The sequence below is a fragment of the Megalobrama amblycephala genome, linkage group LG6 (assembly GCF_018812025.1).
Source record: "Megalobrama amblycephala isolate DHTTF-2021 linkage group LG6, ASM1881202v1, whole genome shotgun sequence".
Taxonomy (NCBI): domain Eukaryota; kingdom Metazoa; phylum Chordata; class Actinopteri; order Cypriniformes; family Xenocyprididae; genus Megalobrama; species Megalobrama amblycephala.
The window spans coordinates 2,343,894-2,415,092 of NC_063049.1; the positions used below are offsets into that span (position 1 = coordinate 2,343,894).

The following is a 71,199-nucleotide window of genomic DNA, read 5'->3' on the forward strand; positions in this document are numbered from 1 at the left end:
ACCAAATATTTACCAACATTGGACCTAATTGTTATGAACTATTAACATGCTTACTGTTCCATTTTGAGCTTACACCCTGGTTGGCCAGTGCTGACTGTGCCATACATATGCCAAATATGGTCCAAAGTTGGAGTATCGCCAGTGATTACACTCTGTCATCTTTGCCAAATCTGGTCCAGATATGTTTTAAGATATCTGGGCCACATTTGCTGCATTATATGTGGGCCAGTTTAGGCTTACATCCTGGTTAGCCAGTGCTGACTGTGCCGTACATTAGCCAAATGTGGTCCAAAGTTGAAATAATGTATCTGGGCCATATTTGTTATGCCATCTGTGGGCCACTTTAGGTTCACATTCAGAATTGCCAGTGACTACTGTCCCACAATTTAGCCAAAACTGGCCCAGATAAGATTAAAGATAACTGGGCCACATTTGCTGCATTATATGTGGACCAGTTTAGGCTTACATCCTGGTTAGCCAGTGCTGACTGTGCCGTACATTAGCCAAATGTGGTCCAAAGTTGAAATAATGTATCTGGGCCATATTTATTATGCCATTTGTGGGCCACTTAAGGTTCACATTCAGATTTGCCAGTTATTACTGTCCCACAATTTAGCCAAAACTGGCCCAGATATGTTTTAAGATAACTGGGCCACATTTGCTGCATTATATGTGGGCCAGTTTAGGCTTACATCCTGGTTAACCAGTGCTGACTGTGCCGTACATTAGCCAAATGTGGTCCAAAGTTGAAATAATGTATCTGGCCCATAGTTGTTATGCCATTTGTGGGCCACTTTAGGTTCACATTCAGAATCGCCAGTGATTACACTCCGTCATCTTTGCCAAAACTGGCCCAGATATGTTTTAAGCTAACTGGGCCACATTTGCTGCATTATATGGGGGCCAGTTTAGGCTTACATCCTGGTTAGCCAGTGCTGACTGTGCCGTACATTAGCCAAATGTGGTCCAAAGTTGAAATAATGTATCTGGCCCATAGTTGTTATGCCATTTGTGGGCCACTTTAGATTCACATTCAGAATCGCCAGTGATTACACTCCGTAATCTTTGCCAAAACTGGCCCAGATATGTTTTAAGAATAACTGGGCCACATTTTCTGCATTATATGTGGGCCAGTTTAGGCTTACACCCTGGTAGCCAGTGCTGACTGTGCCGTACATTAACCAAATGTGGTCCAAAGTTGAAGTAATGTATCTGGGCCATATTTGTTATGCCATTTGTGGGCCACTTTAGGTTCACATTCAGAATCGCCAGTGATTACACTCCGTCATCTTTGCCAAAACTGGCCCAGATAAGTTTAAAGATAACTGGGCCACATTTGCTGCATTATACAGTATGTGGGCCAGTTTAGGCTTACACCCTGCTAGCCAGTGCTGACTGTGCCGTACATTAGCCAAATGTGGTCCAAAGTTGGTGTAATGTATCTGGGCCATATTTGTTATGCCATTTGTGGGCCACTTAAGGTTCACATTCAGATTTGCCAGTTATTACTGTCACACAATTTAGCCAAAACTGGCCCAGATATGTTTTAAGATAACTGGGCCACATTTGCTGCATTATATGTGGGCCAGTTTAGGCTTACACTCTGGTTAGCCAGTGCTGACTGTGCCGTACATTAACCAAATGTGGTCCAAAGTTGAAGTAATGTATCTGGGCCATATTTGTTATGCCATTTGTGGGCCACTTTAGGTTCACATTCAGAATCGCCAGTGATTACACTCCGTCATCTTTGCCAAAACTGGCCCAGATATGTTTTAAGCTAACTGGGCCACATTTGCTGCATTATATGGGGGCCAGTTTAGGCTTACATCCTGGTTAGCCAGTGCTGACTGTGCCGTACATTAGCCAAATGTGGTCCAAAGTTGAAATAATGTATCTGGCCCATAGTTGTTATGCCATTTGTGGGCCACTTAAGGTTCACATTCAGATTTGCCAGTTATTACTGTCCCACAATTTAGCCAAAACTGGCCCAGATATGTTTTAAGATAACTGGGCCACATTTGCTGCATTATATGTGGGCCAGTTTAGGCTTACATCCTGGTTAGCCAGTGCTGACTGTGCCGTACATTAGCCAAATGTGGTCCAAAGTTGGTGTAATGTATCTGGGCTATATTTGTTATGCCATTTGTGGGCCACTTAAGGTTCACATTCAGATTTGCCAGTTATTACTGTCCCACAATTTAGCCAAAACTGGCCCAGATTGTCATGATCACCAGTGAGAGTGCCCTATCAGCCACTAGAGGGCACTCCATCTTGGACTCTTGTTTTCACCCCTTGGACTACAATACCCATACTCACTCTTGGACTCATTATCCCACTCATTGCACTCAGCTGTTTTGTGTTTGTTATCAGTGTCTGTCTATTTAGTCTCAGTTGTTTCTGTCCTTGGTTGTGGTTTGTTGTATTTTGTTACGTGCACTTTGTTTCTCTGGCTTTTTGTATTGGACTGTTTTTGTGGAGTTTAACCTTTGCCTGTGTTCTGGATTACATGCTTGGAGTCTCCTGTAATAAACATCGCTGCACTTGGATCTTACCATCTTGTTCTTGTGTGCACCGTGACAGAACAAACCACCGCTATGCAAGGATCCAGCAGCAGGAGACTCCGGTCATCCGTGGGGGCTGAGGAGGCTCAGGCCCTTTTGGCAACTCTCCGCCAGAGGAGAATGGGAGTGCGGGCATTCGTCCAGAAGTTCTGGTCACGGGCGGAGGGGTATGGTCTCTCTGATACGGTCCTCAAAGACACAATTAATAACTGTCTGGATAAACCTCTGCTGCAGTGGGAGATGGAGCTGGTAAGGGGGTTAAACTTTTGGAATTTCTCCAATTACCTGCATCTGCGTGGGAATGGGCCGCTTCGACTACCTCCAGCACCCGCTCCAGCCCGTGTGCCCGCTCCAGCCCGTGTGTCCTTTCCAAGGCCTGCTCCAGCCCATGAGTGCGTCCCAGCCCGTGAATCCGCTTCAGAGGCCTCAGAGGAGGTTGGCACTGAGTCTCCGCTTCCCACATCTAAAAGGAAGAGGAGGAGGAAGGCTTCCATCCCCCAAGACCCGGAGGCCTCTCCAGAGCTCGCTCCAGTCAGTGAATCCACTCCAGAGCCCGCTTCAGTTAGTGAGTCCACTCCAGAGCCTGCTCCAGTCAGTGAGTCCGCTCCAGTCAGTGAGTCCGCTCCAGTCAGTGAGTCCGCTCCAGCCAGTGAGTCCGCTCCAGCCAGTGAGTCCCCTACAGAGCCCGCTCCAGCCAGTGAGCCCACTACAGAGCCCGCTCCAGCCAGTGAGTCCGCTCCAGTCAGTGAGTCCGCTCCAGCCAGTGAGTCCCCTACAGAGCCCGCTCCAGCCAGTGAGCCCACTACAGAGCCCGCTCCAGCCAGTGAGTCCACTACAGAGCCCGCTCCAGCCTGTGAGCCCACTCCAGAGCCCGCTCCAGCCAGTGAGTCCGCTCCAGCCAGTGAGTCCGCTCCAGCCAGTGAGTCCGCTCCAGCCAGTGAGTCCACTCCAGAGCCCGCTCTAGCCAGTGAGTCCACTCCAGTCCCGCATGCTCTCCCTGTCAGTCCCGTGATGGCCAGGAGGTCTGTCTTCACTTTTTATATTTTGGCTGTCTTGCGTGCCTGGAGGATGCACTCAGAACAGCCCGAGCCCGCTCCAGCCAGTGAGTCCGCTCCAGAGCCCGCTCCAGCCAGTGAGTCCACTCCAGAGCCCGCTCCAGCCAGTGAGTCCGTTCCAGAGCCCGCTCCAGCCAGTGAGTCCACTCCAGAGCCCGCTCCAGTCAGTGAATCCACTCCAGAGCCCGCTTCAGTTAGTGAGTCCACTCCAGAGCCTGCTTCAGCCAGTGAGTCCGCTCCAGCCAGTGAGTCCGCTCCAGCCAGTGAGTCCGCTCCAGCCAGTGAGTCCGCTCCAGCCAGTGAGTCCGCTCCAGTACGGCATGCTCTCCCTATCAGTCCGGTGATGGCTAAGAGGGCTGTCCTCACGTTCTATGTTTTGGCGGTCTTGCGTGCCTGGAGGATGCTCTCAGAGCAGCCCCAGCCTGAGCACGCTGCCGTCCCAGAGCAGCCCCAGCCTGAGCACGCTGCCGTCCCAGAGCAGCCCCAGCCTGAGCACGCTGCCGTCCCAGAGCAGCCCCAGCCTGAGCACGCTGCCGTCCCAGAGCAGCCCCAGCCTGAGCATGCTGCCGTCCCAGAGCAGCCCCAGCCTGAGCACGCTGCCGTCCCAGAGCAGCCCCAGTCTGAGCACGTTGCCGTCCCTGAGCAGTTCCAGTCTGAACTCGTTGCCGTCCCAGAGCAGTTCCAGTCTGAGCCCGCTGCCGTCCTTGAGTCCTCCGCTCTCCCTGATACGGCCACGGAGGCCGTCATCGAGCTGTCCGCTCTCCCTGATACGGCCACGGAGGCCGTCACCGAGCTGCCCGCTCTCCCTGATATGGCCACGAAGCACCCTTGGCCAGCCCTGCCGCCGCCGTCCAAGCCTACTGCCCTGCCGCCGTCCAAGCCTTCTGCCCTGCCGCCACCGCCCAGATCTTCTGTCCTGCCGCCGTCATCCAAGCCCTCTGCCCTGCCGCCGCTGCCCAGGCTTTCTGCCCTGCCGCCACTGCCCAGGCCGTCTGAACCGTTGGAACCAGCCTGGTCAGTTCCTCCAGCGCCACCCTGGCAATCAGCCAGGATTCCAGACCCTCTGGAACCAGCCTGGTCAGTTCCTCCAGTGCCACCCTGGCACTCAGCCAGGACTCCAGAACCACTGGAACCAGCCTGGTCAGTTCCTCCAGCACCACCCTGGCTATCAGTTGGGCACCCTGGAGCTGGCCCACCATCCCTCCCCCTGATCCTCCTCCTGTCCACCTCCCTCCTGAGTTTTTGTGTTTTTGTTTTGTCTGGTGGAGCGTCTGGTAGCCGCTCCTTTGAGGGGGGGTAATGTCATGATCACCAGTGAGAGTGCCCTATCAGCCACTAGAGGGCACTCCATCTTGGACTCTTGTTTTCACCCCTTGGACTACAATACCCATACTCACTCTTGGACTCATTATCCCACTCATTGCACTCAGCTGTTTTGTGTTTGTTATCAGTGTCTGTCTATTTAGTCTCAGTTGTTTCTGTCCTTGGTTGTGGTTTGTTGTATTTTGTTACGTGCACTTTGTTTCTCTGGCTTTTTGTATTGGACTGTTTTTGTGGAGTTTAACCTTTGCCTGTGTTCTGGATTACATGCTTGGAGTCTCCTGTAATAAACATCGCTGCACTTGGATCTTACCATCTTGTTCTTGTGTGCACCGTGACACAGATATGTTTTAAGATAACTGGGCCACATTTGCTGCATTATATGTGGGCCAGTTTAGGCTTACACCCTGCTAGCCAGTGCTGACTGTGCCGTACATTAGCCAAATGTGGTCCAAAGTTGGTGTAATGTATCTGGGCCATATTTGTTATGCCATTTGTGGGCCACTTTAGGTTCACATTCAGAATCGCCAGTGATTACACTCCATAATCTTTGCCAAAACTGGCCCAGATAAGTTTAAAGATAACTGGGCCACATTTGCTGCATTATATGGGGGCCAGTTTAGGCTTACATCCTGGTTAGCCAGTGCTGACTGTGCCGTACATTAGCCAAATGTGGTCCAAAGTTGAAATAATGTATCTGGCCCATAGTTGTTATGCCATTTGTGGGCCACTTAAGGTTCACATTCAGATTTGCCAGTTAATACTGTCCCACAATTTAGCCAAAACTGGCCCAGATATGTTTTAAGATAACTGGGCCACATTTGCTGCATTATATGTGGGCCAGTTTAGGCTTACATCCTGGTTAGCCAGTGCTGACTGTGCCGTACATTAACCAAATGTGGTCCAAAGTTGAAATAATGTATCTGGCCCATAGTTGTTATGCCATTTGTGGGCCACTTTAGGTTCACATTCAGAATCGCCAGTGATTACACTCCGTAATCTTTGCCAAAACTGGCCCAGATATGTTTTAAGAATAACTGGGCCACATTTTCTGCATTATATGTGGGCCAGTTTAGGCTTACACCCTGCTAGCCAGTGCTGACTGTGCCGTACATTAGCCAAATGTGGTCCAAAGTTGGTGTAATGTATCTGGGCCATATTTGTTATGCAATTTGTGGGCCACTTTAGGTTCACATTCAGAATCGCCAGTGATTACACTCCATAATCTTTGCCAAAACTGGCCCAGATAAGTTTAAAGATAACTGGGCCACATTTGCTGCATTATATGTGGGCCAGTTTAGGCTTACACCCTGCTAGCCAGTGCTGACTGTGCCGTACATTAGCCAAATGTGGTCCAAAGTTGAAGTAATGTATCTGGGCCATATTTGTTATGCCATTTGTGGGCCACTTTAGGTTCACATTCAGAATCGCCAGTGATTACACTCCGTCATCTTTGCCAAAACTGGCCCAGATATGTTTAAAGATAACTGGGCCACATTTGCTGCATTATATGTGGGCCAGTTTAGGCTTACACCCTGCTAGCCAGTGCTGACTGTGCCGTACATTAGCCAAATGTGGTCCAAAGTTGAAGTAATGTATCTGGGCCATATTTGTTATGCCATGTCTGGGCCACTTAAGGTTCACATTCAGAATCGCCAGTGTTTACTTTCCACATCTTTGCCAAAACTGGCCCAGTTGTGTTTTAAGATAACTGGGCCACATTTGCTGCAGCATATGTGGGCCATATTTGGTTTAAAGCCAGATTAGCCATTATTGATTGTGCCACATTTTTGCCAAAGATGGCCCACATTTGGTTTGCGATATTTGGCCCATTTTCATTATTTATCACACGGGCCACTTCAGGCTCACATTCAGATTACACATTGCCGTAAGTGCCGCATCTTTGCCTAAAAAGGCCCACATGTGATTTGAAATATTTGGGCCATATTTGCCATGTTACATGTGGGCCACTTAAGGCTCACATACATTTTGTCCGGGCCATAAGAAGGCCTGTAGTGCCGCATCATTGCCTAAAGTGGCCCACATCCGTTTGCTATCTGATATTTCAGCGAAACTGCCGCCTGCTGTCCCATGTTTGTTTCCAACAACCACAACACAAAGATCTGCATAACTGGTGTCACTGGCCATGCATTATGCTGGACATTGCATGTCACAAGTTACAACAACAAGGAGATTATAACATCTGATGTCACATTATCTTGGCTTTCTTTGTCTCAACAAATGTGTTTTACAAACACACAGTTACAGCGGGCAAATAATCAGAAGAATCAGAATCAGAATCTTTATTGCCAGGTATGTTTACACACACTAGGAATTTGTTTTGTTTTAGTGACAGAAGCTCCACAGTGCAACAGAGTGACAGCGACAAGACAGATAATAAAAGGAATAAAAGAATAATATACAAGATAGACAAGTGCAAATAAATGATATATAATATAGACAATTTGTATGTACAATTATGATGTGTGCAAATTAGAAATTTAAATAAGTATGTGTTTTAATAAAAGCTAACATAAGAAGTACGAGAACCAAGATCCCAACTAAAGCAAATACTGATCATCATAATGGTGACTTCAAATGAAACATCAACATCTAAACCTGTTAATTCTCAATAATAACTTCTGTAGACGTCTGACAGAAATAAAGTCAGTCTGGTTAAAATAAATAGTGGTGCTTGCCTGAATGGCGAAGCACACTATTACTAAGCCATAAGTAATCTGTAGTGAGCTCCAACTCACTAATTCCTTGACCCATAAAGGCATGGACTCCCCTGAAGGTGTGCTGTGGTATCTAGTCCTGTAAGTTGTGAGGTGGAGCCTCAATGGATCACACTTGTTTGTTCAGCACATCCCACAGATGCTCGATTGGATTGAATTCTGGGAACCTTCTTCCATTGCTCCGTGGTCCAGTTCTGTGTTCTGTGTTCATTGTCCGGTCTCGTTAGCATCTTACCTGTATGCTTACCTCAAGGACTCCGTTGGACTACTTACCCGTCTCCAGTGTTTCTCCTGTTCTCTTCCTGTGTGCTCTGTCTTCTTGTGTGTTCTCCAATGTCATCATTGTGTCTGGATATCTGCATTCTGCCATCATCCGTCACCTACAAAACAAAGGACACTATTACCATTCTCATTCTCACGATTCACATGAAGATTTGCCATTCACTCACCTGCTTCACTGTTGTTTATCTGGTTGTGAAATAAACATCTTATATTTATACTTCCTGTGTCTCTGACCTCCTGTGTTTGTAACACTAACATTTTAAAAAGTTAAAGATTTTAAATACTTCCAGTCTACACAGCAGTCTCTGTGCTCACAGCGTCATAGACATTAATATATTAACGATTTATAAAAGATGAATCACTGTCTGGCCATCTGGCATTTTGGTATGGAGATAAAGGTTATGATTATACATTTTTTGTAGTATTACACCACATTGTTGTTTTTCCTTTGGTACGAGATAGAGCGTTTGGACCCGGAAGCGCTGCCGCGTGACGTCAGACTTAACAACCGAATTGGCCATTATATTTTCGTTATACAGCTGTGACGACTCGTTACTCACAGTAGGATCCATTTGCAGGCTTTATTATAAAACGTAGTCAAACAGGCAATGGCCATAACCGGCAGATACAGTGACAGAGGGCAGACAAAGTCGTGGTCGTAAAACAAGCAGGAGATCAGGACAGGTGGAGAACAATCACAGGTCAAAACACAAAGCAAATAGTCCAGTAGGCAGGTAGCAGAGAATCGTAAACGGGTAAACAAACTGGGTCACAACAGATAGGCAAATACAGGAAATAACGCTCAGAATTGCATCGTAGTAAACAAGACCTCGCAACGAGGAGTGACGCAGGAACAGTTTATATAGACCTAACCAATGAGCTGCAGCTGGGTGGCGTGATCAGTACCAGGTACGGGGCTGATGGGAAATGTAGTGAATGTGCGAGTGTCAATATTCGGGTGAGGGCACCCTCTGCTGACCAGAGGAGGGGATCATGGAGTTCGTCCCTGTGACAACAGCACTCATGACACAATGAAGAGATATTGTGTTAATGTAGACACAAAGTGCATCTTAAATATTGTGTTTTGGGCTGCAGAAACATGCTATTACTAACTGACAGTAACAAAGCTAAAAAAGAACATGGAAACAAATAATAAGTAAAAAATAAAATGCAAATGATGAGGTGGATTTTTTCTGTGAAACCGCTATGGAAATACAATATACGTACAGAATCTCTAGCATATTCAAATTAACACACTTCCAAAGAAAAACAGCAACTATCAAAAAAAATCAGAGAAATGACGTGGACACACAAATGAGAAAGAAAAAAATGTAAAAGGTTTTTGTTTCTTTGTGGGGGTTTTTAAGAGTGAAATAAACAAATGATGTGATGTACTGAATGAAAGCAGATATAATAATCACTTTGTTTAAAGACAGACAGAAACATCAGACTCAGGACAGAAACACACGACCTCTAAAGTAAGAACAACTTCATTCTTTAACCACAATTAGACTTTGAGATGTTAATATGGTCTTAATGATTGTGAATCCAGTTAAGCTGCTAAATTTGTATATTTATTTCATACTTTTGTGTTTAACTTTTATTACATCTACACTCTATTCTCAGATTTCTTCCTCAGAAATGGACCAAACTCTATATTTGATTCTTCTTCTCATTGGTGAGTGTGTTTGTTGTTTTATTTATGGTTTATAGTTTCATCAGGTTTGACTCTGTTATGAAAAGCATTAAATCAAAGCCTCTCTTTCACAGCTCTCTGCTCCGTATCTGAATGTGTTCAGCGTCAGTATCACTTTATAAACGTGCCAAAGAACTGGACTGAAGCTCAGAGTTACTGCAGAGAGAAATACACAGATCTGGCCACCGTTGACAACATGAAGGACATGAACGAGCTGAGGAAGAATGCGAACGGTGGACATGTCTGGATCGGTCTGTTCAGAGTTGGAGTTCCATGGCAGTGGTCAGATCAGAGTAACTCCACATTCAGAAACTGGGATTCTGGTCAACCTGATAATTATGGAGGTTATGAAAAATGTGCAGAAATTTATCCAAACACAGGACGCTGGAATGACAACTCTTGCAACAGCCAATTTTCTTTTATGTGTCATGAAGGTGAGCAGATCCTCACAATCCATCCATCACCTTCAGATATCTTAAAGTTCACGCTACATGTCTGATGTGGCAAATTCCTTCACAGTGTTTGGCTGTGTTTACATTTGGCATTAACATGTGACCTGTATCTGGATGTTGTCCACATACACGTTGAAAAGACAAGTGTAGACGCGTTTGTGATCGGAATGTTATCCGATCAACGTGTGCTGGTTCCGAGGTAGTCGAGGACGCATTGTAGTCGGATCTCAGTGTAATGTAAACGCGATCCAGCCAACGTATCTACATTCAGAGGGCGACGTCATTTAAATCCGCACCCAGTCTCTCCGTTTGGCTCTCAGAAAATCATGGACAGACGCAGTTTTGACAAGAAATTAAAATTCTTTGAACTTGAAAACTTTGAACATGAAACCTTAATTGTGCAACATTATAAAAGCATTTGTGATCGCCTCATTTAGATTGTATTAGTTTATTACCAATATTTCACGCTTAACTTAACTTTAAACCTGGATGATGTGACTTGTTTAACCAGTTATTTTTCAACTCTGGAAGTATTTTTTTCCATTTTAAAAAAGATAATTTGATCTAAGACTGGAGATTGCATGGAAAGTAAAGTAGTGAGTGAAAGCAATAGGATATTGTTTAATTTGTCTCGTCTTTACTCTTATCTGGTGTCGTATGGCCTACCCTTGTTTAGTTCTAATTAATGCTCTTTAATGTGATGTGCATTCTTTTATTTCTTTAATACAAGGTGTTCAGATTCTGCCGTTACATATTACAAAAACAATACAAATGCTTGCGCACTCCTTTCAATCATGAAATCCATCAATTTTTTTTTTTCACCATACAAGATTAATGTTGGGAAACTTAAATTGGTAGATTAAGTTCTCTGTTTGTGATCGATTGCATACTTTTGTGAAATAAATCAGAAACATTCTGTGTTGTTTGCACTGCATTGATAGGGGCTAAAGTTAAAGGGGTTTTTTATATATATATATATGAGGCCATTTGAAGCATCTGCCTTTCAAATGCACCTAATTTAAATATTGTGCAGAAAACAGAATTCCGATTAGTTATCAAGATAGAGGCCACTTAATGTGAACAAATATAAACGTGCTGTGTCCTGATAAGCTAATGACCTGATCTGCTTGATCGGATCACTGTGATCGCATATTAATCCCAAGTGTAAATGCAGCCTTTGTCCTGCATGTTGTTTTTGATCAGTCTCTCTCTAGTTTTTCTTGTGGTTTGTTTTGTGTCCAGATAAACTGATCCTGATCAAAGAGAATCTGACGTGGCCTGAAGCTCTGAGATACTGCAGACAGAATCATGTGGATCTGGTCTCGGTTCATTCAGAAGAGATTCAGCGTCGTGTGATGAATGTGGTTAAACAGGCGTCTACTGAGGCGGTGTGGTTGGGTTTACACAATTACTGCCTTATGAACATGTGGCTCTGGTTGAGCGGAGAGATCGTGTGCTATCAGAACTGGGCTCCAGGGAACGGAGTAGAACCGGAAGACTGTCGCCTCGAGAAGAGAAAAGGAGCAGTTCAGTCTGGAGGAGATCAGCGCTGGATCAGCCTTCCTGAAACTCGCAAACTCAACTTCATCTGCAGAAATGATGAGTGAATGTTTGTGTGTTTACTTACATTCACTGTTTTCATTCTTCTTTTTTTCTCTTATTTACTTGTATTTGTTTTAGTAAGTTCTGAGTGAATCTGCTAACTGCTAAATTTTAATCATCATGGCATAATGTGATCTTTTTAAAATGTTTTAATATTAATGTTTAATATTCTTTAGATGTTAAGTGTGTTTTGTAAATCTCTTTGTATATCTGGTGTGGTTACGTCTCTTTATGTTTTCACTAATCTTATCTATATCAGTAACTGGTTGAATGTGAATCTGTGAGCAGCAGCTCTTCAGAATAATATTGTTTGTGTCTCAGAATGAAATCTGGTTTATTCTTAGAAAAGCTGAAGTGAAGTTTGGGTATAAAATATCTTGTGTTTGATCAAAACCATCAGATAAACATGTGAAACAGAACATGAGCTCAAATAAACTCATCTACAGTCAGTATTCTGACCTCTGATTATTTCCTGATTTCACAAATGTCACAATGACAGATATGCAAAATCTGTGCATAACTCTGTGATGTTACCAATTTTATTTAGAAGCAATGATTGGTTTGATTGAATTCAGGAAATCATTGATGATCTTCTCAATAGTCTGACGCAGGTTTTTCTGCTTGATGGTGTTAGTGATGTTCAATCCACCAGCAACTTCAACAACACCAGTAACAGCCAAAGAAGCACCTATTCATTAGTTTCCACTAGTACATACCGTCACATATACCCTGAACTCTCGGTTGTCTGACCTAAACCTTGTTTCCTGAAGGTATGCAGGTTCCAAAACCACCTTCTGGAGTAAGACATTCTCAACCAAACACCGAATAACTAAAAAAAAAAAAAAGGTAACAGAAGCAGTTTATTAATAATAGGACTGTCACGATCACCAGCTGGAGTGCCCTTGATAGTCACCGGAGGGAACACTTCCCCAGACCATTGCCACTCATTCATGGACTTCATCCCCCATAATCCTTTGCCTGGACTCATCATCACTGATCATATCCACCTGTGCACAATTACATTGTTAACCCAGCCTATATATTAGCCCTGTCCAAATACCCACATTTGCGGTCTTTGCACTTGACCACTTGCCTACTTATATGATGTATTTCCTTTATTTACCCCAAGTGTTCAAGTGGGTGTGAAGACTGCAAATGTGTGTAGAGCTTTTGATTACCCGATGGGACACACTTATAATCTTGCAAAAATATGCAAGTGTTTACAGAGCTTTTTTTTTTTCTTTTTTAAAATATTTTCAGTGCTTTGCATTTTAAAATACACTTCTAAATGTCTGTTCAGTGGTCCCTATGTAACTAACAGAAGACAATATTAAAATTGTGGGGCTTCTTTTAAGTGATAAAAAGCAGTTGCAAATGATGTACAAAATACACATAGCCCACTCATCACTGCACTTGGGCATTTTTAAGACATGGGACAGTCTTGCGCACTTACTTCCTGTCGCGTGCTCTCCAGTGGCCAAGACCGCAAGTGTGGGTATTCAGACAGGGCTAATCTTGTGTCTTTCAATCAGTCGTTGTCTTTGTAAGGATGTAGCGTGTGTTTTGCCCTGTGTTTCTGGTTGTTCATGTTTGGATTATCTCTTGTTTTATTAAATATCTGCTTGCATCTGGATCCAGCCTCTCCTCTTCCCTATGGCGTTATTTTACTGTCAAATGTCGAGAGCACATTATTGTGACGCGAGAGCATATCAATGTAATGCGCGAGCGCAAATCTGTCTGCTCTCGCGCAAATCTGGACGCGCGCGCTCAAATATACAGTGCTCTCTTATGAACTGCCTCTCCTCTCGCTCAGATATTGCGTGTGCACGCTCAAACTGTTTCCCGCGTGCTCAAACGTGTCCTGCGCGCTCAAACTGCACATGTGCGCTCACGAATCTCTCCGTGCTCTTGCAGAAATTAATTTGCTTTTGGATTAAACGCTGTCAAAGGTTATAAACCAATCAGAAGAGACGACTGATCCATGAAAATGCTACGTAGAATCTTATTGGCTGAGAGTGAACTGCGCCTGGAATTCTTAACAAAGATTAATAATTACAGTAATGTATTGCACATTGTTAGTTCATGTTAGATAATACATTAACTAATGTTAACAAATAAAAACCTTATTGTAAAATGTTACCTATTTTTAAAAAAAAATTTCAACACAAAACGTATGACCACAATAACTTTAAGAAACATTTTTTGTTTGTTTGTTTAGATAAATAGGGGTTTGACCTGTAATGTGATGCAGTTAGACTAGGTTACATTTGATAAATATTATTAAATTGTAAAGAAATAAAATATATATTTTTGTCGAAAGAATTCCAGGCGCAGTTCACTCTCAGCCAATAAGATTCCATGTAGCATTTTCATGGATCAGTCTTCTCTTCTGATTGGTTTATAACTTTTGACAGCGTTTAATCCAAAAGCAAATTCATTTTGCCCGGAGAGATTCGTGAGCGCACATGTGCAGTTTGAGCGCGCAGGACACGTTTGAGCACACGGGAAACAGTTTGAGCGTGCACACGCAATATCTGAGCGAGAGGAGAGGCAGTTCATAAGAGAGCACTGTATATTTGAGCGTGCGCGTCCAGGTTTGCGCGAGAGCAAAGGAAATCTGCGCGCGAGCGGACAGATTTGCGCTTGCGCATTACATTGATATGCTCTCGCGTCACAATAATGTGCTCTCGACATTTGACAGTAAAATAACGCCATAGTCCCAAGCTTGACAGAGGGCACACAGTGTAGATGCAGCGCAGTACCCAGCCAGCAGACACAACACCACCGTTTGAAACTTTTGTTTTTCCAGTTTGTTGTAATACTTTAAATAAAAATGACAAAGTGTGATTATTTTATTGGTTTGTAGTTTTTCAGTTCAGATTCATTCATTTTCACAAAATCTTTATCAAATTGTTTTGTTTGTTTTTATCTTTTGCAGTTTTTCAGGTCCTAAAAGAAAGGTGTGTTTTGTATTCCTGCCAAGGTGCTTTACTCACAATAGGTAAGATCTGCAACATCTACTAATGTAAAAACTGTTTCTTACGTATCCTGTTTACCTTTAATTATCAGTAGCAATTGATAATTTTAATTTAAGTTAACAGATAAAATAATTTAAAATAATATAAAACATTTTAAGTCATATGTTATTTGTAAAACTCTTCTAAAATGTATTATTTTTTCAAGTCAAGTTAGTAGAGTATCATACACCTTGTGTCAGAATGATGATTTATTACCCTAATTTATGGCTAAATTTATGACCCAAATGTTCTGTGTGTTGTCACTCAAGCTGACTGGACAGTGGATGTCAAATATGTTTTATGAGGGCTGTGAGCCTTGATTGGCAGGTCAGTGGTTGTCAATGGCTGTTTTTATGGCTGAATTTATGGGTGTTGTCCCTCTGATTGGCAGGTCAAGAGTGTCAATGAGATATAGAGTGAGTTAGATTTATAGTTAGATATATGGGTAAATTTATGGAGGTTGTATCTCAGCCCAGATTTGGCATTTTTATGACATTTTGGTGAATCCTGGGTATCTGGCTTCTTCTAATCTGTTGAGAACCATGGTGGCCATGTTTTTCCTTTGATTGTGGGGTGAATGTCACCCTAGCAAATTTCACACCTCACTGTTAAAATCAGTGCTGTTTGGTCAATGGGGTATATGTTAATTGAGTCAGAATATCTGAGTCAATACATTAAGGATGTATTACCCCTACACCACACTGGTTAATAAGTATACATACTAAGTATACTTGCCGCAAGACTAATTATTAGTATATTTCAAGTGTGTTAATGATTAGTTCATTTAAAGTGTGCTATTTTGAAACAACTAATTTTGTACTAAGTATATTTAAGTTGAAATTAAGTAGTATTAAAATACAACTTTAAGTATATTTAGTATACTTATGTGTACTAAATTGGAACAACTTCAAGTATACTTAGTACACTTTAAGTATATGTCTGTGTAGGGACTAATTACATGCTTGATTAGTGATATTAAAGTGTACATAATTTGTGTTATAAGTATACCTCATTTGTGTTAAAAGTATAATTTTTTGTTATAATATACTTTGCATTATAAGTATACTTTATTTGTGTTATAAGTATACTTTTATTTGTGTTATAAGTATACTTTATTTCTGTTATGAGTACACTTTGTGTTATAAGTACACTTTATTTGTGATTTAAGTACATTACAAAACACAAGCAATATACACTGAATATATTATAGTATACTGTATGCTCAGTACCTTTGGCTTATTCCAAATATTAAACATTACACACTTTGCAGTCAATAACTATACACTTTGTTATTACTTCTACTTTGTATAATATAGTCAACATTTGAAGCGGATCAAAACCATTAATCAAAGTTGTCCTAACTTTTTTGATCCACTTCAAATGTTGACTACTGTACTTTGAATTACATAATCTCACACAATACAGTTGTGCTACTATTTAAATACAGTTTAACACATTTTCCCAAAGTTGAATGCATTTGTTTTCAAGGCCACTAAATTAAATAAAATATAAGAACATAATGAAGAGACATATTTCATTGACAAATCCAATGGTTTTTATTTAAACTTAATATAGATTCAGCAAAACTTACCATGTTTTTCATTAAAGAAAAAAAAATATTGGACCATGGTGACCCTCTATACACAAATACAAATTACACATTATATTCCATTTTCTGATGAGCTTCTCATTGTGTCTGATGGCACAATGATGACCGCAGAGACTCGTGAAGAACAGCATCTGTTGACAGAATATACCAAAGATATAAGACAGCATGTTCAACTCTTTATTCACGTTTACAATAGTCTGTCTAAATCCTACATTGAACCAATACTATTTCTGAACAGTAAATGAGGATTAGCAGCAGGAAACTGTATCAGAATGGCATGTCGATGTTGTTTTCGGTACATAGTCAAGCATAAAACACTTTATGAATTAATATCGTACAGAATACGGGCCGATTTGACCAATCATATGAATGTTTTGGTGCTGCATACAAACATGTGCCATAAACCACCACACACAAACTCAAAAAGGAGATCTCAAGCCGAAATATCGCTCTCCGTTTGTTAAAGAAAATAAAATAAAGTTTGTTAACTGGTAGACTACAACTCACCTCCCAATAGCGGCACTTTTCTCCGGTTCTTTCAGGATCGCGTAGGCCATTAGATTAGCCGGTTGTCGTCGCCATCACGGTCAGTCTGCGATGTCACTTGATTGAACTGGTCAGAATCCCCAAGATTGAGCGATGTATTGCGCTTTCAGTGTTTTATTAAATAAATTATACATTGCGACATTATACTTCACCTGAGTGACTGAGCGAGGAGATTCAGACGACGACCGTGACGTCAGCAGCTCTGATTGGCTGACGGCAGTGAGCAACAAAATCTGATTGGTCACAGACCAAGTTGAAGAGACATTTGAATTCCGATAAGTTTAACCACTCAACATATTTTTTCGCATTACTTGTGCTGCTGGTGTGTTGTTTAATATAGATTTGTGTGTACGATTGTAAAATGATTCTGCCAGTGTAAACTTAATAAACATTTACACATATTTGGAAATTGTATAGACTACACTGCATATACTAAATGGCCTTGTAATGCATTAGTCATACTGAAATAAATAAGCACAAGTAATATAATGAATTCCAAGGATGAAGAAGTAAACTTAAAAAAATATACTCAAATTTAACATTAGATACACTACAACTTCAGGATATTAAATAATGTATTTTTTAAGTATACTTTCAGTGCATTGTTACAATGATCATTTTCAGCACACTGTTAAAATATACCTCAAATATATTTTTATAAAGTGCAAATAAATACACTTTTAAAAAATAAACTGAACTTACACTTCAAGTATATTTTTCTAAAATATATTTTTAGAAAATATACTAAAGTACAATTATTTTAAAGTGTGTTAAAAGTTGCATTGTGAAAATATGATACTAATATACTTTTTATATATTTAATGATAGTACATTTTTTGTTAGTATATTTGCAGTGTACTATAGAAAAAGGGAATATATTTAAAATACAATAAAGTATACTTTTTTTTCACTAGGGTATTTATTTAAAATTACATGTCTGGGCATGTTCTTTTTAGAACAACTGTGTGTGTGTGTGTGTGTGTGTGTGTGTGTGTGTGTGTGTGTGTGTGTGTGTGTGTGGGTGTTGGCACCATAGGATGATCAGTAATACCAAAACTATAGATTAATGTTAGTTCCTAAGACAAAGAATCAGAAATATTCATCAAGCCAAAGAGTCCTCATTAACCACACACCCCAGAATAGGTGTTGTTTGGGAGATGTTCTTTCTGGAGCATCTGTATCTGTGTTTCCAAACTCACCGATATGATCTATGTTAAAAAGACAAAAGAATGAAAAACATTTATTTAACTCACAGTGAAGGTGATTCTGAGTCAACCCGGTGGGGGGATCCTCTGTGTTTGTGTTAATGGTTTTACGACATTGCTTAGATGTCTTCATCAAAACCTTTCTGGTGATTCGCTGGGCTCTCACACAAAAACATCTTATGCTGATTTAGTCTACATAACATTATTCAATTCAATTCACATTTATTTGTATTCACAATATGCATTATTTCAAAGCAGCTTTACAGGGAGTGCATGTCAACGTTTCAATAATCTGGTATCAGAGTGTGCAAGTTGTGCAATTTCAGAAATGTATATACAAATCACCCAGTTAGCTAACAATTTATTAATTTAAACAATGTATTAAATTACGGCAGAAACAATGTGCTCACTGAAGTTATGAAAATATGTTAACGAATGATTAGGATATATAGAAAAATTTAGCACTGGTGCATGTTGATCCAGAGTTTGGGGTCCTTGCAGGGGGTCGGGGTCATATCTCCACAGGGGTTGAGGCATTTGAAGTCTTCTTCAGATCTGAATGTGTCTTTACTTTTGATACATTTGAAATGTTTTAGTTTTAATAGTTAGTGTGTGTGTGTGAGCGTCTGTGTGTATGTGTGTTGCAAAAGAACAAATACATACAAATACAGTAAAATAAGACACACAATTTTAAACGTTTAAATATTTATACATTTGTTTGCCACAAAAGCAAGACATGTTGTCTATTTTCTTTAAACTTTTTACTTTTATTTTATTCTTTAATTTCTTTTAAAACAGTCTGATGACCAGCATATTTATAACTAATGTAGATGAGTGGTTTCCTCACACGAGCAAAAACTAATCTAGGTGTGATCTTTGTGAGGGCAGAACACAAAAGTTTGTGTTGAGTGATCAAGATTCATACTAAAAGAAAAGTGTGAGTATGCTTAAACATATAATTATACAATATTCTCAATTATACAACATTTTCAATAGGAATATTATGTTTTCATGTTGCTTTAAAGTTTAGTTTGTTTGTTTTTACTATCACTTTTTTAACTTCAACATACAGCACAAAATTAAAGAGATGAGTGTAGAATGTTTCAACTATTATCATCGTCTTTGACCCCAAATAAACAGGTGTTTTTCTCTATGTGTGTGTGTGTGTGTGTATGAGTGTGTGTGTGTGTGTGTGTGTGTGTGTGTGCGTGCATGCATATGTGCGTGTGTGTTGCAAAAGAACAAATACACATTTACTTCAAATTTCTGAGTTAAATAAGACATAAGTGATTTTAATCATTTAAACATTTATACATCTGTTTGCCATTAAATTTACTTTATTTTATTCTTTAATTTCTTTTAAAACAGTCTGATGACCAGCATTTTTTATTACTAATGTAGCCAAGTGGTTTCCTCACACGAGTAAAAACTCTTTGAATTTGTTTGTGACAAATACATAATTCCCACTTAGAAAACCTTTTTAAATGTATGGATGAACCTTTTTTCTTTTGACAAAACTACATTTAAAATTATTTACCTGAGGTGAGGTGTTTAACAACCACAAGGGAATCATGTTGATCATTAAGTTTTAAGCATATAGTACAAACATGCAAGGCTCAAGAAAACTAATCTAGGTGTGATCTTTTTGAGGTCGGAACACAAAACTTTGTGTTGGGTGATCCAGACAAAGCTTTATACTAAAAGAAAATACTATGGAAGTCATTTTCAAACTGAAAGTATGCTTCAACATGTAATTATATAACTCAATTATACAACATTTTCAATAGGGATATTATGGTTTCATGTTGCTTTTAAAGTTTAGTTTGTTTGTTTGTTTTTTACTAACACTTTTTTTAACTTCAACATCCAGCACAAAATAAAGAAAGTAGCTTAGTATGTTTCAGCTATTTCCATTTTCTTTGACCCTCAAATAAACAGGCAATGGAATGTTCAATGAAAGTGACAATATGCAGTTAGATATTTTTCTGTGTGTGTAAATAGTTTAGATTTTAAATAGCTAAAATCTATGTGTGTATTTTGACACATGGACATATTTTATCAGGGCTACGTCACACCGCTCTGATGCAAAGTTCCACACTTTTGCAAAAGCTATAGATAATTTTCAAACATAATCTTTCTACAGAGTTATGTGTATCCAAAACAGGAAAAAAAAAAAAAAAAAAAATCACTAAGAAAAGAGGGTACAGCACACATAGAAAAGTATAGTTATAATAAAAATACAGAAACACATTCGTGAGCAGTTGTGAAAATTTGTAAATGTAGTTTTGCAAATTTTTATTACTCTCCAAGTTTTAGTCATCTTGTTCAGATAGCAGATGACACTGTTCACATTATGTTTGTTAGACTGTGTTTAGTTTTTTGCTGTCAACATTCAGAATAGGAATAAAAATGAAGAATTTAAGTGATAATCTTTCTGCTTGAGAGTGTTTGATTAAATTGATATTTCTTTTAGTGCAACTTTCCAGCTTTCTATGATATGGGATCTCATGAAGCATCAACACGAACAGTAAGTCTTGCTGTTTTACACTTAAGTACACTATCACTTACACTAAGCAACATCCTGAAGGCTGCACATTCATTAAAGTTTGAGGTTGTTCAACAGCATTTCACACTCTGGTAAAACTCAAAGATAAAATTAAAAAATATATGCACAAATCACCATGTAAATTCAAGTGTCAAATCACTAAGAAAAGGGTACAACATACAAGAGAAGCACCATTTATAATAAATACAGAAAACAGAAAAAGCCATTTGTGAGCGATTTCTAAGTTTGTTACAAGTTTGTAAATCTGGTTTTGTAAATGACGTTTTTATTATTCCACTAAATTTAGTCATCTTGTTCAGATAGCAGATGACACTATTCACATTTTGTTGGTCGGGATGTGTTTTTGTTTTAGGTGAAGACAAAAAAAGTGCTTTTCCTCACATGGGAAAGTATGTGTGATGAAACTTTTTAAATATATGACTGAACTTTCTTATTTGACAAACCAGCATTTCAAACAATTTTCCTAAGTTGTTTAACGTCTGCAGAATAATTTCTTTCAACATCCCGCTTGAGGTGAAAGATTATAGTATGTTTTCAACTATTATCACTATCTTCTCTGTCTCCAATAAATCTTTGTACATTTTTGTACTCTTCTGTCAAATTTGTTAGAGGGACTATGCTGCAAACACATTAAGAACCATAAAGTTACATGTCCTTGTAAAGGCTATATATAAAATCAAACAATCTTTATACAGGTATTATATTTGCATAAAAGTACATTCAAGAGACTAATTTACTATGAACTTGTGTAAGGCATATAGGAAAAAAACAATTAGCTATAAAGAATACAGAAATCCTCTCTCCTGGTCTATTGTGAAAGTTTATGTTGTTTTGTAAATGACATTTTTCCACTAGTCGATGATGTTGTTTACATTTTGTTTCTTTGTTTTTGTATGTTTGTACAGTTTGTAAAGACTACTCTCAGAATGTGGTCAAACATGTTCACAGGAGTTAATGAAAACACTATCGAATACATCATAAAGAGAATTAAACGGCTTCTTCTAGTTCTTCGACATGACACTGCTTAAGACTAAACAAATGATATTTCTTTTAGGTCATCTTTCTGGTCTGTCTACGATGTGGGATCACAAGACACAACGCCCCAACATGAAAAGTGAGTCTTGCTGTTTTTCTGTTATACAGCTATTACACTTCAAACTTTTTTAACTATTACACTTAAAGCTGTGCATTTCATGGCACAGTCATAGATACACAGTTCTTTTGTGTTTGTCTTTAAGTAAATTAATTATAGTTGATAAGTAGTAGTTTTAAGTGAAAGGTGGGATAATTCAAGCCCTTTTTTTTATTCTGTCAACTCCAATAATTTGACACCAGTGTTTTTTGGTGTCTGTCCTTCAAATCTGATCCAGAAAACAGATGTTGTGTTCTATGTCTATACCATTTGTTATTCTTTTTATGAAAACGTGATAAGCAGTTTTTGTGTTCAGCACCAAAATACTAAAATGTTCTAACATATCATAAATGTTAATAGTTATAACTAGCAAATGCAAGTGAACTGTTTTTCACTGAGATAATTTACAGTTATATGTGAAACAAACTCAGTCTCAGTCAGTTGGATTCTTGTTTCTATTGAACATTGTTATTGTACCGCATGTTTAACAATGCTGGTGTTCTCGGCCTCATCAAACTTCACACAAGTCACAAGGTTTTTCCCAGCAGTCAATTGACTCTGAAACCAGCTCAAATATTAGGATGTAACAGTTTGGAGACATTTGTGTTTATTATGCTTCTTCGATTTGTTTGCACTTTTCCTGAAACACACTGCTTTCGAAATTGTTTACCAATTTTTAATATCAACATTTTCAGCGTATTGCTGTGTGCTTGTATTGTTTGTGTGTGTGTGTGTGTGTGTCTGCTTTCCTTACACATGGCAAAACAACTTTGAAAAACAATTTTTTTCCTTGAATCTGGTGTAATGTTAGTGATCCTCTAGGTGTTCTTAGCTTGTTTGTCCATGTACGTTCCCCATGATTTTGCTTGACTTAATAAAATAATGGTTTAAATCTTCGTCTTCGTCATCCGAGTTTTTAAATAGCGCTGAAATAGATTTTTTGGGGCGGTATGTGGATACTGAATATAGCACAAGGAACTGTGAAATATGTTATCTTGTAAAACACCTAAGTATTGTTTTTAAAAACGCTGTAAAACAATGGTATGAAGATATCTTTCTATCAGCGACCCCTGACTGCTGAAGGTGTCACATCCTTGGAGCATCACATCCTTGGATGTTTCACACCTACAGGCCCTATCTCCTGAATTTGGCATTTAAATAAGGTTTAAGATAAAGTAACTAAAACACAAAGACATTCTACAGCTCTAGCATTACAACGGCAACTCCAAAAACTCTTGAAACATCTGTGATGTCTGTAACACCGACAAGAAGTTCTGTTGAAACGGATCAGTTTCATATAGATGTCCCAATCTCTGTGACAATAAAAATGAATAGGCCTACATAAACATTAAAAACGTCTTATCTATTGAATAAGGATCGGCCACTTTATTCACAGAAAAAAAAGTGAATATTATGCTTATAATGATATTTAATCTCACAAAAATGGACTTAAAATCCAAAAATATTATTATATTAATCAGAAAACACATCAGTGTACACCTAATCTTCAAGCAAGTAGCCTAAAAAATATCACGATGAGGATCACATCTGCATCAGCCGAACATATTTTCTGCATGCTGAGATAGCAGTCAGCGAACATTTTCCTCGTAAGTAATTTCGTTAACAATGAATAATTCATGTCCATAAATAATTCACATAGCCTACTAAGCAATAGCCAGTACAAATTAGGCTATAGCCTATAATTTGTTAGCCACAAGACGATTCTTGATGAATCACAATGCATTTTCCTCCAAACCTAATAATAATTAGCCTATTACACAAAATATAGTTCCTTTTGTTATAAAAAAGGAACAAAGATGCGAATAACAAACAGTAGCTAAGGTGACTAAGAAAGAAGCTATCATAATGAAATTAACAGTGCTATATATCACAACAGATTTATTTCCTTCTATGCATACGCGAATGCTCGCAAAGAAAGACGGATATTTTGAAATAATACTGTGTGCAGTGTATGCCTATCTGACAAAAGCAATTCGCAACTATAGACAGACCTGAATTCGAGGGCTTTGCGAATGCGAAGTGTCAGTAAGCGACGCATTGAGAAATTTTTTGTGGCTTTTTTTTTTTAACTTTATAAATCTTTATAAATCTTAATAAACATCAAACACATCCCACACTTTATTTTCTCATTTATGCATGTTCTTTTAGTAAAAACCGAAAAAGAAACATTGAATGCAAGTGCTTTGCAAAAGACAGGCGACGCAACGTTTTATTAATATACAATAAGAGAAATTTATTTACATTAAACACTACATTATTATGTACAATATAGGCCTATTATAAAACATTTTCTTTATTTTCCCATTCATGCATTTACAATGCATTTAAAAACTGAAAAAGAAACTTCAAACGCATGTGCTTTGCAAAAGACGATGCAATGTTTTATTAATATATTTTAATAAAATACTACATTATTACCAACTAGGCCTATTACACCGCGTTACAAATTATTATGCAAGTGACATATCAGTAAGATTTCAGTACAATAAACATTCAGATTTTAGTTTTTCTAAGAAAATGTTTGTTTATTTATCCATGTCTTTTTAGATAACTGGAATCAATCTCAGACAAAATAATTTGCCAGGTCTATGGAAACCCTACATAGAGGTTGTTCCACATTATTAAGCAAGTCACAGTTCTCATGCAATATGGGGAGGAAGAAAGATCTTTCTGAAGATGAAAAGCATGAAATGGTGCAATATTGTGCAAAAGGCATGAAAACAACTAATATTGTGTGAAACTGAATGGAGATTATCAAATTATCATAAGATTTGTGAGTGATTTAGAGCACAGCAGAACTCGGTCAGATAAATAAAAATTAGTGCATTAAAAGTGCAGCTATAAAAAAGCCAGTGTTGAGCAGCAAACAGGTATTTGAAGCTGCTGGTGTCTCTGGAGTCTCAAGAGGCTCTCCATGCAGGCTGGCAGTTGTGCGTAAAGATGCATTTCAGCCACTCCAAACCAAACCTCACAAAGAGAAACATTTACAGTGGGTGTAGAAATACATGAAGACTCATTTTTTAAAAATTTTATTCACTGACTAATGCCGTACTACAATGGATGGTCTAGATGAATGGATTTCTGGATGGTTGATGAATGGCCAAGTCAAGTCAAGTCAAATTTATTAATATAGCGCTTTTACAATTGGTAATTGTTTCGAAGCAGCTTTACATATTAGAAGCACAGAAAAAAGGGAAGTGGTTAAAAATAAGCTGTACAAACAAGCGTGGTAATATGTAACATATACAAGATGGTGCTACATTAAGCCAATGTCGGCTGACTCCCAGGGGTGGAAAAAAAACCCTAGGAGAAAAACCCAGCGTGCTAACACTGGGAAAAAAGTCCTAGGAGGGAAAAAACCCCTTGGAAGATATATATAATATATGTAAATGGATATGGAGATCAAAATCTGAATTATACATTTTTATTATAGAGATTAAAAATAGATTATATATAAATATATGTAAGCGGATACGGGGATTAAAAATCTGAATTATAGATGCAGCCAGAACTGGATCTGTAGGCCCATTGTCTCCTGGGCTACGTTGTAGTCAGGTCCAGACACAGGTTCTCCATCTGATCTGGATACGGCCTGGATCCAGCACCCGGAAAACCTCAGGATAAGCAGAGAGACAGATATTAGCGTAGATGCCATTCTTATTCTGATGTACAGGTATATCTAGTGTTATAGGAAATGTTCTCGGTTCCGGCCGACCTAATTATTGCAGCGTAACAATCCTTTAACGGATTTGAAAAATGTTAATGTATTGATAATGTGTTATGTGTATGCAAGAGCAAAGAGATGTGTTTTTAGTCTAGATTTAAACTGACAGAGTGTGTCTGCTTCACGAACAATGCTAGGAAGATTGTTCCAGAGTTTAGGTGCTAAATAGGGAAAGGATCTGCCGCCTTCAGTTGATTTTGATATTCTGGGTATTATCAACTGGCCTGAATTCTGAGATCGCAATAAACGTGAAGGACTATAATGCATTAAGAGCTCATTTAGGTACTGGGGAGCTAAACCATTTAGAGCTTTATAAGTAAGTAGCAAGATTTTAAAATCTATACGATGTTTAATAGGGAGCCAATGTAATGTTGACAGAACTGGGCTAATATGGTCATACTTTCTGGTTCTAGTAAGAACTCTAGCTGCCGCATTTTGGACCAACTGTAGTCTGTTTAAAAGCCGAGCAGAACAACCACCCAGTAGAGCGTTACAATAATCTAGTCTTGAGGTCATGAATGCATGAACCAACTGTTCCGCATTTGTCATTGAGAGCATATGTCGTAATTTAGATATATTTTTTAGATGGAAGAAGGCGGTTTTACAGATACTAGAAACATGACTTTCAAATGAAAGATTGGTATCGAAGAGCACATCCAAGTTCCTAACTGAGGACGAAGGTTTAATGGAGCACCTGTCAAGTGTTAGAGAGTATTCAAGGTTTTTTCGTGAGGAAGTTTTTGGTCCAAAGATTAGGATATCAGTTTTTTCTGAATTTAATAATAAGAAATTTCTTGTCATCCAGTTTTTAATGTCAGCTATGCATTCTGTTAGTTTTGTGAATTTGTAGGTTTCGTCAGGGCGCGAGGAAATATAGAGCTGAGTATCGTCAGCGTAGCAGTGAAAACTAACACCATGCTTCCTAATTATCTCTCCTAAGGGCAGCATGTACAGAGTGAAAAGCAACGGTCCTAGTACTGAGCCTTGTGGTACTCCATATTGAACCTGTGATCGATACGACATCTCTTCATTAACTACTACAGACTGATAACGGTCAGATAAGTACGATTTGAACCATGCCAAAGCAATTCCACTAATGCCAATATAGTTTTCAAGTCTTTTTAAAAGAATGTTGTGATCGATAGTGTCAAAAGCAGCACTGAGATCTAATAACACTAATAGAGAAATACAGCCACGATCGGATGATAGGAGTAGATCGTTTGTAACTCTAACGAGAGCAGTCTCAGTACTATGGTATGGCCACCATGTTCCAACAAGACTGCGACGTCAGCAAAGAGCTGGCGGGTGATGATTTGGGCTGGAATACTGGGAAGTGAGATGGAAGGTTCCTTAGAGGGTCTCTGAGGGTATTAAAATGACTTTTGCAAGATATGTGGAGTTCATAACTGGCCATTTTCAGCTATGGTATAAAAAGGAGGATGGTGCCTTCTGAAATGCAACACACTATGCACTATCCCATGCTGCAAAAAACACCACAGCAATAAAACTGTTTGAAAATGTATTTCTACACTCACTGTAAATGTTTCTCATTGTGAGGTTTGGTTAGTGGTGAATGAAATGCATCTTTACGCACAACTGCCAGCATGCATGATGAGGTTCTTGAGACTCCAGAGACACCAGACCCCTTGTATACAATCTGAGCCAATATGAACTAATACAGTAAAGTGGATATTTACAGCGCATCACCAGTTATATTTGGTAATATACTGCCACCTGTTGGCACATTTGTGTAATTTAGAGCAGAGATTTGTAATTTAGAGCAGAGATAACAACTTTTGTTATCTCGAGATCACGAGAAAATAAGTTGTGATTACGAGAAAACAAGATAGAAAAAAAATAATAATCCATGGCCGTTTAGGGCTTCCGTAAGAATGCGTTAAAGGTACTAAAGAGGATGTTTTGTTTTATACATTTTTGCAATATTACTTGAAACTGTCTTTACTAACTGATAAAAGACTATTTATTAGGTGCACTGAAAGTAATAATATTAATATACATCATCTGTGCACGAGGTAGGGCCTTAAAAACACCCTCTGGCTTGTCAATCACTGCCATGACGTTCTTTGTGAGAGACGAGCGCGGCTGCGCTCTCCAGTAACTTTCCACACTCCACAGGCGCCGCATGCGATGTTTTTGTCCGGAGACAGGAATAACAACTGCAGATTATGAGTTACCTGCGGTGAGTCCGACATAATGAATCCACTAACACCACACAGCGAATGCCGGTGATAAACACTCGTGTTCCAATACTCCTGCACGAGTTTTGGGAGGTGTTCCCTCGAAAGGAGTTGGGGTTGTTCTTACGCATGCGCTCATTTCAAAAACTCAGTCGACGAAAAGATCCTCTTTATCACCTTTAAGTAGACACCTAACATTTCTGCACTCAAACAGATTGCAAGACAGAAAATTGAGGGGGGGGGGGAACAAAAAGTTAGCTACAAATATTAGCCTAGAAAATGCTGCCCTACCAAAATTTGTGATTGCCAACCTGCACTAAAGACTAAAGTGTCTTAATGTAAAGACTTTTGCCTTTATTTATTTATTTGATTTGTTTGCTGTGGTTCTGTTAAACTGTTCAATTAAAGTTTTATTAAAATGTTAAATAATAGTAACTGTGTATTTTGTTTAACAAGAAAATTCATAAAAAATAAGGCTTTTATGAAAACACAGAATAAAAAATTGCTTACCAACACACAAACCATTCACTATTACTAAATTGGGCTAAAATAAAAGGCTCTGAGTGATCCTAAATGAGCTGTAAGAGCCCTCTTTCAGTAGTTTCTCCTGCTTCTTCTTGTTCTTCTCCTGTGGGAAGAAGGTAATATTCCCAGCATTTAAACTCTCATGGCTTCACTGTAAATGTGATGATCATTCACTCCTTCAGTCAATCACTCTCAATTATCCAGCTTTAACTATTTTGTTATTAATAAACAATTTCAGTTTCAAACTCATCTGGGGCATATTCTTCGTACCTCGCTTAATACATCTGAGATGATTTGACAGATGCCAGATCTTCTAATCGTGATAACTGAACTCTGGCTAATTTGGTTCTTCAAACGAATTTGCAGATTGGATTAAAATATCTGGATTAAGTTGTCTAAGATTACTGCGTGTTCTCGTGTTCCATGAAAAGGGCAGATGTATCGATACACAAAACCACGATCAGCAATGCAGCGATTGGCTGGAGTCAAGACGGCAACGTAATGACATCATAGAATGAGAAAAGACACCTGACGAAAAACTTGACGAATGATACCGAGGGGGGGAGTCCAAGATGGCGTCCTGCTAACTTAACTTCCGTTGAGCTCTGCTGACAATCTTTTATAACGGCATAAAAATCATTCCTTAAAATTACCTTTGTGCAAAATCACCCACTTATATCTTTTTTGCCTTCATTGAGATTCTAAATATGAAGTCGACTGCTGACAAAAGGAAAGAGATGTGTTTCGCTTGTGATGTGATGTGATGTGATGTGAGGCTTGTGTTTCGCAGCAATCTGACAAGATGGATTTTCACAACTATGGATCTGTGGAAGAACCTCTGGCTGGGGCTAAAACCCCGCTTCCAGATAGCCCAGCAAAACCTCCACCCAAAAAGGGCAAGGCAGATGATGATAATTCCTCTGTTGTCTCAACGCTCTCCAATCTAATTAACACTCGTTCTGACACCATAGAGAAAATGGTGAGTGAAAATGCTTTAAAAATCGAAGGATTAAAAAAAACAGTGGATTTCGTATGTGCTGAATTGCACGACATTAAAGGCAATTGCTTACCAACACACAAACCATTCACTATTACTAAATTGGGCTAAAATAAAAGGCTCTGAGTGATCCTAAATGAGCTGTAAGAGCCCTCTTTCAGTAGTTTCTCCTGCTTCTTCTTGTTCTTCTCCTGTGGGAAGAAGGTAATATTCCCAGCATTTAAACTCTCATGGCTTCACTGTAAATGTGATGATCATTCACTCCTTCAGTCAATCACTCTCAATTATCCAGCTTTAACTATTTTGTTATTAATAAACAATTTCAGTTTCAATCTCATCTGGGGCATATTCTTCGTACCTCGCTTAATACATCTGAGATGATTTGACAGATGCCAGATCTTCTAATCGTGATAACTGAACTCTGGCTAATTTGGTTCTTCAAACGAATTTGCAGATTGGATTAAAATATCTGGATTAAGTTGTCTAAGATTACTGCGTGTTCTCGTGTTCCATGAAAAGGGCAGATGTATCGATACACAAAACCACGATCAGCAATGCAGCGATTGGCTGGAGTCAAGACGGCAACGTAATGACATCATAGAATGAGAAAAGACACCTGACGAAAAACTTGACGAATGATACCGAGGGGGGAGTCCAAGATGGCGTCCTGCTAACTTAACTTCCGTTGAGCTCTGCTGACAATCTTTTATAACGGCATAAAAATCATTCCTTAAAATTACCTTTGTGCAAAATCACCCACTTATATCTTTTTTGCCTTCATTGAGATTCTAAATATGAAGTCGACTGCTGACAAAAGGAAAGAGATGTGTTTCGCTTGTGATGTGATGTGATGTGATGTGAGGCTTGTGTTTCGCAGCAATCTGACAAGATGGATTTTCACAACTATGGATCTGTGGAAGAACCTCTGGCTGGGGCTAAAACCCCGCTTCCAGATAGCCCAGCAAAACCTCCACCCAAAAAGGGCAAGGCAGATGATGATAATTCCTCTGTTGTCTCAACGCTCTCCAATCTAATTAACACTCGTTCTGACACCATAGAGAAAATGGTGAGTGAAAATGCTTTAAAAATCGAAGGATTAAAAAAAACAGTGGATTTCGTATGTGCTGAATTAAACGACATTAAAGGCAAAGTCAGTCATGTTGAAACAAGACTGAACGCTGAAGAGAAGAAGATGGTATTCTGTGAACAACGTCTCACTGACCTGGAAAGATATTCCCGTCGTTGGAATTTACATTTACACGGTGTAACTGAGAAGGAAAGAGAGGATGTAAGAGCGGAGAGCGTCCGTATCTGTGAATCCACATTCCCTGAGGGAGGAAGCAGCCTTGCCGACAAAATCGACATCGGAGGCTGCAGAATAGTTAACGACCGCGGCCCATCATTATTCAATTTTCTTCGCGAGTGACAAGGGACGGAGTGTGGAGGGCAGTGAGGACGTCGGAGTTTCTTCGTGCCAATCAACTGCGCTTCACTGAGGACCTCATCGCGTCTGATCGGGAAAGAAGACAGCTGCTTTGGCCTGCTGTAGACAAGGCTCGAAAGGAGGGAAAGAAGGCTCACTTCGTGGGAGGTCGTGCCTTTGTTGATGGATCTGAAATTCATCCACCTTAAGCATGGTAAAACTGGTTGGTTTTAGTGGGTGTAATCTTTCATTTTAAAATTTCACTAATTTGATAGCAATCTTGATAGATTTCCTCCTAGGCAATCTACTTCTACTAATTCAAAACTGAAAATGTTCATGGAGAAGTTTGATTTAATTGATATTTGGAGGGAGAAGTTCCCAAATGCTAAATCTTATACATGGGGCAACAAGAATCGCTCAAGACTTTCTCGTTTAGATTATTGGCTTGTACCGCATTCTTTTAAACATCATTATAATGTTTCAGTTAGTATCCTTCCTTCTCCCTTAACGGATCACCACACTATTCTCCTTTCTACTCCTCTTTTCTTAGGTCACTCAAATATAGGTTCTAGAATCTCTTATTGGAAAATGAACTCCTCTCTACTTAAACATGACAAACTAAAAAAGAGAATTTCCTTTCTGATTCGATACTACTGGGTGAAAGCCTCTTCTGACAAAAAAATTTGGCCTAAATTGGGAGCTGCTAAAATATGAAGTAGGAATGTGCATTAGGCATTTTAGTAGCAATTTGGCAAGACAGAGGAAGCATGAAGAGAAGATGGTCATATCAAAGATCTACAAATGCTTTGCTGAATAATTGGTACCATTCCTGCTAGAGATGTTTTTGGAGAGTATTCAGTCAGAAACTTTGCCTTCTAGTTTGACCCAAGGGCTTTTAACTCTGATACCTAAACCTAAAAAAGATATTACTCTGATAGATAATTGGCGACCTATTTGTCTCCTTAATAATGATTATAAAATTTTAGCTTGGGCTTTGGCCAAAAGACTCAAGTGTGTTCTAAATTCATTTATCGATGAGACTCAATCAGGGTTTATACCAAAAAGGCATATATCAAACAATATCCGACTTTTTCTGGATTTATTAGATTATAGCGAATTAGTTAATGATGATAGCTTTATTCTTTTTGTAGATTTTTACAAAGCTTTTGACTCTCTTGAACATGAGTTTATTTTTTTATCTCTTAAGAAGCTTGGGTTTGGTGATCCATTCTGCAAATTTATTAGAACTCTTTATAATAATGCCAACTGTTCCATCAACCTTAAGTCGGGTACTTCCCCTAGATTTCAGTTATCAAGAGGAGTTCGTCAGGGTTGCCCTGTATCCCCTTATTTATTTCTTGTGGCTGCACAACTTCTTTCCTCCTCTCTTTTGAGTAGTCAGCTGCAAGGCATTACTATTGACAATAAACATATACTTATTAGTCAGCTAGCTGACGACACTACCCTATTTTTAAAAGATGAATCACAGATTCCAATTGCCATACATAACATACATATTTTCTCTAAAGCTTCCGGTTTAAATTTAAATCTTAATAAATGTGAGCTTTTAGCTATTAAAGCCTTTTCTTCTTCCTCCCTTTATGGTATTCCAGTTAAGTCACAGGTGACCTATCTAGGTGTATCCATATGTAAGGATAATAAAGTCAGATGCAGACTGAACTTTGACCCAATTATTGTGAAAGCTAAAAGGAAATTCAATTAATGGTTACAGAGAGATTTATCTCTTAGAGGACGAAATCTTATTGCTAAAGCTGAGGGTATCTCAAGAGTGACTTACTCTGCTCTCTCCTTATATGTGGATAAATCTACATGTGCAGATATTGACAGAATGCTATTTGATTTTCTGTGGAAGCATAAGAGGCATTATGTTAAAAAGTCTGTGGTTATTAATAATTATGAATGTGGTGGTCTAAACTTTCTATATTTTACTTCCTTAAATAATACTTTCAAGATAAATTGGTTAAAACAGTATTTAACAAACCCTGTTTCATTTTGGAATATTCTTCCTAATTTTGTTTTCTCTAAGGTGGGAGGTCTCCCTTTCTTATTGTTGTGTAATTACAACATCACTAAATTGCCTCTTAAATTATCTAATTTTCATAAACAAGCACTTTTGGCCTGGCACCTAATTTATAAACACAATTTTAGTCCTCACCGGTACTTTATTTGGAATAATTGTGATATTCTTTATAAAAATAAGTCTTTGTTTTTTCCAGATTGGGTGAATAATAATTTTATTTTGGTCTCTCAATTAATCAATGCTGATGGGCACTTGTATTCATATTCAGAATTTCTGAACAAATATAACATACCTGTTACTCCACGAGATTTTTCTATAGTAATGGATGCTATTCCTCTTGGAGCAATAACTCTTGAGACTCAGCTAGATCTCACATTTCTTTGTCAGTTGCTCATCCTTTTGATACAATGAATGGAAATGTCTGTTTCTTATCCAACCCTTCTGCTCGGAATAGGAGAATTAGACAGATATTTCAGAACGAGATTGCTTCTCTCCCTTATATTGTGTCCTACTGGAATGGCCAATTTGTTAATATCCCATGGAAGAAAGTGTGGACTTTGTCATCTAAATATTTAATAACCAATAAGGTTAAGGATGTGTCCTACAAATTACTTCATCTTTTTTATCCTGTAAAGCTTTACTTAAAAAAAATGTTTCCTGATATTGATTCTTTATGTTCCTTTTGTGGTGCTGTAGACGAATCTATTTCTCATCTCTTCTGGGAATGCTCATATACAAATTTGTTCTGGAAGGATTTCTGTATTTTTGTACGCACATTTTTATCACAAAGTTTTTCTTTATTATACAAAGATGTTTTATTTGGTTTGCACAACTTTGATAAAGATGTGAAGGACCAATATTTTTTGATAAATTTGTTTATTTTTCTAGCGAAATTTTTCTTACATAAATGTAAATTTCAGGGTGCTAAGCCTTACTTTTTTATTTTTTATAAGGAACTTAAATCCTACATGGACACTCTTTTTACATCCAGCAACTCCAAAGCCCTTAAAACTGTCTCATTGTGTCATCTGTATGGCATTTTCCTGATTTTGTAACACGCAATTGTACTCTCAATTGTATTTACCCCTGGCATTGTTTACAATTGTTCTTAGCAATGCAATAAAAAAAAAAAATAAAAAAAAAAAAAAAAACTTGACGAATTTCTAGACATTTATAAGGAAACAGCCAAGCGAATAAATGACAGAAGAACGACATAAATGTTATAATAGATAAATGAAATGTGCACTTTTTTTTACATGATTACCCAATTATTTAGGCTATATTCACAATTTCTAGTATTTGTACAGGCAATTTTTTATTTCAATGTTGTAATTAGCAACTAATTTAACTTTGAAGCATATTTGACAGCATTAATTAAAGTTTCTTAAGGGTCAAGATCAAGTTATCTGCATCTCCTGCGCTTCATCAAGCCACTCCCATAATATCTGTCGCGGTTCAAATGCACAAATGCATGTATGGCATAGACATCTGTACATCATGTGTGAGACTCCAATAAAAATTACTACGTAATTATTCCCTCACGAATGATTCTCTCAAAGAGTAAAGCTGTCGGTGTCTATATTATGACACTACACGGCATTATAGTATTATTTGCAAATTTGTTTTTAAATCATTATTATTGTCCCTGGTTTACATTAGGGTACTCTTGTGGGAAAGTAGCAGTGGCTGGGACAGACTTTAAGCATCACCTCAGCTTAAAAAGATGCAATCTAATCCTGTTTAAATGAAATAAGCCTGCTCCTGAGCAGGTTTGAGCTTACGGACCTGTTGCTATGACAGCAAGTCCTGAGGGGTATTGCACAAAAGTCGAATTAAGAAAGCCAGGATAACAGAACAGTCGTGGCTTGACCTAGTTTAATCAGTGCATCCTGGCTTAATCCGTTGCACGTTTGCTGAGCCAGGATGAGAACGCGCGGATATGTCAAGCCAGGTGTATATCCGCTTGTTAAGTCGTGACGTAAGGAACGCCGTTTCCGGGTCCAAGCCTCAACTCGTTTCACTTGAGAATGCCATCGACGGCCGTTTATGAGCGCTATTTATTCATATTAAACATCAATCATTTAAAAAAGTTAAACATTTTAAATACTTACAGTCTACACAACAGTCTTCGTGCTCACAGCATCACAGACATTAATATTTTAACGATTTATAAAAGATGAATCATTGTCTGGCCATCTGGAATTTTGGTATGGAGATAAAGGTTATGATTATAATTTTTTTGTAGTATTACACCACATCATGTGTGTATAATAGCACCATTTGTTGTTTTCTTATGGTATGAAATAGAGCGTTAGCGTGACGTCAGACTTAACAACCGGATAGTTTGGATAAATGCACGTTCACGGCATTCTTAAAAAGATCACAAAATCGATCACAGAATCACCGATGCAAAAATTGACAAAACCCGTGCGGCATACTTTTCGCCTAATGAGCAACAGCTTCTTATGGAAACGTATGAAGAAGTGAAACCTATTATATGTAAAAAAAAAAAAAAAAAGGCAATACAGCTGCTGTAATAAAGCAAAGAGAGAATGCCTGGCAAACAATAGCAGACCGATTGAATGCGTAAGTAGTCCAAATAACCAGTGCTCCACTGAAACCCTCATAATTACAATCCAAGGAGTTTCTTGTCATTTTCAAAAATAATTGTATACTTTGCTTTAAATGTGACCAGTGGACATGCATTTAACACGAAGAATAATTGCAAACACTTACCCACTATGTGCATCTGTTTGATCTATTTAGTTTCTTTTATGTCTATAATCTGTTTAATCTTTGTACTCTTATCTATTTGTATGTAGGTTATGTTTCTAATTGATTTGATGTAATCTATAATCAGATAATTTGCTCTATTTTTACCCATCTAATCTATTTTATCATTTGTATCTATCTATCTATTCCTCTTAAAGAGCAAACATGTCTGGCCAAAAAAGGACTTGGCAGCAAGTCAAGATTAAATACAAGAATATTTTGCAGGCTGGTAAGTGAATTGTTTGCGGAGAACATAGGTGACATGTTTGATGACATTTTACTGTCTGTGCTGATTTTAGCAATAAAAAAAAAAGTCATATATCTGGTACGGGGGGTGGCCCTCCAACCCAAGACTTCACCACAGCAGAGGAGCTGGCCCTGGACTTAAATAAAGGGAAGCCAGTGATTGAAGGGATCCAGGGAGGGACAGCCACTGACTCTGGCCCAGCAAGGGATACTGGCCTCCTCATACAAGGTACATTATTGCCATACTACTGCACATGGAAAATATTGAAATCCATATATTTTTTGTTATGTGGACTGTGTGACTTTGCCTTACCTTGCAGTGGCTGGTAACACCCTTACACTTTTGGAGCCACCAGACTATAATTCAACGGTGAGTACTGTTTATTAAATCATAGGCTTTGCATGTCCTGTCAAAAATATCAATACAAGTATTGAATATAGCAGAGGGAAGCCACATCTACAGCAGCGGAGTGCACTTCTGCCGATGATGAGACCGTGTCGCTGGACTCCAGAAGGCTCGAGGTATCATGTCAATTTTGTGGAAATATACACATTTTTTTTTTTTAAGTTCACAATAGATAAGAAGTCAGGGAAGTGGTACTAATAGAAAATATCATTTGTTACAGGATCCTGACATTGGGCAGCCTGATAAGCAGCCTGGTAACATAGTGAGTATTGCCTACAGTAAATTTACATTATGCAAAAATTCTGCAATGCTAACTAAAAGGTGTTCACAGAATTCACAAACTGTCAGATATCTCTACACAACGCATCTTAAGAGACAGATCGAGCTGACAGAAGTCAAGATTGATGTGAACAAAAGAAAGCTGCAGGACATGGACCTTGAGATGCAAATTAAACGAAAGACACTGAGGAAACTGGAACTGGAAATCCCGAAACTAGAAAGAGAAGTGACTTCAGTTCATACTGTAACCATGACTGTAACACAATGTATTAATCATCATAATTTTTTCTCTCCAAAGCTCCAAGCTGACAAGTTATAACAGCAAAATAATAAAAGAAAAATATTCCAAAACCATTGTGGTCTTGTAACTTTTTTATGAATGTCAAGTACACTTTATAGTTATTGATCCAGTGAAGTGGAACTAGAATTTGGGAAGATAACCACAGTGTGTGCTACCGATGCCAAATAAAATGCATGTACACATGAAAAAGTTATATAGCCTACATTATCCTTTATTAAGGGATGGGCTAAATCAAAACTAAATTAACTGAAATAATTTGCAATGTATTGTTCTCTAACAAGTCTACCATTTCTGTTATCTGGGAATATGGCAGCATTGTCCCAATCAACATCCAAAGCAACTCTTGGAGCCCTTTCTTTTCTTAGGCTGGCAATATTGTGCAGCACTGTGCAGGCAACAGTCACGTCACATGCTCTGTCTGGGGAGACCCTCAGGTGGTGCAGGCACTGAAATTGTGATTTCAGGAGGCCGAAGGTCATTTCAATTCGAGCCCTGGTTTTGGCATGGGCATGGTTGTAAGCTTGCTGTGCTGGGGTTTGGGGGTCTGTAAGGGGAGTCATCAGAAATGTCTCACAGGCATAGCCTTTGTCCCCCAGCAGCACACCAGAGAACTCACCTGCGAATACAAAACATAATTCTTACAAGTACTGTATTCTTGATGTTCAAGGTTCTTAAAAAAAAAATAGGGTGGCTTACCTAGAGAGAGTCTCTGGTAAATTCTACTGGCCTGAAAGATTCTGGAGTCATGGACTGAGCCAGGCCACTTTGCCTCTAAATTTGTGATAAGGCAGTCAGCATCACAGATCATCTGTAAAAATATATAGCCTATTAAGGTCATTTAATGCACAGAATAATTATGTAGCTGACAGTAACCATAACTCCTTCTTACCTGAACATTGATACTGTGGAAGGATTTCCTGTTAACATAATCTCCCTCATGTGCCCCTGAGGGGCGTTGGATACTAATATGGGTGCAATCCACTGTACCAATTACATTAGGAAAAGCTGTAACACAAAATAAAGAGTGTCATACTGTGACTGTGCTAATGTAACATTTTGCAGTAATCTGTTATTATTCGTGTTACCTGCAATCTTGTAGAACTCCTCCTTGATGTGGATGAATCTTCTGTGACCAGGGAAGGTGATAAATCGTCTCCGGTTACGTATGTAACCATAGTTCCCTGAGAACAGGGAACGAGACTCTGCGTTGAACAGAACGCATTGGGGAACCGTCACGTGACCCAGGTGTCGAAAGCACTATCCAACAACTCCAATTGCTATTGGCCGGCGACAGCCTATGACGTCATACGGCGCGACCCGGATGTATAAAGGGAGCGCCTGGAGAGACAGTCACTATCTTATCGTCTTGAGGGACTGTTCTGAAGGCAGGCAACCTGAAGCATGGCAAAGGAACGCAGAGTCTCGTTCCCTGTTCTCAGGGAACTATGGTTACATACGTAACCTGAGACGTTCCCTTTCGAAGGGAACTCCACTCTGCGTTGAACAGAACGCATTGGGGAACGATATACCCACGCCGCCATGCTGGAGGGGAGTGCCTGCCAAAAAATATGGCTGAGGCAAAGACCTCAAGGCAGTTCTCAAACTGCCCAGCAACTCCCCCTCGGGTCACACCAGGCTGTCAGTGACAGCATTCCCTTTGGCCAACAGCCCAAGCTGACCTTCCCACAGGCTTCTACCTTTCTCTTTTAACAAATAGAGCCTAGAGAAACGCTAAGGCGTCTAGAACCCAATTTTCTTGTGAGAAAAGTGGTTCCTTTAAGGGAATGTGGCCAAGGAACCAAAGGGAACCTCAGCCAGTCACTCATGAGGGGAGCAAGGTCACCCTCATTGCCACCAGGGAGGCCGACCTGGTCTTCTCAGGGAACAGACTCAGTTCAGGCCAACCCTGTCTGAATACAGAGCCTCTAAAACGCATTCTTCAGGAAGATAGTAGGTAAGAGTGACTGCAGAAACGCAGACACCAGCTCAGACCCACGCGTAGAGACGGGCATCCTGGAGAGCAGAACTCAGCTGAGTGCTATGAACCCTCATATCGAGGGGAGGTAATCCGCTCAACCTAGGATCTACCCAGTGCTTAATTAACGCACTGAGGAGGCTGTGCGCTGAAAGCCCTGAAAAGGGGAGCACAAACCAGCCTGGGGCTGACCCTAAAGACGGAGCCTGATCAAGGCCAAACCATCATAATCAGCTTAGGGAGCTAAGCACCATTACAAACCCAAGGGGAAGCGCAGAGCTCACCTAACAGGTAGACTATACCCAACACGATCCGACAAGCAGTGTACTCAGTAAAAGCACCTTTTACTCTTTAAGCAAGAGGAGTACAACGTACGCCAACACGTATTAAGGAAGGCCTGGAAGGCCTATAACCTCAACAAACACGTGGCATCAGCTCGTGGCAGTGTTTTAGGTCCCAAGCCTGGTAAACAACCCGCAAAAGAGGGGGTTGAATCTACCACTTGGGCCCCTGGCCAACAAGGTGTAAAGAAATAGTTCTCAGAGAGAAATACACCTAAACAAACGCCAGTGTATCCAAAAGGCGGCCCGTAGGCTTAGCCTCCCTCAGGACACAAGGCGAAAGTCTCGTGGCCGTTTCCAGGAGCACAAGGTCCAACCTAATCTCTAGGTGGCTCTTAGCTCAACTAGAATCATCGACTCAAAGAGGCAACAATAGGTTAAACCAAACCTCAGTAAGGTTTCACTACTGACATCTCATCCTGAGCCGCACAGAAAACACAAACTGTGCCCATATCGTTAGCCTCATAGCATAATTGCCTAAGTATCATTTGAAAATGAATGACTTAGGCAATTATGCTATGAGGCTAACGATATGTAAACTAAAACGGAGGCCAGAAGAGGCCTACCGATTCAATGACACAAGGCTTCAGCTCGTGAGTTTCCAGGGGACCAAGCTACAGGGAACCAGCTCTAACCCACTAGCTATGGGAAGCTAACTACAACCTGTGCTAGGCTACACTTTCCAAACAGGCAAAGTACCCTAAGTTCTGAGACTAAAGGGAACCGAAACAATCAACATGGTCTAAGGGAGGCTAATTAAGCCTACCACCTCAAACAAACATGCTGCAGGGCCTGAAGCAGTGTATAAACAGTATGTGAGCACTGATATCCATGAAACAGCCAATACAACACTATTGCTAACTAGAAAGAGGCTTAACAATCTAGCCTACAATCACCGTATATATGCACTTCTTAAATGCTGCTGAGCGCGCCCTCGCTTCCCTGAACCTTCCGACTACCGCCTCAACGGAGCCGCCGAAACGTTTAGATGGCGAGACCGGGGCATCGAGGAGAGAGCCCTTTTCTCTCTCCCCGATGTCCGCCATTTTCAACCACAGATGCCTCTCCGTGGCCACCATAGCCGCCATCGATCTACCAATCGAGGCGGCCGTCTGCTTGGTGGCCCGGAGAGCGAGATCTGTGGTGTGGCGCAGCTCAGCCACCGCTTCAGGGGACAAACCCTGCCCCTGATCCAGGTGCTTCAGCAGGTCAGCCTGGTATGCTTGTAACACCGCCATAGTGTGTAAAGCAGCACCAGCCTGACCTGCAGCAGCATATGCTCTGCCGTTCAGACGAGATGTCATTCTAAGGGGTCTGGACGGCAGAACCGGAGCTTTAAGTGTCGGTGCACTGCCCGTGGCAAGATAGTTCGCGAACGTCTCGTCAATGGGAGGCATCGACACATACCCGTACTGGCCCAATCCCGCCACATCAGCGAAATTCCCCCGCTGATGCAGATGAATCCTGGCCGAATACGGGTTCTTCCATGCCTTCTTAACCTCAGAATGCAGGTCCGGAAGGAATGGAAGGCTCCATTGACGCGAAACATGAACACATGTTATATTGCACACTATAAACACAATCAAAGCTTAAAAAAAACACGAAAAACGGGACCTTTAATGTAGATTAATTTAGCCTCCCTTCATGCAACCGAGTCAGGGCTAAATTCAGCCAGGATAACTGGAAAATCCCAGCTTAATCGCTTATCTTGCTTTTGTGCAATACCCCCCAGGATGAGCGTCGAAGAACCGAACAATCCAAGATCATGCCAAATCGCCATCAGTCAAATCCAGCTAAGTGAGTTAGCGACGTACGAAGAATATGCCACTGGCAGCTTTCTACTGTACGTCGTTTTACATTATATTTATCATAGACTGATTCAGTTAATAATAGAACAGACAATAAACACTCTTGAACTCAAAATGTCTTTGTTAGATGGTATTTCTGAAATAATGTGTTCTTACAGTTGCTCATATTGTGTTACACCTTGTGTCTAGGTTTCATCTATTCATTAAATAAAATATCACTCAAAATTATTAAATAAAATTATTCATAACCTTCACAAATCATCACGTGAACATCCAGTCAGCACAAGCTTAAGTTTTACGTGCAAAATCTACAACGGTTAATTTCAAACTCATTAATTAAATTAATTAAACTATCATTAATTCAGATTGATTCACCAAACATTTGAAATTTATATTATACCTGATAAATAATACAATGAATGTACAGTTTGAAACAGCAGATTTATGGACGGTGGGAGATTTTTTGTTCTCTTCTGTAGTTTTGTTTGTGGACAAACTAATTAGTGCAAAAAAAAAAAAAAAAAACTATATTTCAGTCTTATTTATACCAAGATAAGCACTGTTCTCTTAGTTGATATTATATAAACACAGGTTCCCCATAAAATAGTCATCTTTTACTGCACATAAACAGATAAACTCTGTAACAGTGAAACACTGCCCTCTAGTGCGACTTTGCTGTAATCGCATCAATAAACACAGATGTAATTACTTCAATGGCCTATATTATAGTATAAAAGCTGATCTGACGCTTTACCAAAGTACCTACGTGATTAATAATACAGTATGTTGCTGTCATTAATTAAGTTAAAAGGAATAAAGTTGAAATGAAGTGAAATAAGGTGTGCTGTAGCACTGCTGCCATCTCGTGGTTGAAAGTGGCACCTACATCAGATTCACTTTGAACAGATCTCACACATAGAGCCTAAATTGTTTTATGTAAATTCATATTTTTCGAGCATTTTAGATTGTATATAGGCTATTTCCAAAGATCTTATTAGATTAATAATGTCCATTATATCTTAACCCTCTATGGGATGAATTATGAAATCGCAGTTAGAAAAAAAAAATAACACATTCAACACAATAACAAAAAACATTAAAAAGCTTTATTAACATTCAATTTCAGCTTCTGCTACTTGTGTTACTATTTGGAACTCATGTGAAAATGTCGAAACTTGACACAAATTCAGATGCAACTTCACTGCCTGGAAAATAGCGAAACCATGTCTTAGTGTTAGCATTAACAATAAGACATTAAAACATTAAAACAGTCTTTAACATTGTTTCTTTCTTGGAATTCCAGATCAATGATTGTAGCATGAGTGAAAAGCAACAAGACTCTTCTTTTTCAGTTATATTCATAAAAGTAAAATAAATAATTCTAAAGCCTGTTTGAAGGTCTTTATGACTGATTTTCATTTGTATATTGAGTCTCTCCAATGTATTGAGAACAAAAAATATAGAGATACACTTTTATTTACCAAAGAGTTGAAGTTACTTGAGATTTGAACTGGTATATGCTTGAACTGATTATATATATATATATATATAACTTTGTTTTTTTCTTCGTGTATTATCTTTTTGAATGTTTTGTTATAAGTGTAAATGCTGTATGTTATGTCTTTAATGTTTTAACACGCGTTTGATTTAAAAATGAAAATAACGACATGGCCCTGATCTCCGTGAAAACAGTAAGAAACTATGGTAACTTTAGCCACATTTAACAGTACATTAGCAACATGCTAACGAAACACATTCAGAAAGACAATTAGCAAACATCATAAATAAATATGATTAAAAGAAATAAATATATATGAAATTGGATCAGTCGATCCATCTTTGTGTAAGATCAACAGATCCTCAGATACTTTGATCTCCTGAGATATGGACAGCACAAACACATACAGCCATTTGTCTCCACACCCCACAGAGTGAAGTTGCGGGAAAGCTTCTTTCCATCCTGTCCTTCCTTCACATTTGCTCCTTCTCCCCCACTTCCTTCCCTTTACACATTCTTCCCATCACTCAGTTCACTTAAAAAGATTATATACAAATTCTAATGTTCTGTCAATGCAAATGAATTAACAGTCATGTTTGGTATCGTTTGAAATGTCTTGGTACAATGGTCTCGTCTACATGGAAGTAAACCAAAGGTATTAAAGATTTTAAGAGTTTTAGAGATACTTTGGTTGCAACCATGGGTGTGCCTCTTTCCCAGGGTCTTTCATCTAAATTACCTCCTGTTCCACAGCAAGGTGCGAACCCCTGAGGTCTGTGACCCTAGTCAATGCAAATTCTGATTGTAAGTTCATGCCCCACATTGGGGGATGTTTTGTCTTGGTCTGAGTATTTAAGGAACTAATATTGCTTTAATTCAAGTGTATACAGATCTATGGGGGACTAAACCAAATACTTTTAGAGAAAGCAAGCATGAGAGCGGCACTCTATTAGTATAGTCAATTACCTCTGTCTAGTGACCAAGACTGGCGAGTTTGTGATCGTGGGCCCGCATATTAATGAATGGCCAGTGCGAGGACCCTGTGCGACACTGAGAACCGAATGAATGAGTACAATAAGAGTAAATAGTTAAATAGAATATTCAAATGTAAAGCCAAATTATTATACAAATGACCAATAATCAATTGACATTCTAAACTAAATTCGAGGTCATAATAACATGGAGTCAGATAAAAGATTATTTGGAATTGGTGGATCCGAAATGGTCAATATTCATATTCATTCATTTTTATTAATATTTATGTTATTGTACCCTTATGGTTATTCTTATTTTATCTTTAAGAGTATGTATGCTTGTTATGTTCAGTTGTTCTTCAAGTGTTCCCGTGTGACAGGTCACGTCGACACGTTTGTGGTTAGACATTGGACGCCTGCCAAGTACTGCAGAAGTGATGTTTTTCAGAATTAACCATTTGAATTTGAATCTTTATTATTTTTCCTGATGACATTTAAAAGGGTAAGATTTGCAAAATTCCCAAAGGGGGTCAAAACAACTCTTATATCTATTTGTGTGGGATGTAAATTTCCCTATATGCTCATGGCATAAAGTCATTGATAATTCAGCTTTTTCCCTCCTTTTCGTCGACTGAGAAACCAAAGACTGTTAGTGAGTCTTTGAAATGAGCGCATGCGTAAGAACAACCCCCTTCCTTCGAAGGAACGCCTCCCAAAACTCGTAAACACTCGTATTGGAACATGAGTGTTTACCACCGGCATTCGCTGTGTCGTGTTAGTGGATTCATTATGTCGGACTCACCGCAGGTAACTCATAATCTGCAGTTGTTACTCCTGTCTCCGGGCAAAAACATTGCATGCGGCGCCTGTGGAGTGTGGAAAGTTACTGGAGCGTGCAGCCGCGCGTCTCTCACAAGGAACGTCATGGCAGTGATTGACAAGCCAGAGGGCCAATCATCGCGTAAACGATTGGCTGATGTTTTTAAGGCCCTACCTCGTGCACAGATGATGTATATTAATATTATTCCTTTCAGTGCACCTAATAAATAGTCTTTTATCAGTTAGTAAAGACAGTTTCAAGTAATATTGCAAAAATGTATAAAACAAAACATCCTCTTTAGCACCTTTAACTAATGACTGCTTCTTTATGGTTGTTATTTTACCTTTTGGTTTTATTAAATATTTTCATTATTGATTAAAGTTTGCGTGTGAGGCTAAATTTAATTGTAATGAATAAATAATTTCTCATCAACATTATCTTCTGCCTGGATCTCATTTTCCCAAGTTTTTGCATCAGTTTTGGTGCCGTGACCCGGATCTGTTCGGCCCGGTTTGGGTTCGTTGGAAGATGCAGTGCAAGGTTTAAATAGAGGTGAGCAAAATTCCTCTGCTTTATTGAAGTGAGTAATATCCTCTGTTTATTTCTGGTCTTCTGTTTTCAAAATTGCCGAGAGCCTGGAAGCTGTCCGCCTGTGGATGTGGACCTTCATTTGGCTGCAGACAAAGAAAGAACCACGAGTCCGGCCTCTGCCGAGTTTTTGAATATTGAATAACTGGTGTTCATATTGAATTACCAATTTCTGAGTATTCAGTGTAAGTCTCTAGCAGAGAGTATAAAGAGGGAGCGCTCTGTGGCGAGGGTGACTGCCGTTTGATATCAATTTTCTACTGTTTGTTTCACCGTGTAGGTTAATCCTCGGGTGGGACTGTGTTTTGGGTAGATTTATTGAAAGTCTGTTTGGTCAACTCGCGTCTTAGGGTGGATGCTTTAAGTAGGGCTTTGCAATTAGTAGGGTTCAGTAAGGCTTTGCAATTTCGGTAACAGTAGACTGGCCTTGCTGAATTATTAAGTTGAGATCCATTGGCAGATATATAGTAATATCTAAAATTAAAACCAAGAGAAATTTGAAATTTGTCTGAATTCAGAAAGTAGAAATTTAAATTTTGCAAATTTGTAGAATTTATTATATGAAGCAGGAAAAAAAAAAAATGTTACCATTGTCTTCAACCACAAGTATTTTGAGTGTTTTATCTGATAGATGAAGTTATATTTGGTCATGACTTATTCTTTTGTGTATTGAAGTCCTTGCAAGACACTAAAAAACCTAAAATGCTAAATAACGTTTAAAATGTCCTACATAACTCGATCTTGTCAGAGTGGGTGTCAAAGCAGAGCAGCACATTAGCAATTATTTTTGTATGTGGATGTCCGTCTTATAAAGGAGATTGGATTGGATTGTAGGCTTAAAAAAAAAAAAAAAATCAATTAATGGCTATTTGCCACCATTTCCTCAGTCACTTTGATGAGGTGAAGTTAGTTTCGAGTTCCTGCTCTGTTCTGTCCCAGCTGTGTTAGATCGAGTGTGCTGCTGTCTTTAACGTATTGTGGTCCAAATTTTAGTGATATGATATGTACAATTGTACTTAGATAATTCTGCTTAATGGTTTGTGTTTTATTATTATTTTATGCATTGTCTCAGGTAAAATACGATATGCATGAAATGTAAAGCTAGTCAAAAAGAGAAATTAATAAATAGTACAATATTAACTGAATGAAGCAAAAATATAGGTTTAATATATTCTGTTATCAGTGATCTGAAGATGTCTGAAATATGTATTCATAATCCCTGGTGGACAGCTTGAAATTTTATCTATTGTAGAGATTTTTAATAAGTGTTAATGGAAATAACTTTTGCATTGCGTTGAATGAGAACGAGATTGAGTGACTAAGTTAAAATTAAATTGATTTAGGTAAAGAAAGAAAAGTTTCATTTTGTTTTGTTTTGTTTGATTTTGATGTATTTGTGAGTATTATTTATATCTTCAGATAATTAGAAATATAGTTTAGTTGCTCTTTTCTGCATTTTGCAAAGAAGAAATTGCTTGCTCTATTTTCTGCAAAGAAGAACTTGCTTTATTAAAATAAAATCTAGAACTGCTGTTATCAGTTGGATGAGACTCTTAAAATAAGTAAAAGCTGAGCAGATTGCTCATTTTCGGTTGTGATGACAATTTATGTGGGGTCAATTTGATTTATGCCATTCTCTGAGTGTTCAATTTCCAGAAGAAGATGTCCCAACACAAATGAGTGAATGGACTGTGCATGCCAGTGGGGAAAAGAGACTCAAAGACCCAGGCTGCAGAGAAACGCAGGCACTCGTTGATGGGCCTTCAGCCCAGTCCCCGAAAGAGGAAGCTGAACTTCTGAGGGCTGACAACGAAAAGACTGAGTTCATGCAGAAACAACACATCCTGCCATGATGCAGAGAGAGAAAGACGGCTGCATTCAGAGTCAACCTCATGTTCCAACTGGACTTCCATGGACTTCCTCTCTTCCTCGTGTGTGGGTGCAGGTACTGCCTTTACTGTGATCACTGCAGAGAATGCTTCAGAATTAGATTCGTCATCACAACTTACAGACTGATAATAGTCTCATAGCAGTTCTTGATTTTGTTAACCTACTGCACTTTTCTGTTGATAAGCACCAGTCCAACTCTTTATGAAATTTAAGTGATTGCTTGACTGATGTTCAGTTAAAACTGGGTTTGGACTTAGTTAGAGAATGTTGTGCAATGATGAGACTCACGAGAGTTTAAACTTTGCTCTCAGGACAGACGTGTGTGTTACAGAATTCTCTTAAATAGAATATGGATGGTAGAGATATGATATTAGTCACTCCATCTTGGCTAATAGATATTTATTCTTTATTATGAAGAAAAAAAAAATTCCAAAACTGTAAAATCAATATATATCACGAATGCTGTCATCAGAGATTATGGTTATGGTTAACCATGGATCCAAAATGATGAGATCTCCAGTTTTTATTATTATTATTAGAACAGCTCATGAGCAACTGTAAAAAGGAAACTTTTTTTATTACATAGATGAATGATAAAATATATTTAAGAAATTTGTTCTCTTAACTGTGGCATGCCTAGGCTTGAAATAATATTTCTTTAAAACTGGTGTTTGTTTTTGCGGTGTTTAAAATCAATTCTATTGCGACTGACGTCGTCTGAAAACCTAGACACTGTTGAGCGGGGAATGCCACAGTGCCTATGTTTCATCATTTCCAACATCGTCGAAAGAGTTTGATTCGATTGGACTCGTGGTATTCCACCCTTAACAATATATATATTCCCCATTCAGTTCACTGTTTGCATATGCAGTGCATGAGAACAAAAAAAAATTATACTCTGGCCAGAGACATAAAAGTGTGAAAGTATGTGTGTGTGTGTGTGTGTGTGTGTGTGTGTGTGTGAGTGAGTGATGGTGCACCATGGCAAAGAAAAATGCCATAAACAGCTGTATTCAATTTTTCTAAAATGGGCACATTATATGAATTATGCCTAATGAAATGATGGTCATGGATGAATTTGGCTAATAATCCTGACCTGGGTTACTGTGGCAGAATGAAACAATGCCACACCTGCACAGGTGAATAACTTTGGGAAAGCAGAACAAGCAATCTTGTCCTGTTTACCCCACACTAACTTTACTTTTCTTTCCAGCATGTCATGATGGATTCCACTGAATGAACTGATTCTGTTCTGAATGTATAATGTGATGTTTTGTGATTGTTAACATGTTGAAGGTGGGATGAGAGTTATCCAGGTAGAGGAATTTATATTATTGTGTGAAAATAAGAAATTATTTACTCATTTAATCAACAAAGAAAATAATATTACAATAAATTAATTATGTATGATATTGCCAGATAAAGGAATATCATGGTCTGAACAGCCCTGGATAACCCTCACACCAAATTAATTTCCACAGGTTTTGTTACCCCAAGGAGGACTGGATGGGGTGATGTGGAAATATATGTTGTCTCTAACAAAACCATTTCAGGATCTTCATTCACAGGTCAAAGCCATGCTGTTGATTGCTGAAATTCATCCTACTAATCCGAGTGCTAATGTATTGTCAATCATGTGAAAAACGACAATGTTGTTTTGTTTTGTTCTTTTGTTTTCTTTTTGTGTCCGTTATATCTTCTCCATGTCTAGGTTCAGTACGAGTAGATGTAATCAGGAGATTATATGTGGTTGTGGTATATTCATCAAACAAGTTCGTTTTCCTGTGTGACGCCTGATTGTGACCACTGGAAAGGAAGTGTCCCTTAGGAGGGTCAATGAAGAGAATGAGTAAACTCAACTGGTGGCTTAAAAGCCCAATGTTTGCTCCACCTGATCAAGAGTGTCCTAGAACCAAGGAAGGATCGACGAGCACCTCAGTGCTTAGCAACACAAGGGGAAGTCCCCAGAAAGACTGAAACTGATTACATCATCCTACAGCTGAAGCACAGAATGGAGAGATTGAGACTCTAAAGGATTGTGTTGTTTAGGGTTATCAAATGATATAAAGTTGTTTAATTTGTCTATTTGTGTGATACGTCTGATGGTTATGTTTTTTTTTTCCTTAGTTTTTTATCTAGGTCTAGTGTTGATATTGAATTCACAATTCATTATGGCAAATTAATTTGATTCTTTACTAAAACTGGCTAACAATTTAAGACTAATGGAAGAAATTTTATCCACCTGACAGAGTCCTCAACCCAGCAAAAGTCCAGGGGACGTTCGGGGTCGGGTTCATTTAGTGGCCCTCGTCGGACCAACCTGGTGAAGGCTTCCAGTCAATATTCTATGCAGTTAGCTGGGGTTAGAGAGGCACCCGCAGCTTCATTTAGATGTGATGCTTATATATTCGATTTATTCGGCATCCATTTCATATCTTTTGAAAATTTTGGGAGTCTTTAAAGACTCCAGTGGGGGAATTGGTGGATCCGAAATGGTCAATATTCATATTCATGCATTTTTATTCATATTTATGTTATTGTACCCTTATGGTTATTCTTATTTTATCTTTAAGAGTATGTATGCTTGTTATGTTCAGTTGTTCTTCAAGTGTTCCCGTGTGACAGGTCACGTCCGCACGTTTGTGGTTAGACATTGGACGCCTGCCAAGTACTGTAGAAGTGATGTTTTTCAGAATTAACCATTTGAATTTGAATCTGATCAAAATATGTCTGTTATTTTTCCTGATGACATTTAAAAGGGTAAGATTTGCAAAATTCCCAAAGGGGGTCAAAACAACTCTTATATCTATTTGTGTGGGATGTAAATTTCCCTATATGCTCATGGCATAAAGTCATTGATAATTCAGCTTTTTCCCTCCTTTGCTCTCCTTGGCTTCTACTTCTTGTCTCTTATCTGCAAATGTCTTAATTATTGCTCTTTTTGATCTTCATCTATTAGATACAATACTCTGAATTTTACAAAACTCTAAATTTTATTATTAACTATTGACTGCTTCTTTATGGTTGTTATTTTACCTTTTGGTTTTATTAAATATTTTCATTATCGATTAAAGTTTGCGTGTGAGGCTAAATTTAATTGTAATGAATAAATAATTTCTCATCAACATTATCTATTGCCTGGATCTCATTTTCCCAAGTTTTTGCATCAGAATTAAACTACTTTGCCACGCTGAAAAGACGGAACACGCAAGAAACCTTCCCCGTCCTGTGGGAAACCGCCATTGGGCCGACTGGGCGGGCCTTACATTTGAGAATGAATTTCTGTGCAAATCCTGTGTTTTACTGACGATCGTGTGCAGCATTCTAGTGTTAATGACTTTCACATGCTGGTATATGAATTTATCTGGACATATTCCCTTCATAAATAAAATTACACCACTGCGTCCTGAGTGGCTCAGATGCCAGGAGTTTATGGAGACTCATATATATCCGTTAACAGATCAGTGATAATGTTGAGACTTATCACGAGCTCAGGGACGGTCGTTCTTGAGTGCTGCTGTCCTGCAGAGTTTTGCTCTGACACAACTTATCTTCCTTCACGTAGCTTTAGTAATCCTGAAGACATTCAAGTGTGTTTGATCAGGGCTGCAGCTGAACTGCGGGACAGCGGCTGCTGCTGCACTCCTGGACCAGTGTTACTCGTGCCAATTCAGGAAACAATGGCGGCGCCGTGGGTGGAAACATACAGATGCAGGGGGCGGTAATATATAATAAGATCCCCTTCCTACATCACAAGGGGAGCGAAATCAGAACGGCTCGATTTCTCTCATGCTTGTAGAAAAAGGCTCACCAAAACAAAGTTACTGGGTTGTCCTTCTTCACATTTTCTGTGCTGGTAGATGCACCAGAGACACAATTATCGCACTTAAACATGGGAAAAGTCATATTTTCATGATATGTCCCCTTTAAAGATCATCTTAAAAAGTGGCTTATGAGGAATCAGTTGTGTAAACATTTGAATTAGAAAGTTTAAATATGTGTTGGGGTATTAGTCTTTAATGTAGTGTTGTGTGTGTATTTGAGTTTGTGTCTTTGTGTGTACCTGCCTACGGACTGCAGATGTAAATTAGAAATGTTGCTATAATCTGGCTTGTTTACATATTGTATTTTTACAAATGTTCATTAACATGCTTTTTTTCCTATCAAATAAACAAATTTTCACTCAAACCATGTGTATAATGTTATTTCACTTATCTGTGTGATTATTTTTGTCATTTGCTGTATATCAGATGTTAAATATCCAAAGTTCGTCAGAATTGTAGATGTGTGAGTCTGATTAAAACACTGGAGAAAGTTCTAGTCCTTACAGTCTTTAATTTATTGAGTTCAGGATGCTTAATTCTTGAATTCTTTGAGCGATCCAAAGCACATGGAGATACAGGGAGCAAATTCACATGTCAGATGTTAATAGAAGGACAGGATTAACAGGATGATCTTTAGTCATTAACGCATCCTAAGGAAAGGACTCAAAGACATGGTAGGGTGTCCATTCAAACACCCACATCTCACCAATGCAAAAGAACAAAGAAAGGAAATTAGGTCTATTTATAGACTTTGACCAGGGGATTATGGGTAATGTAGTACACCATATGGTAATGTAAGTTGCCGGGATTTGTGGGAAATGTAGTACAAAGAAAAATAAATGGGAAAAAAGGAAACAAATGGGTCAATTTTCAACATTATATTTTGTCTAATTTGTGGAAGTGAACACATGGTGATAAATTTGACACATTTGTTTTATGGAGCACAATAATGGCAATTTCATCTGAGAGGATACTTATTTGTTCTTTGTGTATCAGGTATGTTTTCTATGTTGTGATATTTTCTTTATATTTTTCTCAATTTTGTCATGTTCATGTTTTTTGCTGTTATTTGCCCTTTTGTAATGTAACCTAATGGGAGAGAAAGAATAAGGGCAATTTCATCTGAGAGGCTGCTTATTTTTTTTGCCAAAAGTAATCTATAGTGAGCTCCAACTCACTAACTCCTTGACCCGTCGAGGGATGGACTCCACTAGACCCTGAAGGTGTGCTGTGGTGTCTAGTTCTGTAAGTTGTGAGGTGGAGCCTCAATGGATCACACTTGTTTCTTCAGCACATCCCACAGATGCTCGATTGGATTGAGATCTAGGGAATTTGGGAATTCTGGGAACCTTCTTCCATTGCTCCATGGTCCAGTTCTGATGCTCACGTGTCCACTGTTGGCTCTTTCGGCGGTGGACAGGGGTCAGCATGGGCACCCTGACTGGTCTGCAGCTATGCAGCTCCATACGCAACAAACTGATGCTCTGTGTATTCTGACACCTTTCTATCAGAACCAGCATTAACTTCTGGAGCAATTTGAGCTACAGTAGCTCATCTGTTGGATCGGACCACACGGGTCAGCCTTCACTCCCCACGTGCATCAATGAATCTTGGCCGCCCATGACCCTGTCACCGGTTCACCACTGTTTCTTTCTTGGACCACTTTTGGTAGATACTGATGTGAACTGGGTGAATTTTTTTAGATAAATATGGTGTAATTAATGTATTTAATATGTATGCTGTGTTTACTGTTATTCACAAATACCCATACATATCGGTCGCTGTTCCTTTAAACGTTTTTGTTGTCTGGTTGAAATGTACTTGCTGGAAACTGTTATTTTTATAATCAAGTTTGATCATCTCTTTTGTTATTGGACGAGGAATCGTAAATCCCTCCTGCTAGAAAGGTATTTGCGACGGCGACTGGCTGTTGTGAGAAAGGAAGGCGGAGAAATATGACAGACTGCGTCAGTAGGTGAAACGGAGAAATCCACATCGGATTGACTTGATTTCTTGTTTTGTTTTACTAACCATTAGTAAGTGATTTTTGCCTACTGTTTAGGAATTATGATGTGAAAGACTATTCTTTTGTTGAGCTTTGACGCAACGAGACCAAGCAGAATTCCCCAATTTTGCTGGGATGGTCAGGACGTCCGATTACGAGACACGCATCTCTGGGGAGTAGACTGCGGTTTAGCGCTGCATTTCTGAGGCATAAATCATTCTAAAGGGATAGTCATCGTAAAGCATGATGATGAACCAGATTCAGCTCTCTGAATCACTGTGAGGTTCAGAGTTCCTCTGGCTACATGAGACACACAGAGTTTCAGGCTTCTTATGATTAAAAAAGATTAATGAATGATTAAAAAAAAATACATTGAAATCATGCTTAAAGATTTGGGTTATTGTGATTAAGAAATCGCAAAGGCTTCGATTATTTTTTTTTTATGCACGGTTCATGAGTTTGTGTGCCCATATAATCTTAGCGTAAGTGGTAAACAGATTTGGCTTGCTGTCTGCTATAGAGGGGCTCGGAGAGGATATTCTACTCGAGCTCCGATTGCCCCCCTATAACAGGGCAAAACTGTACAAAAAGGAGGTTAAGGGGAGGAGGAGGGATGTCGAAAGAATTAACAACAGGATGAGGTAAGATGCTGGTTTTATACATTGGTTTTAATTGGAAGATTAGATGGGAGTACTCCTCCCGAAATTACGTTTAATAACTTTACTTCACGAGTTAGTGTGCCCATATAATCTTAGCGCAAGTCGTAAACAGATTTGGCTTGCTGGAGCTCGGGCTCGGAGAGGATATTCTACTCGAGCTCTGATTGCCCCCCAAAAACAAATGCAGAAATTAGACAGCAAGCGAGAATTACTGGATTTAAACAGATCATGATTATTGAAGGAACCGGCATGTGAAATTATTTCAATAATCCAGAAGACCCCCCAAAACTGGAGAAAAGAAGGAATGGAAGCACTGCAGTGGTAGTATTGAGGTAGGCAGGTCACTGTTGCAGCAGTTTGAAGTTAGGTGAGGTGCCGCCGCGGCAGTATCAAATTAGGCAGAGCGCTGCAGCGGCAGTATCATGTTGATCTGATGGTCTGGCAGGCCTTTTTGGGCTGCGGTCTTGGCTGCTCCATTGCGGAAGGAGTGAGATGATTACAAGTGAGCTTGGATACCAGAGTGGGTGAGGATGTGTTTAAGCTTTTTATGGAATGTCTAGTGCAGGGGTTTCCAAACTTGGTCCTGGAGGGCCAATGTCCTGCAGAGTTTAACTCCAACATGCCTTGACACACCTGCCTGTAAGTTTCTAGTATGCCTAATTAGATCTTGATTAGCTGGTTCAGGTATGTTTAATTGGGGTTGGAGCTAAACTCTGTAGGACAGTGGCCCGCCAGGACCGAGTTTGAAGACCCCTGGTCTAGTGACTGGAAGGTTGTTCTCATCAATGAAAGGTGGGTCAAGCAGAGAGGAGATGAACCTTCCTGTGTGCAAGGAAGAAAGAAAGAGATCGATATGGCTGGATGAGTGTTGGAAGATTGAAGATATGGATGAAATGGCCGTTTTTTTAATTGATCAGTTTTGCTATGTTTGAGGAGGAAACGATCGTGTCTGTATCTAAGGCCGGGTTCACACCGCATGCGTCAGCAGAGCGTAAGCAGCGCATATTTTTTTCGGCTCCCATGTTAACAGATGAGAGCGTTCACACCACACACAGAGGCTGGGCTAAAGTATGGTATATTATAAAAAACTAAACTAAACTAACCAGTAAATATGATATATAAACATTATTTTAGTTATTACACAGACAGCAATATAGGCTCTTGCATACCCAAATCAAACCCGAGTTTGCTGTGTTTAAACGTGTGCATGCGGCAGATGATGTAAAAAACAAAGCTTACCTCATTTGTGTGCAGCAATGGATGACACGAGGCTTTTTTTCATTTATTTTTTTTATTTTACGTTTATATGCGAGTTATGTATATGTTGTACACCTGCATGTTAACAAACTTTCAAGACTATCAAGTCTATAAATGACCAACTTATAAAAACAAATTTATAGCTTTCTTTGTAAAGAAATGCTCACTTTATATGTAGCTTGGAGCCGCTGCTGTCACACTGTACAAACGCTTCCAGTGTGAATACTCTGCAGCTGCAGTTCACGCTCACGCACTGCTAACACGACGCTCACGTGCCGCTGACGCGTGCGGTGTGAACCAGCCAGGTGTAAAACTTGGAGATTGGAGATGGCTGGATTGAATTTAGAATTGGTTGTAATTTCAGAAACTCTGAGGAATCCAAAAAAGACCAGGGTAAACATAGCATCCAGGGTTCTTGCTGTATCGGGGGGCATGTGACCAGAACGCAGGAAGGTCAGGGATTTAGCTAAAAGATCAATGCTTAGAGGTTGCCTAGAAACGGGATGAGTGGGGATGGTTTTTTGAATGCCTTTGATAAGGAGTGTGATCTGACGGTTTGTTATGGCAGGACATGGATGGTCGCAAACAGCTGGGGGGCGCCAGTGAGAGCCCCCGCCCCACCAAGAGATTTTTTAAATGTATTGTATTACTATTATTATTTCGTACTTTTGCTGTTTCGAGGCATTATGATTAGGCTACTTGCAATTACCTGAGTGACAAGTCTCCCTGGTGATAGTGGCCGCTGCTGTTAGGAAGAGAATAGAGAAATGAGATGTAGAAGGTGGCAGGGAACGTCGTCATCTGTGTTTACCTGGATTAAGTGTAAATTATGCTGTAATAGTGCAGTGGAAGGCACAGACAGACAGGCATTGTGATTTGGGTGTGTAGATTATGAGAATCTGTCTGTTTATGCTGGAGAGTTTTATATTAATGGTACAAACAATCATGACAGGTGCACTCAACACATTTTTGGAGAACCACAAGGCAAATGCTACTGTAGGAAGAGAAGCTAAAAATTATAGAACGCAAATGAGTGGTGTATTGCTATTGAACACATTTTTGCTGTAGTCTTTTTTTCCTCTGCACATTTCAGTTGTTGGCCATTATATTTTTGTTACACAGCACTCATGACACAATAAAGAAATATTGTGTTAATGTAGACACAAAGTGCATCTTAAATATTGTGTTGTGTTACACGTGCTATTACTCACTGACAGTAACAAAGCTGAAAAAACATGGAAAGAAATGAGTAAAAATAAAATGCAAATGCTGAGGTGGATTTTTTCTGTGAAACCTCTATGGAAATACAATATACATACGAACTCTCTAGCACATTCAAATTAACACACTTCCAAAGAATTACAGCAACAAAAATCTGAGAAATGACGTGGACAAATGAGGAAGAGAAAAATGAAAAAGGTTTTTGTGTTTTTTTAAGAGTGAAATAAACAAATGATGTGATGTACTGAATGAGAGCATATATAATAATCACTTTGTTTAAAGACGGACAGAAACATCAGACTCAGGACAGAAACACACGACCTCTAGAGTAAGAACAACTTCATTCTTTAACCACAATAAGACTTTGAGATGTTAATATGGTCTTAATGATTGTGAATCCAGTTATGCTGCTAAATTAGTATATTTTTCAGATTTCTTCTTCAGAAATGGAGCAAACTCTATATTTGATTCTTCTTCTCATTGGTGAGTGTGTTTTATTTATGGTTTATAGTTTCATCAGGTTTGACTCTGTTATGAAAAGCATTAAATCAAACCCTCTCTTTCACAGCTCTCTGCTCCGTATCTGAATGTGTTCAGCGTCAGTATCACTTTATAAACGTGACGAAGACCATGACTGAAGCTTGGAGATACTGCAGAGAGAATTACAAAGATCTGGCCACCGTTGACAACATGAACGACATGAACGAGCTGAAGAAGAGTTTGAATGATGAACGTGTCTGGATTGGGCTGCAGAAGACGGGTGTTGATAAATGGCAGTGGTCTTCAGGTGATCCTGCGCTCTATCTGAACTGGGCTCCTACACAACCTGATGGCAGAGATGAGTGTGCTATGATAAGAAATGGACAATGGGGAGATTTTCCATGCAGTAATACCCGGTATTTCATCTGCAACAACAGTGAGTGCAGCTATTTAAAATGACAACATCTGTTCATTAGTAGATGTACCATAAACCAAATTTTAATTCAATAAAATACACTATTACTTTTCAATTTGATTTTGAATATAGAAGAGTCTGTGGATGTTTGTCACACTTTCAGTGAGTCAATTTCTGTATAGATGTGTTTTATCTTTAAAGTAATTCAACAGATCTTCAATAAATCACCAGCTTCTCAAACAGCTCAAGTGTTTGAATGACATCTGTCCAAACCATAAAGCAGCATAAGATTAATGAACAAATTGATTCATGAATCTGTTTGTTGTTCTTAAAGCGAACACAGGATTCGTCTTTGTCAATCAGACGAAGAACTGGAGAGACGCTCAGAGCTACTGCAGACAGAATCACACTGATCTGGTCAGTGTGAGGAACCAGAATGAGAATCAACAGCTTCAGAAGTTCATCAATGATAATCACATATCTGGTGATGTCTGGATCGGTCTGTTCAGAGACTCATGGCAGTGGTCAGATCAGAGTAACTCCTCTTTCAGATACTGGAGGGCTGGTGAACCTAATAATAATGGAGGTGGTGAAAATTGTGTCATAATCAAGCAGTCATCTCTGGGACAATGGCATGACATGTATTGCTCGAACCAATTTCCTTTTGTGTGTTATGAAGGTGAGCAGATCCTCACAAACACACATGATCCATCCATCACCTCCAGATATCTTAAAGTTCACACTACGTGTCTGACATGACAAATTCCTCCACAGTGTTTGTTCTGCATGTTGTTTTTGATCAGTCTCTCTCTATGGATTGTTTTGTGTCCAGATAAACTGATCCTGGTCAAAGAGAATCTGACGTGGCCTGAAGCTCTGAGATACTGCAGACAGAATCATGTGAATCTGGTCTCGGTTCATTCAGAAGAGATTCAGCGTCGTGTGATGAATGTGGTTAAACAGGCGTCTACTGAGGCGGTGTGGTTGGGTTTACACAATTACTGCAGTATGAACATGTGGCTCTGGTTGAGCGGAGAGATCGTGTGCTATCAGAACTGGGCTCCAGGGAACGGAGTAGAACCGGAAGACTGTCGCCTCGAGAAGAGAAAAGGAGCAGTTCAGTCTGGAGGAGATCAGCGCTGGATCAGCCTTCCTGAAACTCGCAAACTCAACTTCATCTGCAGAAATGATGAGTGAATGTTTGTGTGTTTACTTACATTCACTGTTTTCATTCTTCATTTTTTCTCTTATTTACTTGTATTTGTTTTAGTAAGTTCTGAGTGAATCTGCTAACTGCTAAATTTTAATCATCATGGCATAATGTGATCTTTTTAAAATGTTTTAACATTAATGTTTAATATTCTTTAGATGCTAAGTGTGTTTTGTAAATCTCTCTGTATATCTGGTGTGGTTACGTCTCTATGTTTTCACTAATCTTATCTATATCAATAACTGGTTGAATGTGAATCTGTGAGCAGCAGCTCTTCAGAATAATATTGTTTGTGTCTCAGAATGAAATCTGGTTTATTCTTAAAAAAGCTGAAGTGAAGTTTGGATATAAAATATCTTGTGTTTGATCAAAGCCATCAGATAAACGTGAAACAGAACATCAGCTGAAATAAACTCATCTACAGCCAGTATTCTCACCTCTGATTATTTCCTGATGTAACGAATGTAGCGGTTCGTACAGTTATTAATCAATTTATGGATGAAATATGAATATAATAATTCATAAGGTTATGAATAAATTATGATTCATATATCGACCCAACGGGGAATTAAACATATATCGTGAATCAATTACAACGAATTATAATCAATTACATATATGATTAGTTCTGGTTTAATAATTATTTAGAGAAACTGTTAGTTTGTCCAGCAAACTAAGTCCCTCACAGAATATTATAAACAAAGTTATCTGGCCATGAAAATAACCTGCTATTATAACATCAAAGCATAAAACGATCGAAAAACGTTAAAGTGACTTGGGTTTTCAGCTGAAAGAACAAACAGAACAATCGAGCATGAATAACGTTTTACTATATGCAAACTACGAATACAGAGGTTATACATCTAAATATACAAGAAAATACACACCTATGTACAAGAATAGAAGTAGAGAAGGAAAGAGAGAAGGCAAGTAGCAAACTCACAACCAGTCCTAAGCCAGCACGGAAATCAGTTTCATCATCTAAGATTGAGAAACGGCAGTATACTTGCATTGGTTGCGTGTGTCGAATTTCAGGTTAGCGCTGGTGCAGTTCGTTGGCTTCCTCCGTTCAGCGGGAAGGTTTGAACTGAGGACGAGAGTGAGTTTCGCTGGAAGATGGCGATCCCGAAGCTGAGCGCGGTGGCAGCGCGTGGTCACCGGAGAGGTCCGGGAAAAACGTGCACGAGATGCTCGTGAGACAATCGGGAGAGAACACGGGAGAGATTGTGCGTCTTTGCTTTTATGACAGATAAGCCGACACACCTCCTTGAGGTGGGGTAGCCAATAACATGGGTGCAAAGTTGGCGGGAAAGCTTTCCCTTTGTTTTTGTCTTGCAAACTCATTTGCATGATTTACAAGGTTGGATTAGTGTTCATTTTCCTTCGAAGTACTATTAAAAATAGTACAATGCATTTGTCAGCAGTGTGACATACATTATGGAATAAATCAGATGAACAGCTTTCAAAAGAATCTAGACTTGACATATAAACGAAACATGTAGAAGAAGTTATGGTTTACAGACAAAATTACATTAATAGGAATGAAACTAGAATGGCTACAGTCATTTAAACTCTAAAATCTAAACACTAGGAAGCATATATGCACTTAAAATATAGCGGGTACACTTTGGCACAGTCATATCTTGAGAATAACTGTACATACCATCTCTAGGCATGTTTGTATATGTGTGTGTGTCTGTGTGTGTGTGTGGGGTGTGTGTGTGGAATTTGTCTGGTCAGTCTCTGGCGCTGAGTTTCTTGCCCACAACCGGGGGTTGATCCTTTGATGTTCCAAAAGCTAGGAAATTGGGTCCACTGTCTTACCTCGCCCAGGCCACAAAGATGTCAAATGGGCTCATCTTTGCAGACTGGTCGGAGCCGACTTAGTGATTAACGAACACAGTTCATCAGGTTAAAAGCATTCTGAAAACTCCAAAGTTTATTGATTGTCCTGATACATGTGCATATGCTACACTGATTTCACAAATGTCACAATGACAGATATGCAAAATCTGTGCAAAACTCTGATGTTACAAATGTTATTCAGAAGCTCAATCACTGGTTTGATTGAATTCAGGAAATCATTGATGATCTTCTCAATAGTCTGATGCAGGTTTTTCTGCTTGATCGTGTTAGTGATGTTCAATCCTCCACATGTGACTCCTCCAGCAACTTCAACACCTATTAATTAGTTCAGCACCTATTAATTAGTTTCCACTAGTACATACCATCACATATACCCTGAACTCTCGGTTGTTTGACCTAAACCCTGCTTACTCAAGGTATGTAGGTTCCAAAACCACAGTCTGGAGTAAGTTAAGTCAACCTGGAGCACGAAACTCAAAATTAACGCTGACCACGCAAAGACATTCTCAACCAAACACTATCGCTAAAATGCTAAAATGCTAAAAAAAAAAAAAAAAAAAAGCATGCCATACTTCTGTCAGGAGAGTCAAAAGTGATGACACTTAACAGAAGGAGTTTATAAATAATAGAACTGTCACGATCACCAGCTGGAGTGCCCTAGATAGTCACCAGAGGGAACACTTCCCCAGACCATTGCCACTCATTCATGGACATCATCCCCCATATTCCTTTGTCTGGGCTCATCATCACCGATCATATCCACCTGTGCACAATTACATTGTTAACCTGACCTAAATAATCTTGTGTCTTTCAATTTGTCAGTCGTTGTCTTTGTAAGGATATAGCATGAGTTTTGCCCTGTGTTTGTGGATTTCTTGTCCATGTTTAAATTATCTCTTGTTTTATTAAATATGGTCTCAGGTTACGTATGTAACCATAGTTCCCTGAGAAAGGGAACGAGACGCTGCATCTGATAGGATCACTTTGGGAACATCCCCAGCATGATTGCGTCTGATGCATGTCTGTCAACTAGTCCAATGGCAAAAGTGAACGTCACAGTCGGGTGACGTCATGACCAGGAAAGGATAAATACACATCCGTCGAGACTGGCTTCAGCTCAATCTACCGAAGCAAATCGATCACAGGGATGCAGGGAGTATGGCAGCGTGACGCAGCGTCTCGTTTCCTTTCTCAGGGAACTATGGTTACATACGTAACCTGAGACGTTCCCTCTCGAGGGAACTCGCGCTGTATCCGGTATTATCGATTTGGGAACGATATACTGTAATATGCCGTATGTCGTAATCCCAAAATACCTGTCTGTGTGAAACTGTGGCACTCTAAGACAGTAAAACTGCTGACCCTGGAGCCGCATCCAGGTCAAGGTCATAGTACCTCACGAAAGCCGGCAGCATCGCAGACTTCATTGAGGAAAACCCGCAAAATGAAGGCCTTGGAGGCCGACATACTCCTGGTTGAATGAGCTCTGACAGCTAAAGGACACTGCTGACCACCTCGTAGGCAAGTGAAATAGCCTCGACTATTCACTTGTTTACCATATGCTTGGACACAGGGCGACCCCTGTTATGCGGTCCAAAACACACAAACAGTTGATCTGCTTTCCTCTACAGGGCAGCTCTGTGGACGTATGTGTCCAATGCTCACACTGGACACAAGAGATTCAAGTTCTCCTGGTCTGGGGTTAAAAGGAGGACAGAAGGCCTGCAGCTCTATAGACCAAGGAACATTGGTCAGAACCTTAGGAATATACCCAGGCTTAGGGTAAATGAATGCTTTGACCATCCCAGGTGCAAATTCAAGTCACCTTTATTTATATAGCACTTTTTACAATGCAGATTGTGTCAACGCAGCTTTACAGTGATAACTGGTATATAAATATACCAGTTAAATTCAAGACACCTAGGGGATACAGAAAAGGCCTGAAGGTTTCCTACTCTCTTTAGGGACAAAATGGCAAGAAGGAAGACAGTCTTTAGTGTCAGAAACTTATCTGAGACTGTTTCAAGTGGCTCAAATGAAGCTGTAGATAAGCGTTCTAAAACAATAGCCAAATCCCAAACAGGGACCCTACTGCATGTAGCAGGCCTCAGCCTCTGGGTGCCACAAAGGAAACGAGTTAACAATGGGTTTTCCCCACAGTAGTACCAGCCACAGGGGCATGGTAGGCAGAAATAGAACAGACATACACTTTTAGTGTAGATGGGGTTAACCCAGATGAAAAACGACTCTGTAAAAACTTTGATACCGAACCTATCGGGCAGTAGACTGGATCTAACTGTTGTTCATGACACCAAGAAGTGAAGTGTTTCCACTTTAGGGCATATAGTTTCCTTGTGGAAGGAGCTCTGGAGTGAAGAATGGTCTCTACAACCTCAGTTGAGAGACCAGACTCTATGACTTCGGCCCCCTCAGAGGCCAAACCCACAGATTCAACATTTCTGGATGGGGATGATGAATCATGCCCCCCGCCTGAGATAGGAGGTCCCTCCTGATTGGAATCCTCCAAGGTGAGCCATTTAGAAGAGCTATCAGGTCCAAAAACCATATCCGGCTCGGCCAGTACAGTGCTACTAGCAGTAGACTTATCCCTTCCCGGCAAATTTTCTCCAGAACTCCCGGGAGCAGAACAACTGGGGGAAAATTCTGTACCATGGCACCCAGTCCAAGTAAACAAACAGATTCACTTCCGTTTGGCCACAAATCTCCCATATGAGCTTCACCACCTCTGGGTGAAGTCTCCATTTCCCTGGCCTCAGCCCCTGCCTCGACAGGATGTCTGCTCCTATATTCTGGGTCCCTGGAATATAGATTGCTCTCAAGGAGAGCATCTTGCCCAGGGACCACAGGAGGATCTGGTGTGCCAGTTTGCATGGTGGATGAGAATGCAGAACCCCTCATATTCAGCCCCCTTGAAGTCTGAAAGAGCATGCTCCGCTCCCAAACTCACGACACATAAATCGTGTGTATACCCACCCGTAAGGAAATGAGGGCAAGGAGGAACACACGGTTTAAATGCCTGGTTCACCATTGTAATATATATTGAGCTGTACTATATTGGGACAGACAACAATAAATATGACAGACAGTTTCACACAGAGCACTTTGCTGAGGCAGAAAAGTTGAAGCCGGTCTCGCCGGATGTGTAATTATCCTTTCCTGATCGTGACGACACCCGCCCGTGACGTTCCCTCTTGCCATTGGACTAGTTGAAAGACGTGCATCAGATGCAAATTGAAAGAAAGGTGTGTTTTGTATTCCTGCCAAGGTGCTTTACTCACAATAGGTAAGATCTGCAACATCTACTAATATAAATACTGTTTCTTGCATGATCATTTCATTTGTTAGTTCTGAGTAGCTTGTTTCTGTTTCTATCCTGTTTACTTTTAATAATAATAATAATGATTTCAGTTTTTAACAGATTATGTGTTTTATATTATTATTTTAATTTTTTTTTTTTTTTTGCAAGTCAAGTTTCTTTTAACTGTGTGCTTGTTACAGATATTGAATGTGGCAGTGTAATTGTTGCGGTTCAAAGACCTCAACTAGGTGTCAGTTACTAAAACATTATAGGTTAACACTCTGAGGTCTGAAAACGCGCCAGCGCGTTTTGCAGGTTTTTTTTCACATTGCAGCAAAACAGACTTAAAATACTCCGTCATTTTTTGTCATAGAGACATAAGTAATATATCAATTGAAACTATAGAATATCTTCTTTTATTTGTATACACTCAGAGTAAAAACACAATGTTGTGCTTTTTGTAAAATAAAGAAGTCCAATCTGATAGTTCTCAGAAAATGAACTGTAACTTAGTGAATACTAATCACAGAAAAATTAAACTTATGTCTAAAAAAACGTTAAGATGTCAGGTTTTAAATAATGTAAGTCAAATCGAAAACAAACCTTCTGTGTTTATGTAATCTGTATGAAAAGAGAGCCATGTCAGAAGTCCGTGATTCAGCTCATTATCCGCTAATGCGGCCACACCCACGGAGCCAGCGCTATTCAGATGCAAATTCAGAGGCAATACATGCATTCATCGTCTCAATCGTGTATTTATTGTCTTGAAAAGTGTTTATCTGGATGTAAAAGTCATGGTTAGCGAGCTCTAGAAGACATGCAGTTAGTTCCTGTTTTCTTCTCTTCTATAGATGAATTTTAGATGAGTTTTTGTTTCTTTAGCGCCCTCCGGCTGCAGTATGAATTGGAAACTCCATTCATGGAATAGCCTCTTCTTCTTTTAGATGAATTTATGTACTAAAAATGCACAGAGAGCGCCCTCCGACTTCAAGGATGAATTGAAAACACCAGCGCTCATAGTAATGACAATGAATATTAAATAAATATAACTCCTCTGTATAGAAAATTGACATAAGCATATGAGAATCCAATATTTCTCCAAATGTGCATGCTTTTAAACTAAAAGCCTATATTCAGACTCTTTGCATCAAAGAAATACATTCTATTTTAAAGTATAATATAAAACCATTACTTTATATTGTAATAATATTTTTCTGTATGTTTCATATATCATGATGAGCTTGAGACATCACAGAAGGTTTTTTTCACAGCCTACCTGACTGAAATGCCTCATTAATATGCAAGTCATTTCAGCTCATTACTATCCAATTCTTTTGTCTTCTCAGGTGAGAATGGCCCATTATTCAGTGGTGATTCATGCCTCCACGCATACTGTGTTTCTTGGCAAAAAGTGTCTTACAAAAACTAAATCAATATATTGTTTTATATGAAGGAATAGGCAGCATAATTTTTACATAATTTTGAAGCAAAAACTCTAGTTTACAACCTCCAATACCCAAAAGTATTGTAAACACAGATTTACTATACTTTTTTTGGCCTTATTTCAGTGACTTAAGTTTTTTGTTTTTTCAATAACCACGCATAAATGTTATTCCTTCAAAAACACAAACATGTACATACATGTTCCTCACATATTATTGTAGCCTAGTTTGTGCTGAATACAGTGTAATGACACTTTTTCCATTAATATGTTTATGAACAACTGAAAAAAGCACAAATGTCAGGGCATGTCAAAACTTCTCCAGGCCCCAAATCAGCCTCAGACTCCAGAGGGTTAAAACAGCCTCAATATGGGTGTAGGCACCCATATCCTTGCCCATACACTAGATGTCCATGTACATTCAAGTCATGGAATGCACTTAGATCACACCTCTGTAGAGTCCATAACAGTGACTCATCTCAGTGAACATCATCATTGGCTACATTCAGATATCAAGTTTGTGCCTTTGGGGAACTTGGCAATGATAAGGAATATTTCAGTCACATAATTCTGCATCTTATATCCCATGAAACCATCTACTGTATGTTCAAAGATTGAACATGTATGGGACATTTGCATGAAAATAGAAAGCACCTTGCTTATTCTTACAGTGATTTTAAACCTGGAATAGTTACAGTAAGAGACAGTCCTGAAATCCCAAGCCTTCCAGAAGAACATGAAGAAGGTGCAGAATTGGAAGAAGTGCTCTCTACTTTTCAGACAGAAGAAAGAGATGAGAAGACAATAGAGAAGAAATTAGCAGCAGTGCTGCTTAAGCTTGAAAACGTTCTCCATGTTCCCAGCATTGCAGTCGATAAGCTTTTACAGGACTTGCACTTCCTTATGAGTTCTGCTTCTCTACCTGCATTACATGACATTGTTTCAGATTTTTGTACCAAGCATAATCTTGGTCTTAATGAGGCAGAAATTGTGGATTTGGCCTCTGCAGCATGTGTCTCTAACCCCTTGACAAAATCTATAGGAGATCAGGGCCCACTTAGTTCTGCTTTTAAGAGAAAAAAATACTTCAAAGACAAGTTCCAAGTAGTTGAACCAGTGGAGTACGTTTTGAACGAGGTCAGCAGTCCTCTTTGTCATCCATCTATTTGGCATTGCTGTGTAAAAGTAGCCATATCAAGACTTATGGATATGGTAAAGTGCTTGAACCTCTCTCATTTGGTTGTATTGGAAAAGCATGGAGAATTTGTCCCACAGATTGGAAAAAATTTTAAACGCACAGACCAGTCTGTAGTTGCAGAAAATCTGAGTGCCCATGGGCTTGCAGGCTTTGTAGAGAATTTTTCTGGAGAGTATGTGTAGGATGTGAGTATGCGATTTTCCACAGGGAGTTTCAGTGACTTTCAGTCCAAGCAGGTTCTGTCAGGAGATTTTAGTCTAAGATTTAAAGAAAGCCACAATGAGCATGTGAAAAGTGCAAAGGAGAGTGGAAAACCTTGTGTTGGAGTAAAAAGAGCATGTGTGCTGACATTTTCGTTTTGATGTCACAACTGGATATCCTCCTGATATACTCCATGATCTGTTTGAGGGTCTTGTTCCAGTGGAACTTGCACAGTGTCTGTTAATGTCCAAAAATACATTTCTTTGGATACTCTAAATAAGGTAATCCTAAGTTTTCCCTACAAGGGGAATGATAAAAAAAAAAAAAATCTCCATATTGTACTACAGTCATTTAAAAGCAAAAACACAATTGGTGGCAATGCTGCTGAAGATTGGACTCTCTTAAGGGTTGCTGCCTTTCATGATTGGAGATGTTATCCCTGAAGAGGAATCAGTGTGGGAGATCATCTTGGATTTAATAGAGGGAGCAAAACTTCTGATCACAGTCAGAAATACCAACAAGCATTTCCTAATCAGAAACTTTTGCCAAAACATTACAACTTGGCGCATTACCCTTACAAGATCCGGTGTTTTGGCCCTTTGGTTGGCCTGTGGACCATGGTTTGAGGGCAAACACAGCTTTTTTAAAAATGCTCATCATACCAAGTGTTTCAAGAATGTTGCTTTAACACTGGCAAAGAAACACCAGCTGATGATTGCCTATCACTTACACTCATCAACTCCACGTAAACCTGGCTTTGGGGTTTCAGGTGCATCAAGAGTTCCTCTTGAGGTGCTAAAAGATGAGGTATCATTGCCTATCCAGCAGATGTACCCAAACATAACAGAAGTAAACAGGACTAAAAGTAGCTAAAAGCAAAGGGATCTGCTATAGAACCGGAATGACAGTCTGGACTGCCTGAATTTGGACAGTTAATTAGGATACAGTTCATTTCATAGTCAATAAATTCTCAGCTTGGTTTAGGGAACACTACCAAGCCTTTGAAATGCAATCATGTTCAACTGGTAAAATGTTCCTGATAACACATGATGCCCTGCCAGAGAAGTACCCACTACATTACTACTTCATTGGGCCACTCCGGTTACATTTAAAAGATATCCTTGTATCAAAAGTAGGCGTTACTAACCCATCTAAATGTACAATTATCCCTAGCATGAGCACCTAACACTAACTTTTCACTTGTGTTTATGTGTCTAATGACTTGTTTCAGTACATGCATGAACATCTGGATCACTGGCTGGATCTGAAAGTCTATCGTAGTAAAGGGATACTGAACTGGTGCACACTGTAGTAGCAGGAATTTGATATTTAGTCTGAAATGTGGAAAAAATAGCAGATGGTGTTTGAAACATTTGACACTACTTGACCACAGTCAATACACAAGATAACACATGTAATCAGGGCCAGATTATCCATAGACAGGATTGGGCGAGTGCCCTGGGGCACCAGCCAATGGGGGGCACCAAGTGATTGAGATAATGACTAGACTTTTTTTTTTTTAGATACAAAATTAACAGTTAATGATACAATATATACAGAGAGAATATAAAGAGCCCTGCCCCTTTGATCGCGAAAGTGAAAGTGCCCTTTGCGGTCACATCGCGGTGAGACCTGCACTCCCGGATCCGTGGGACCCAACGCAAAAGAGTGCGGCGCAGACAGTAAGACACTACTCGCATGCGAGTTGCGGGAGAATCAAATGATTTCTGCAGGAAGCGGGCGAGCAGGCACGGGACTGAAAAATCTGTCCCATCCGATGTAGGTATCTACATCGCGGTGCCCCCGCGTTCCCATTTCTCCTCTCCCAGAACGCGATTTCGCCCCTGCCCTTGCGGAGGTCTGTGCATGCCGCTGCATGGAGGACACCAGGTTTATTCTTGCCTATTTATTGGGAAAATCTCATTAAAACCAAAATTATAGGCCTATGTGGTGCCCCATGCACTGACAACCATATAAATATTCACAGTGCTATTTTGTAATTTCTGTCAAATGCAGGCAAATTTCACTGTATATAAAACATACAATACGCTTCAAGTGATTACACATGTAATTGTTCATGTGCAATTTGTTACCTAGGAAGCTCGTATTTACGCAGAATTAATTGACGATTTTGCATGCACAAATTCTAGAAAAAGAATTCTGCTTAGGTAAGGCTTTTTTACCATTATTTCTCGGCAAATATGTGACGCTGTTTTCGATTTGAAATTTGTGGAACGGTTTTCTCTTTTAGATGGTTGCTTAGATGCTTGTAAAGTTCAGTGTGTGTGTTTTTCTGCTGCACGCGTCTGTGGTGCTGAATTCAGCTGTAAATATGATTGCTTGATTGCAACAGTCTTTCTTGGGCTTGCTTATTTGGTTTTTTTGTTTGTTTTTTGTGGGGGGTGGTGGGTGGGGGGCACTTCAAATGTGGTCACCCTAGGGCACTACACTGTGTTAATCCTGGCCTGCATGTAATGTATTTAAATACATCTCAGAGCAAATATCAACAAAATGAACATTCAAAGTCTCATTCAAGCATCATGGCAAAGCAGTTGTATTGAATTGCTTTAATCACAGTGGTCTGAAGCAAACTCTGCTAACAAAAGCAATTTAAGCTATTAATTTAACTTCACTTTCCATTCTAACATCTTTGTCACTTGGTGGATGACTTCTGTCTTAGGAGCATGGCTCAAAACCTGAGGCTGTATTCACAGGTTATCCATCCATCCATCCATCCATCCATTTTCTTAACTGCTGATCCTCTTAAGGGTCACGGGAGTGCTAGAGCCAATCCCAGCCATCTTTGTGCAAGAGGCGGAGCACACCCTGGACAGGTGCCAGTCCATCACAGGGCCAACACATACCGACAAACAACCATGTACACTCATTCTCACACCTACAAACAATTAACCTAACTGCATGTCTCTAGAAATAAGAGATATGTCAGTCCTAATTTTACTTAAAAACTCTTGAAGACATAATTTCTGTGCAGGCTTACAAGCAGAGATATTCCTCTGTCTCTAACATATGCAGTTGTTAGACAGGCATCACATCCATCTTTTCACTGTCACTGGCCTCACTGTTTTAATTAATCCATCCAATAATTCGCTTTCTACCAAATATAACTGTGATTTCCAATTCATTATATAATACAAGAAGAGGGATTGTAAACCCTCTCCCCCCCTCAGAGTCACACACACAACTGTGCTAAAGAGGCTAAATACAGTTTTTTTTTTTTAATTGCTTTGGTACTATTTTCACATTTAAGGTGTATATTTTAAATATACACCTTACATATATTATATATTCAATATAATTTATATATAGTATACAGTGGGTACGGAAAGTATTCAGACCCCCTTAAATTTTTCACTCTTTGTTATATTGCAGCCATTTGCTAAAATCATTTAAGTTCATTTTTTTTTCCTCATTAATGTACACACAGCACCCCATATTGACAGAAAAACACAGACTTGTTGACATTTTTGCAGATTTATTAAAAAAGAAAAACTGAAATATCACATGGTGCTAAGTATTCAGACCCTTTGCTCAGTATTTAGTAGAAGCACCCTTTTGATCTAATACAGCCATGAGTCTTTTTGGGAAAGATGCAACAAGTTTTTCACACCTGGATTTGGGGATCCTCTGCCATTCCTCCTTGCAGATCCTCTCCAGTTCTGTCAGGTTGGATGGTAAACGTTGGTGGACAGCCATTTTTAGGTCTCTCCAGAGATGCTCAATTGGGTTTAAGTCAGGGCTCTGGCTGGGCCATTCAAGAACAGTCACAGAGTTGTTGTGAAGCCACTCCTTCGTTATTTTAGCTGTGTGCTTAGGGTCATTGTCTTGTTGGAAGGTAAACCTTCGGCCCAGTCTGAGGTCCTGAGCACTCTGGAGAAGGTTTTCGTCCAGGATATCCCTGTACTTGACCGCATTCATCTTTCCCTCGATTGCAACCAGTCGTCCTGTCCCTGCAGCTGAAAAACACCCCCACAGCATGATGCTGCCACCACCATGCTTCACTGTTGGGACTGTATTGGACAGGTGATGAGCAGTGCCTGGTTTTCTCCACACATACCGCTTAGAATTAAGGCCAAAAAGTTCTATCTTGGTCTCATCAGACCAGAGAATCTTATTTCTCACCATCTTGGCAAACTCCATGCGGGCTTTCATGTGTCTTGCACTGAGGAGAGGCTTCGGTCGGCCCACTCTGCCATAAAGCCCGACTGGTGGAGGGCTGCAGTGATGGTTGACTTTCTACAACTTTCTCCCATCTCCTGACTGCATCTCTGAAGCTCAGCCACAGTGATCTTTGGGTTCTTCTTTACCTCTCTCACCAAGGCTCTTCTCCCCCGATAGCTCAGTTTGGCCGGACGGCCAGCTCTAGGAAGGGTTCTGGTCGTCCCAAATGTCTTCCATTTAAGGATTATGGAGGCCACTGTGCTCTTAGGGACCTTAAGTGCAGCAGAATTTTTTTGTAACCTTGGCCAGATCTGTGCCTTGCCACAATTCTGTCTCTGAGCTCTTCAGGCAGTTCCTTTGACCTCATGATTCTCATTTGCTCTGACATGCACTGTGAGCTGTAAGGTCTTATATAGACAGGTGTGTGGCTTTCCTAATCAAGTCCAATCAGTATAATCAAACACAGCTGGACTCAAATGAAGGTGTAGAACCATCTCAAGGACGATCAGAAGAAATGGACAGCACCTGAGTTAAATATATGAGTGTCACAGCAAAGGGTCTGAATACTTAGCACCATGTGATATTTCAGTTTTTCTTTTTAATAAATCTGCAAAAATGTCAACAATTCTGTGTTTTTCTGTCAATATGGGGTGCTGTGTGTACATTAATGAGGAAAAAAATGAACTTAAATGATTTTAGCAAATGGCTGCAATATAACAAAGAGTGAAAAATGTAAGGGGGTCTGAATACTTTCCGTACCCACTGTATATTCAAAACTCTTAGTACAAAACTTCAAACTGATCACACTTCCAACATAGCTAGTCAATTCTTTCAAAACCTGATCTCATGCTTTCATTCTAGTTGTACATATTTTTTATAATTCATAATCACTGTTTCAAACACAAGATCATTGTGATATGTAATGAGAACATTTGGTTTAATCACTGAAACACAACAGTTTGATCTTCTTTCAGTTTAGTACTTTAAACAATCAGTTCATTCAATAGCAAACAATGTAAGATACATGTTTAAATCACTCTTGATGCTGAAATAATTACAGTTACACAGGATACAGATCACATTACAAACACACTTACATTACCTGAATTACATAATTGACATAAAATCCATAATGTTTGTAACAATATCTATTCAGTGTGTTATCAGAAGGTGTGAAGTATGACAGTCATGAGGTTTTGTGTAGAACAGAGTTTGCTGTAATACAGTAAATGATCTCACTGTATATGACTGAATCTATACTGTAGTTGATCTTTATAAGGGTGAGTTACAGTAATGTGTCAGTCTCTACCATGGTA

The 71,199-nt window shown here is 39.3% G+C and overlaps 2 protein-coding genes and 1 long non-coding RNA gene across 7 annotated transcripts; 2 read left to right on the top strand and 1 right to left on the bottom strand.

The window, feature by feature from the left end:
- Positions 1–9,347: 9,347 nt before the first annotated feature.
- Positions 9,348–58,108, top strand: LOC125269662 (macrophage mannose receptor 1-like). 5 transcript variants are annotated; one of them, XM_048192596.1, is made up of 5 exons: positions 9,351–9,434; positions 56,006–56,057; positions 56,143–56,490; positions 56,804–57,148; positions 57,302–58,108. In XM_048192596.1, exons 2-5 carry the CDS (start codon positions 56,021–56,023, stop codon positions 57,664–57,666), a joined length of 1,095 nt encoding a protein of 364 aa, XP_048048553.1. In that variant the 5' UTR covers positions 9,351–9,434; positions 56,006–56,020; the 3' UTR covers positions 57,667–58,108. The 5 variants fall into 5 exon arrangements, with proteins under 5 accessions (XP_048048557.1, XP_048048553.1, XP_048048556.1 ...); XM_048192598.1 differs by having other exon boundaries at positions 9,380–9,434; positions 56,019–56,057; XM_048192597.1 differs by lacking the exon at positions 9,351–9,434 and adding an exon at positions 54,586–55,902.
- On the top strand, positions 36,104–36,725 carry LOC125269669. The gene is made up of 3 exons (XR_007185167.1): positions 36,104–36,250; positions 36,355–36,396; positions 36,483–36,725. It is a non-coding gene; the product is annotated as an uncharacterized LOC125269669 (long non-coding RNA).
- LOC125269664 (putative nuclease HARBI1) lies at positions 36,925–37,609 on the bottom strand. The gene is made up of 2 exons (XM_048192602.1): positions 37,411–37,609; positions 36,925–37,330 (listed from the first exon to the last, which is right to left on the bottom strand). The coding sequence occupies exons 1-2, from the start codon at positions 37,550–37,552 to the stop codon at positions 36,957–36,959; spliced, it is 516 nt and encodes a 171-aa protein (XP_048048559.1). The 5' UTR covers positions 37,553–37,609; the 3' UTR covers positions 36,925–36,956.
- Positions 58,109–71,199: the final 13,091 nt, after the last annotated feature.

Excerpts from the sequence above, each read along its gene's own strand:
- LOC125269664 (XM_048192602.1), bottom strand. The coding sequence starts at position 37,552 with ATGACCTTAATAGGCTATATATTTTTACAGATGATCTGTGATGCTGAC. Across the intron at positions 37,331-37,410 it reads TTACCAGAGACTCTCTCTAG|GTGAGTTCTCTGGTGTGCTG; the intron begins GTAAGCCACCCT and ends TTGTATTCGCAG.
- LOC125269662 (XM_048192596.1), top strand. The coding sequence starts at position 56,021 with ATGGAGCAAACTCTATATTTGATTCTTCTTCTCATTG. Across the intron at positions 56,058-56,142 it reads TTTGATTCTTCTTCTCATTG|CTCTCTGCTCCGTATCTGAA; the intron begins GTGAGTGTGTTT and ends TCTCTTTCACAG. Across the intron at positions 56,491-56,803 it reads GTATTTCATCTGCAACAACA|CGAACACAGGATTCGTCTTT; the intron begins GTGAGTGCAGCT and ends TTGTTCTTAAAG.